The 72,089-nt window shown below is 33.8% G+C and overlaps 1 protein-coding gene across 1 annotated transcript; it reads left to right on the forward strand.

Moving 5' to 3' along the window:
• Positions 1-18,073: 18,073 nt before the first annotated feature.
• LOC139846628 (uncharacterized) lies at positions 18,074-19,894 on the forward strand. Its single transcript, XM_071836108.1, has 2 exons — positions 18,074-18,725; positions 19,143-19,894. The coding sequence occupies exons 1-2, from the start codon at positions 18,074-18,076 to the stop codon at positions 19,892-19,894; spliced, it is 1,404 nt and encodes a 467-aa protein (XP_071692209.1).
• The last annotated feature ends 52,195 nt before the right edge of the window (positions 19,895-72,089 follow it).

Genomic DNA, 72,089 nt, shown 5'->3' on the forward strand with positions numbered 1-72,089 from the left:
ATTTAAACTTAATCTTTGTATGATTAACATTTCCGACACGATAAGCAAAGTCTGTAAAACTGAATCTCAAAATTTTTGAACTACTTTTATATATTTAAATACCCTTCGGTTGTTTTCGACGATTCGCGAACAATTATATGTAAATAGATACATATATACTATAACTTGAAAAGGTAACAATGTATTAATTGTTTGATACCGTACATTAAACTTATTGGTTTAAATATCTATTTGAATATATATGATAAGTTGAAATATTTATTATTAAAATTTATTTATATATAACTTTCAATGTGTATTTAAAAACTGATTTATATATTAAAAAGATATATACATATATATAATTTCAAGTTATTTAGTAAACGATAGTAACATTCGTTTATTGATTCGATTGATATTTAGATAAGTTAACTAAAGCATTTAAGATGAACCAGTAAAACACTAATTTGCTACAGTATTTTCAAATTGCTACAGTACCCAAAATGCTACAGTATTTTTGAAAATCACTATTTGCTACAGTGAAATTGACTTTGCTACAGTGAATTGCTACAGTAACTTTGCTACAGTAAAACACTATTTTAAAATGTATTTTTAACAAATAACGAGACGATGATTTATAGAAGTAAATGACCAAAATACTCGAAAGTTTAAGGTATACTATGAGTGGTATAGTTTATGGATAACTTAAGGCTATATCTTGACAAAGGTACGTGTCACGAAACGTAAAATGCAAGTTTTCTCAGCGTACGAAAGGACATTCGAAAAACCAGAACCGGGACATAAGTCGAGTGATGACGTATGACTTATCGGAACAAAAATTACAAGTCAACTATGCACGTGAATTTAATATAATATATAATTAATTATTTAAATTTTATATATTATATTAATATTTAATTATGTCGACGAGCTAAATTACAAAGCAAATGTGAGCTGGCAGGAGCAGCCATGCGATCGCATGGCATATAGGCACAGAACCCATGCGATCGCATGGGGTCTGAATTCAGGAGACACCTATAAAAGCTCGACTGGTTCCATTCTTTTTTTTTCATTTTATTTTTACTCCGTATTATTATTATAATTTATATTATTATTATTATTATTATTATTATTATTATTATTAAGATTAATATTATTATTAATCTTATTATTATTAGTAGTATTTGTATTATTAGTATTACACATTAAATACTACGACGAGGTAATGTCCAAATGATTTCAAAATATGTTTTCGAGCGGGAAAGAGCTAAGGAAAATATGAGTTATTGCCAAGGAAATTATGGGTAATGTTCGGGGGTATTTTTGTGAATCAAACCTCGTGTTTATCATCTCCGATGCATCTACGTGCTTTCCTGCAATATTGTATATCAATATTAAACTGTGAGTTTCATTTGCTCCCTTTTTAATTGCTTTTGCAATCTATATTTTTGGGCTGAGAATACATGCACTTTACTTTAAACGCAATGGATACAAGTACATACTAAATTCTACACTGAGTTTGAACCGAAAATCCCTTAGCTTTGGTAACTAGTAACTACCAGTTATAAGAACTGGTGGGCGCGAGTAGTTGTATATGGATCCATAGGGCTTGATATCCCCGTCCGAGCTAGAGCGCTAGCCTTTTAACGGACGTATGCTATTTGAGAAGCGTACACGTTGGTTTTCGTGTATTATTAAGATGATTATACAAAGGGTACAAATTATATAAACATTAAAGTTTAGTTACCAGGGTGCTCAATTTTGTAGAACCGATTGATAAACGTTTCGGATGAAACAACTGAAATCTTGTGATCCACCTTTTATGTAAAACCTATTGATAAACGTTTTGAATAAAACAACTGAACTTTTGTAATCCACATTGATATACGGATTATGTGTAATATTAAAACTATGAACTCACCAACCTTTGTGTTGACACTTGAAGCATGTTTATTCTCAGGTTCCCTAGAAGTCTTCCGCTGTTTGCTTATATGTTAGACAAGCTATGTGCATGGAGTCTTACATGGCATATTTATCAAGGAAACGTTGCATTCACCAAATCATCACCATGTATCTTATTTTGACTGCATTGTCAAAGGAATTACTATTGTAAACTATTATTTACGGTGATTGTTTATATGTAGAAATCATCAGATGTCGAAAACCTTTGATTTAAATATTCATTTATGGTGTGCCTTTTCAAAAGAATGCAATGTTTACAAAACGTATCATATAGAGGTCAAATACCTCGCAATGAAATCGATGAATGACGTGTTCGTCCATATGGATTTGGAGCGATCGTCACAGTAGGATTATGGAAAATCGAGACCATGGCATTCACAAGTGGTGCAAAACCACTCAGATTTTAGCGAAGCAAAAGACTGAACGTAGTCGTCTAGTTTGGGTAAGAATCAGTGGGGTTCCTGTCACTTGTTGGAATGAATCAGTGTTCATTAAAATTGCAAAGACTTGGGGTGATGTACTTGAAACTGGAAATTGCACCATTAACCAAGATAATCAAAACCTTTATCATGGTAGGGTTCTTGTCCTTACTAATGTCATGGCTATGATTGATGGTGAGGTCAGTCTTACTCATTCTATTGGGTCTAGTAATGTCTATGTGATTGAGGATTTAATTCTAAGATCAACATAAAACTGGAAATTGAAGCGAGCAATTATAATGAGGGTTCCACTAAAGATAAGGAGGAGGTAGAGGAGGTTGAGGAGGTAGAGGATGATGTAGAAGATGATGATGATTTTATTGATGATACGTATGATAATTCGGGTGATGACTTTGACAATGATACTGTAGGTTCTTTCGAAGAAGATGAAGATTGCATCAAAGATGTTAACCATAATTCAGTTTTAAAAACTCCGGTGAACAATGAATATTCCGGCAACAATTGCAACCGGAAAAATCAAGATTTGGAAGATGGAGCATCTGGATGCCTTGGGATTCGTAATATCTTCCAAGATTGTAACATTGAAGATGGTGAAGTTCAAACAAACGACAGTTGCGCATCCTATAATCCAAATACAGATACCAATGACGGCTATATGTCTCCTCACTTTTCTCAAAGTCCCGAGGTATCCAAATTTGACGGTCGCGTGATCTCAAGTGCTCAGTCTAGTTCTGTTAGGGTGGCTAATACCTATGGATCTTCGAGACCAAGTAAAAGAGATAATGATTCTTCAACTGGGCCTTTAAGCCCATGTGATGTAAATGGCCCTCAAAAGACACATTCTGTTATGAAGGTCCATGGGGCTGTTTCTAGCAAATGTATTACCAAGGCCCATGCTCCCCATTCTTGTGAGTGTAATACTGAGGCCCATATTCCAGATGATGTACATGTTATGGACAAGCCCAAATTAAAATGTCCCGTTCTTATTGATTAAAAACGTTCCATATTAATTGATTTCGTTGCGAAGTTTTGACCTCTATATGAGACGTTTTTCAAAGACTGCATTCATTTTTAAAACAAACCATAACCTTTATTTCATAAATAAAGGTTTAAAAAGCTTTACGTAGATTATCAAATAATGATAATCTAAAATATCCTGTTTACACACGACCATTACATAATGGTTTACAATACAAATATGTTACATCAAAATCAGTTTATTGAATGCAGTTTTTACACAATATCATACAAACATGGACTCCAAATCTTGTCCTTATTTTAGTATGCAACAGTGGAAGCTCTTAGTATTCACCTGAGAATAAACATGCTTTAAACGTCAACAAAAATGTTGGTGAGTTATAGGTTTAACCTATATATATATCAAATCGTAACAATAAACCACAAGATTTCATATTTCAATACACATCCCATACATAGAGATAAAAATCATTCATATGGTGAACACCTGGTAACCAACATTAACAAGATGCATATATAAGAATATCCCATCATTCCGGGACACCCATCGGATATGATATAAATTTCGAAGTACTAAAGCATCCGGTACTTTGGATGGGGTTTGTTAGGCCCAATAGATCTATCTTTAGAGTTCGCGTCAATTAGGGTTTCTGTTCCCTAATTCTTAGATTACCAGACTATATAGGGTGATATTCGATTTGATAATCCAACCATAGAATGTAGTTTCGATCACTTGTGTCTATTTCGTAAAGCATTTATAAAATCAGCGCATGTATTCTCAGTCCCAAAAAATATATATTGCAAAAGTATTTAAAAAGGGAATAATGAAACTCACATGGGTTGCTAAAAGCTGATCATTGGAGTGTATATACCAATAGTACATACATCTAAAAGCTGTGTATTGTACGAGTACGAATACGGGTGCATACAAGTAGAATTGTTGATGAAACTGAACGAGGATGTAATTGTAAGCATTTTTGTTAAGTAGAAGTATTTTGATAAGTGTCTTGAAGTCTTTCAAAAGTGTACGAATACATATTAAAACACTACATGTATATACATTTTAACTGAGTCGTTAAGTCATCGTTAGTCGTTACATGTAAATGTTGTTTTGAAACCTTTAGGTTAACGATCTTGTTGAATGTTGTTAACCCATTGTTTATTATAACAAATGAGATGTTAAATTGTTATATTATCATGATATTATGATATATAATATATCTTAGTATGATATATATACAGTTAAATGTCGTTACAACGATAATCGTTACATATATGTCTCGTTTCGAAATCATTAAGTTAGTAGTCTTATTTTTACATATGTATTTCATTGTTAATACACTTAATAATATATTTACTTATCATTTAACATAATTAAACAAGTGTATCAATATCTTAATATGATTCATATGTACCTAGTAAGACGTTGTTATAACGATAATCGTTATATATATTGTTTTCGAGTTTCTTAAATTAATAGTCTCATTTTTATGTATATAACTCATTGTTAAAATACCTAATGAGATACATACTTATAATAAAATCATGTTAACTATATATATAACCATATATATGTCATCGTATAGTTTTTACAAGTTTTTAACGTTCGTGAATCACCGGTCAACTTGGGTGGTCAATTGTCTATATGAAACCTATTTCAATTAATCAAGTCTTAACAATTTTGATTGCTTAACATGTTGGAAACACTTAATCATGTAAATAAAAATTTCATTTAATATATATATAAACATAGAAAAGTTCGGGTCACTACAGTACCTACCCGTTAAATAAAATTCGTCCCGAAATTTTAAGCAGTTGGAGGTGTTGACGTATCTTCTGGAAATAAATGCGGGTATTTCTTCTTCATCTGATCTTCACGCTCCCAGGTGAACTCGGGTCCTCTACGAGCATTCCATCGAACCTTAACAATCGGTATCTTGTTTTGTTTAAGTCTCTTAACCTCACGATCCATTATTTCGACGGGTTCTTCAATGAATTGAAGTTTTTCATTGATTTGGATTTCGTCCAACGGAATAGTGAGATCTTCTTTAGCAAAACATTTCTTCAAATTTGAGACATGGAAAGTGTTATGTACAGCCGCGAGTTGTTGAGGTAGCTCCAGTTGGTAAGCTACTGGTCCGACACGATCTATAATCTTGAATGGTCCAATGTACCTTGGATTTAGTTTCCCCCGTTTACCAAATCGAACAACGCCTTTCCAAGGTGAAACCTTAAGCATGACCATTTCTCCAATTTCAAACTCTATATCTTTTCTTTTACTGTCCGCGTAGCTCTTTTGTCGACTCTGGGCGGTTTTCAATCTTTGTTGAATTTGGATGATTTTCTCAGTAGTTTCTTGTATTATCTCCGGACCCGTAATCTGTCTATCCCCCACTTCACTCCAACAAATTGGAGACCTGCACTTTCTACCATAAAGTGCTTCAAACGGCGCCATCTCAATGCTTGAATGGTAGCTGTTGTTGTAGGAAAATTCTGCTAACGGTAGATGTCGATCCCAACTGTTTCCGAAATCAATAACACAAGCTCGTAGCATGTCTTCAAGCGTTTGTATCGTCCTTTCGCTCTGCCCATCAGTTTGTGAATGATAGGCAGTACTCATGTCTAGACGAGTTCCCAATGCTTGCTATAATGTCTGCCAGAATCTTGAAATAAATCTGCCATCCCTATCAGAGATAATATAGATTGGTATTCCATATCTGGAGACGACTTCCTTCAAATACAGTCGTGCTAACTTCTCCATCTTGTCATCTTCTCTTATTGGCAGGAAGTGTGCTGACTTGGTGAGACGATCAACTATTACCCAAATAGTATCATAACCACTTGCAGTCCTTGGCAATTTAGTAATGAAATCCATGGTAATGTTTTCTCATTTCCATTCCGGGATTTCAGGTTGTTGTAGTAGACCTGATGCTCAGCTTTGACCTTAGAACACGTCAAACATTCTCCTACGTATTTAGCAACATCGGCTTTCATACCCGGCCACCAAAAATGTTTCTTGAGATCCTTGTACATCTTCCCCGTTCCAGGATGTATTGAGTATCTGGTTTTATGAGCTTCTCTAAGTACCATTTCTCTCATATCTTCAAATTTTGGTACCCAAATCCTTTCAGCCCTATACCGGGTTCCGTCTTCCCGAATATTAAGATGCTTCTCCGATCCTTTGGGTATTTCATCCTTTAAATTTCCCTCTTTTAAAACTCCTGGTTGCGCCTCCTTTATTTGAGTAGTAAGGTTATTGTGAATCATTATATTCATAGATTTTACTCGAATGGGTTCTCTGTCCTTCCTGCTCAAGGCGTCAGCTACCACATTTGCCTTCCCCGGGTGGTAACGAATCTCAAAGTCATAATCATTCAACAATTCAATCCACCTACGCTGCCTCATATTCAGTTGTTTTTGATTAAATATGTGTTGAAGACTTTTGTGGTCGGTATATATAATACTTTTGACCCCATATAAGTAGTGCCTAAAAGTCTTTAATGCAAAAACAACCGCGCCTAATTCCAAATCATGCGTCGTATAATTTTGTTCATGAATCTTCAATTGTCTAGACGCATAAGCAATCACCTTCGTTCGTTGCATTAATACACAACCGAGACCTTGCTTTGATGCGTCACAATAAATCACAAAATCATCATTCCCTTCAGGCAATGACAATATAGGTGCCGTAGTTAGCTTTTTCTTCAATAACTGGAACGCTTTCTCTTGTTCATCCTTCCATTCAAATTTCTTCCCTTTATGCGTTAATGCAGTCAAGGGTTTTGCTATTCTGGAAAAGTCTTGGATGAACCTTCTGTAGTAACCAGCTAGTCTTAAAAACTGGCGTATGTGTTTCGGAGTTTTCGGGGTTTCCCACTTTTCAACAGTTTCTATCTTTGCCGGATCCACCTTAATACCTTCTTTGTTCACTATGTGACCGAGGAATTGAACTTCTTCCAACCAAAATGCACACTTTGAAAACTTAGCATATAATTCTTCCTTCCTCAATACTTCTAACACCTTTCTCAAATGTTCACCGTGTTCTTGGTCATTCTTTGAGTAAATAAGTATGTCATCAATGAAAACAATGACAAACTTGTCAAGGTATGGTCCACACACTCGGTTCATAAGGTCCATGAACACAGCTGGTGCATTAGTTAAACCAAACGGCATGACCATAAACTCGTAATGACCGTAACGTGTTCTGAAAGCAGTCTTTGGAATATCATCTTCTTTCACCCGCATTTGATGATACCCGGAACGTAAGTCAATCTTTGAATAAACAGACGAGCCTTGTAGTTGATCAAATAAGTCGTCGATTCTCGGTAGTGGGTAGCGGTTCTTAATGGTAAGTTTGTTCAACTCTCGGTAGTCGATACACAACCTGAATGTACCATCTTTCTTCTTGACAAACAAAACAGGAGCTCCCCACGGTGATGTGCTTGGTCGAATGAAACCACGCTCTAAAAGTTCTTGTAATTGGCTTTGCAGTTCTTTCATCTCGCTGGGTGCGAGTCTGTAAGGAGCACGAGCTATTGGTGCAGCTCCTGGTACAAGATCTATTTGAAATTCAACGGATCGATGTGGGGGTAATCCCGGTAATTCTTTCGGAAATACATCGGGAAATTCTTTTGCGACGGGAACATCATTGATGTTCTTTTCTTCAGTTTGTACTTTCTCGACGTGTGCTAGAACAGCATAGCAACCTTTTCTTATTAGTTTTTGTGCCTTTAGGTTACTAATAAGATTTAACTTTGCGTTGCTCTTTTCTCCGTACACCATTAAGGGTTTTTCTTTTTCTCGTATAATGCGAATTGCATTTTTGTAACAAACGATCTCTGCTTTCACTTCTCTCAACCAGTCCATACCGATTATCACATCAAAACTCCCTAACTATACTGGTATCAAGTCAATCTTAAATGTTTCGCTAACCAGTTTAATTTCTCAATTCCGACATATATTATCTGCTGAAATTAATTTACCATTTGCTAATTCGAGTAAAAATTTACTATCCAAAGGCGTCAATGGGCAACTTAATTTAGCACAAAAATCTCTACTCATATAGCTTCTATCCGCACCCGAATCAAATAAAACGTAAGCAGATTTATTGTCAATAAGAAACGTACCCGTAACAAGCTCCGGGTCTTCCTGTGCCTCTGCCGCATTAATATTGAAAACTCTTTCGCGGCCTTGTCCATTCGTGTTCTCCTGGTTCGGGCAATTTCTAATAATGTGGCCCGGTTTTCCACATTTATAACAAACTACATTGGCATAACTTGCTCCGACACTACTTGCTCCGCCATTACTCGTTCTGACACCATTTGTTCCTTTCGTTCTGTTAACCCCTGGTCCGTAGACCTCACACTTTGCCGCGCTATGACCATTTCTTTTATACTTGTTGCAAAATTTGGTGCAGAATCCCGAGTGATACTTTTCACACCTTTGGCATAGCTGCTTCTGATTGTTGTTGTTGTTGCGGTTGTTATTGTTGTTGGGATGATTGTTGTAGTTGTTGTTGTTGTTGTTGTTGTTGTTGTTGTTGTTGTTGTTGTATTGGTGATTCTTATCACCGTTTTCCTCCCACTTTCTTTTGACTTGCTTCACATTGGCCTCTTCAGCAGTCTGTTCTTTAATTCTTTCTTCAATTTGGTTCACTAGTTTGTGAGCCATTCTACATGCCTGTTGTATGGAGGCGGGCTCGTGTGAACTTATATCTTCTTGGATTCTTTCCGGTAATCCTTTCACAAATGCGTCGATCTTCTCTTCCTCATCTTCGAACGCTCCCGGACACAATAGGTGCAATTATGTGAATCGTCTTTCGTACGTGGTAATATCAAATCCTTGGGTTCGTAACCCTCTAAGTTCTGTCTTGAGCTTATTGACCTCGGTTCTAGGACGGTACTTCTCGTTCATCAAGTGCTTGAATGCTGACCACGGTAGTGCGTAAGCATCATCTTGTCCCACTTGCTCTAAATAGGTATTCCACCATGTTAACGCAGAACCTGTGAAGGTATGCGTAGCTTACTTCACTTTGTCCTCTTCAGTACACTTACTTATGGCAAACACCGATTCGACCTTCTCGGTCCACCGTTTCAATCCGATTGGTCCTTCGGTTCCATCAAATTCCAAAGGTTTGCAAGCAGTGAATTCTTTGTAGGTGCATCCTACACGATTTCCTGTACTGCTAGATCCAAGGTTATTGTTGGTATATAGCGCAGCCTGTACTGCGGCTATGTTTGAAGCTAGAAAAGTACGGAATTCCTCTTCATTCATATTCACGGTGTGTCGAGTAGTCGGTGCCATTTCCTTCAAAATAGTCAAATGGAACAAGTTAATCATACAGAATATTAAGAGTAGTTAATAGTATTTCGTAGCATAATATGAACTCATTTATAAAAGCTTTTTCTTCATATTAGCGTTTTATAAGTTTAAATTCGGGTAGTACCTACCCGTTAAGTTCATACTTAGTAGCTAATATACAATTCAACTACTACAATTCTATATGAAAAACTGATTATAATAATATTTCGCGTTCAAACTTTTATACAATATTTTACAAACTTACAATACCGCTTATTTTACATAAAGCATGAAATATAGCTCACAATAACTTTGATACAAGATAGTTGTGAAGATAATTCTAGCTAGTACACAAGTCGTTCAGCAAAGGCAATAAAGACACGTAATTCATACGTCCAGAAACAAGTCATGCATTCTGGTTTTACTAGGACTACTTCCCATCCTTGGTCTTGTGGAACATAACCGTTATGGCCGTTGATAAGACAGCGTGTTGTAACCTCGTCAAAGGGACGAGGGTTACGTAATGACCAACAGTCTCGTAATAACCTAAAAACCTCATTTCTTACCCCAATTACCGACTCCGTCACTTGTGGGAACGTTTTGTTTAATAGTTGTAGCCCGATGTTCTTTTTCTCACTTTGGTGAGAAGCGAACATTACTAACCCGTAAGCATAGCATGATTCTTTATGTTGTGTAACATCCCGCGTTTTTCCGTTAAATTTATTTTTAACACCGTCTTTTTTTTTAAATAATATCTTTCGCTATTTAAATTCCCAATTTCCGTTGACTAACGTTTATAATATTCTCGTTATTTAATTATAACATCACTCGTCTACTCGAGCGTTTTTAAAATATTCGTTTGGTTAAATCCCGCACCCGCTTCTAAACTCGAGGGACTAAAATTGACACGGGACAAACTAGTTGACTAGGTCAACTAGTCCACCCCAATCACCACCATTCAATCCCTCCATCTCTCTCTCTTTCTCTCTAGCAAGAACACACACACAAACATAATTCATCATCTAAATTCGGATCGGGAAGCAAACTTCAAAACAAATTACATTTTCGTGATCCTCTCTTCATCCTCTACATTTTGATACCAATTTCATCAAGTTTGGGTAACTTTCTAAAAACTCTAGATTTCTATAAATTCGTGTTTTTGACTTGAAATTGTGTTAGTTAGTGTCTATGGCTCGTGTATAACATGAATATATGATTTGTTTGCTTGATTTGTTGATTTTGGTGTGACTAGCTTGAAAATGAAAATCGTATGCTTAATCTTTGATTTTGGATGATTAAATGTTGTTAGATTGTTAAAGTTCATGTTTTAAAAGTGTTACTAGCATCATTAGCTTCATGTTGATGTATAGATTGATCAAAGAAACTTCATAAACGCGATTATTGATTTTGTGAACTTTTGGTTAGGGTTTGATAGCCTTAAAGCGAACTTTGATGCGTTGAATGCTTGTTAATGTTAATTGTTAGTGTTTAGTTGTAATGTATGCTTCATTACCTTCAAAACGGCATATCGTATGTGTAAATTGGATTCCCGAATCATAAAATACGTTTTACGAACTTGAAACTTTGAAAATAAACCTTTCTTGATCAATTGACGAGTTTTCGGTTATTGTAAATGATGTTTTTGATTGATGATATGTGGTTAGTTGTATTCCTCGTCAAAATACCTTTTCGACGATATATGATAGGCATTATAAGTGTTTGCGGGTCAAGAGTTGGGTTGGAAAATGTTTTGGTTCGTGCATACTTTGAAAAACTGACCAGAAATCTCTGCCCAGATGGTGGCGCGGCGCGCCCCATCCCCGCGCGGCGCGCGGATTGGCCTGGCCAGATTCTGCTTTGTTTGGCGCATTTCACGCGAAATGTTTGACTAGCTATCGACCTCCGATTCACATGAAACTTGTTTTAATACACTTGTATATGAATATTTAGCATAGAAAAATAGTTCGGGACCCGACCCGAACGCGTTGACTTTTTCGTTGACTTTGACCAAGTTTGACTTTTAGTCAAACTTAACCAAACTTTTATACAATCGTTCTAACATGCTTTTATACTTGATTCTTGCATGAAACTTGACAACGTGATTCACATGCTATACTATTCGAGTCGTAACGAGCCATAGGACTAATTGAACACATTTCACCCAACCATGTGTCGTAACCGGTTAATTGATACAATTTACTTGTTTAGGTCAAGACTAAGCAATTTTCATGCACACGTTTACTTGTTGAAGTACCTTTATACTCGTGCACTCGAGGTGAGATCATAGTCCCACCTTTGCAAATACTTTTATACTTTTAAATCGTGGGCTGAGAAACATATACTTTATATACATTTATGCGGTTTATACTTTCATACTTTGGATACAAATGCAAATACAAGAGCAAAGATACAGACGAGTTAGAACAAAAGTCCTCAATCCAATTATCATTAGTTCCACTTGCAGGGTGTAAGTGTAAGCGAGTGATTATGTTGTGTGGCCATACGGGTTTAACGAACCCTCATTCAGACGGTTCGCTACGGTTAGTGGATGAAATATAATTTCAACGTGCATAGTGTATGTTCTAACACTATATTCAAAATTCAGAGGGAAGATTCAGTTAAGTTTTGGTAATTGGGTGCTCGTGATACAGACAACATATTTTGGGATGTATACGCTTGATATTCACTTTATACTAAATCTTATGGTTTACAAACACATCTTTAGAGATGTATACGCCTTGATACTAAACCTTGTGATTCAAAAACATACTTTCACAAATACATTTATGATCTCACCAACGTTTTTCGTTGACAGTTTTCTACATGTTTTCTCAGGTTCATACTTGGCTACTTGATACATGCTTCCGCACTCTTTGATTACTTGATTGGAGTCTACCATGCATGCATACGCTAGGGATAGCATTTTTGGATTCAAACTTTTGTCTACTTATTTACGCTATTTATAGCAACTGTGGTTTCAAACTAATTATGTCGCAAGTTATTTCATTCATACTTTATAACTTTGTAAACTTAAACTTATTGCCGATCCGTTTGTTAAACTAAACTTTGTACCTTTCAAATGAACGCGACATAATTTTGGTCAAACGAGTCTCATATAGGGACTACGACCACGCAACGGGACCTAAGTTAACGACGCCGTCAATAACGGTTTTGGTCGGGTCGTTACATGTTGCATGTTAGCCGCTTTTTCTAAATCATGAAGTCCTATATTCGGATACATTGAGTCAAAATAATTTCTTAACCCGTTGCGTAAAATAGCATTTGGGTTCCCCGCAATATATGCGTCAAAGTAAACACATCGTAACTTATGGGTTTCCCAATGTGATATCCCCCATCTTTCAAATGAAAGTCTCTTATAAACCAAGACATTCTTGGAACGTTCTTCGAATGTCTTACAAACTGATTTTGCCGTAAATAGTTGTGCTGAAGAATTCTGACCGACTCTAGACAAGATTTCATCAATCATATCTCCGGGTAGGTCTCTTAAAATATTGGGTTGTCTATCCATTTTGTGTTTTTATACTGTAAAATAGACAAGAGTTAGATTCATAAAAAAAAATACTTATTAATACAAGCAATTTTTACATATATCATAAAGCATAAGCACACTATATTACATATATTACACCACACGAATACAACTATCTTATTCCGACTTGCTCGTTTCTTCTTCTTCGGTTTTGGTTCGTTTTGCCAAGTTTCTAGGGATATATGATGTTCCCCTAATACGAGCTGTCGTTTTTCACAACGGTTTAGAAAAACCTGGTGGTTTAGAGGTTCCCGGGTCATTGTTACAACTTAAGGGCTTCGGGGGTTGACAATACATATAAAGTTCATCGGGGTTGGAATTAGATTTCTCTATTTTTATGCCCTTTCCCTTATTATTTTCTTTTGCTTTTTTAAATTCAGTTGGGGTAATTTCTATAACATCATCAGAATTCTCGTCGGAATCCGATTCATCAGAGAATTGGTAATCCTCCCAATATTTTGCTTCCTTGGCGGAAACACCATTGACCATAATTAACCTTGGTCAGTTGGTTGAGGATTTTCTTTTGCTTAACCGTTTTATTATTTCCCCCACCGGTTCTATTTCCTCCTTCGGTTCCTCCTCTTCCGGTTCTGATTCTTCTTCCGGTTCTGATTCTTCTTCCGGTTCTTCTTCGGGAACTTGTGAATCAGTCCAATATATATTCGACTCTTCGTTATTATTAGGTGAATCAATGGGATTTGTGCTAGAGGTAGACATCTATCACACAATATCAAACATGTTAAGAGATTAATATATCACATAATATATACATGTTAATAATATATAGTTTCCAACACAAATGTTAAGCAATCATTTTTAAAGAAAACACGGTCGAAGTCCAGACTCACTAATGCATCCTAACAAACTCGATAAGACACACTAATGCAAATTTTCTGGTTCTCTAAGACCAACGCTCGGATACCAACTGAAATGTCCCGTTCTTATTGATTAAAAACGTTCCATATTAATTGATTTCGTTGCGAGGTTTTGACCTCTATATGAGACGTTTTTCAAAGACTGCATTCATTTTTAAAACAAACCATAACCTTTATTTCATAAATAAAGGTTTAAAAAGCTTTACGTAGATTATCAAATAATGATAATCTAAAATATCCTGTTTACACACGACCATTACATAATGGTTTACAATACAAATATGTTACATCGAAATCAGTTTATTGAATGCAGTTTTTACACAATATCATACAAACATGGACTCCAAATCTTGTCCTTATTTTAGTATGCAACAGCGGAAGCTCTTAGTATTCACCTGAGAATAAACATGCTTTAAATGTCAATAAAAATGTTGGTGAGTTATAGGTTTAACCTATATATATCAAATCGTAACAATAGACCACAAGATTTCATATTTCAATACACATCCCATACATAGAGATAAAAATCATTCATATGGTGAACACCTGGTAACCGACATTAACAAGATGCATATATAAGAATATCCCCATCATTCCGGGACACCCTTCGGATATGATATAAATTTCGAAGTACTAAAGCATCCGGTACTTTGGATGGGGTTTGTTAGGCCCAATAGATCTATCTTTAGAGTTCGCGTCAATTAGGGTTTCTGTTCCCTAATTCTTAGATTACCAGACTATATAGGGTGATATTCGATTTGATAATCCAACCATAGAATGTAGTTTCGATCACTTGTGTCTATTTCGTAAAACATTTATAAAAGCAGCGCATGTATTCTCAGTCCCAAAAAATATATATTGCAAAAGTATTTAAAAAAGGAATAATGAAACTCACATGGGCTGCTAACAGCTGATCATTGGAGTGTATATACCAATAGTACATACATCTAAAAGCTGTGTATTGTACGAGTACGAATACGGGTGCATACGAGTAGAATTGTTGATGAAACTGAACGAGGATGTAATTGTAAGCATTTTTGTTAAGTAGAATTATTTTGATAAGTGTCTTGAAGTCTTTCAAAAGTGTATGAATACATATTAAAACACTACATGTATATACATTTTAACTGAGTCGTTAAGTCATCGTTAGTCGTTACATGTAAATGTTGTTTTGAAACCTTTAGGTTAACGATCTTGTTGAATGTTGTTAACCCATTGTTTATTATAATAAATGAGATGTTAAATTGTTATATTATCATGATATTATGATATATAATATATCTTAGTATGATATATATACAGTTAAATGTCGTTACAACGATAATCGTTACATATATGTCTCGTTTCGAAATCATTAAGTTAGTAGTCTTATTTTTACATATGTATTTCATTGTTAATACACTTAATAATATATTTACTTATCATTTAACATAATTAACCAAGTGTATCAATATCTTAATATGATTCATATGTACCTAGTAAGACGTTGTTATAACGATAATCGTTATATATATCGTTTTCGAGTTTCTTAAATTAATAGTCTCATTTTTTTGTATATAACTCATTGTTAAAATACCTAATGAGATACATACTTATAATAAAATCATGTTAACTATATATATAACCATATATATGTCATCGTATAGTTTTTACAAGTTTTTAACGTTCGTGAATCACCGGTCAACTTGGGTGGTCAATTGTCTATATGAAACCTATTTCAATTAATCAAGTCTTAACAAGTTTGATTGCTTAACATGTTGGAAACACTTAATCATGTAAATAACAATTTCATTTAATATATATATAAACATGGAAAAGTTCGGGTCACTACACAAATTAGATGACCAAGCTGATTTATTAGTGGGCCGAATCAAATCCCAATCTAAAGGAAAATTTAGATATCCAAATAAGAAAGCAGAGATGAACGAGGGGTTGAATAGACTGAAACAGAATGCGGTTCCTAACAGAAGACGTTGCTATTGGAGGGGAATTAAGAGATGGAGTTCTTCATCAAGAATGATGAATCTCAAATATTCAGCGAGAAACCCTAATTCGGATAAACCCTTGCGATCAAGTTGTTCTGATTGTGTTGAAAAGAGTAAATCATCAAATGTTTCATCTAAAACCCAGTCTTTGGACAATTCGATGGAAAATTCACATGATGTTTCTCCAGGCTCTGTTGGTAAAATGGATGTACAAGAATATGGTTCTAAGCATGGTTTGAAATGGAAGGAGAAGAAGAAATCACAGTAAGTTTTTTGTTCTTCACTCGAATTAATTGTTTTCATATGAAGATTATTTCTCTTAACATTTGGGGTTTCGGTATCCGGGGTAAGGTCAACAAATTAGGGTGGGTTAAGAATTTGATTTCGAGAGAAAAACCAAACTTCATTGCTTTGCAAGAAACTCATTTAAACACTGTTGATGAAAGTTGGATTCAGTCTTTATGGGGGTCATCAGAATGTGATTTTTTACAAAAGGAAAAGGTCGGGAACTCGGGTGGTCAGCTTCTTATTTGGGATAAAGATTGTTTTGACGCGATTAGTATTATTAAGTTCGACTGTGTTATTGGTATACATGGGTTATGGAGGGATAATCAGAAACATGTTAATATTGTCAATGTGTACGGGCCACATGAAGATGCGAAAAAAGAAAATCTTTGGAAATCCTTATCAAATGTTCTTGATCATAGTGATGTAGCTTGGGTTTTGTGTGGTGATTTTAATGAGGTTAGGGTTCGGGATGAAAGATTTAACTGCGAATTTTTCGAATATAGGGCTCGTAGGTTTAATGATTTCATTGATAATAATCGGTTGTTAGAAATCCCTTTAGGTGGTAGAAATTTTACTAGGGTTAGCGATGATGGTATAAAGTATAGTAAACTGGATAGATTTCTCATGACGAAAAATTTTCTTCATATGTGGAATGATCTCACGGCTATTGTTATGGATCGGAAACACTCCGACCATTGCCTTATTATCCTAAGAAGTGACGAAAGAAACTTTGGTCCGAAACCTTTCAAAGTTTTTGATGCTTGGTTTAATGAAGAAGAAAGTGTCCAGGTTGTTCATGATGCGTGGGAAGTCTTTGTCCCGTCTAATAGTCGAAAAGATTGTGTTTTTCGGAATAGATTAAAAAATGTCAAATTTGCATTGAAAGATTGGAGTAACAAAATATTCAATAATCTTGATGTGGAAATTGAGACTTTTAAAAATACATCTTTGGAGCTAGAATTAAAGGCCGAAACTGTCACTTTAAATGATGATGAGCTCGAGATGTGGAGAGATTCGAGGAAAAAATGGTTAGAAAAGGAGAAGCTTAAAAACGACATACTCAAACAAAAGACGAGAATTAAATGGATCCTAGAAGGCGATGAGAACACAAGATTTTTTCACTCTATCATCCGTAGAAATTACAACAAAAATAACATCGGGGGGCTTAATATTCATGGGGTTTGGAACGATACTCCTAATGCTATAAAGAATGAGATTTTTAATCACTTTAAGAATAGGTTCCAGGAACCTAATTTAGATCGACCAAGCATGGAAGATTTGTTATATCCTTCAGTTTCGGCCGAAGATGCAACAAACCTTGAAGCTCCTGTCAGTGAGGATGAAATTCGGGTAGCAGTTTTCGAATGTGAAAGTACTAAAGCCCCTGGCCCGGACAGTTTCAACATGAGATTTTTTAAACAATTTTGGGGAAAAATTAAAGTTGATTTAATAGAGGAAATTGTGTGGTTTTGGGATAAGTGCGAGTTTTCACATGGATGTAATGCTTCTTTTATCACTTTAGTCCCGAAGAAAAAGAATCCGAATGGTCTTTGTGATTTCCGGCCAATTAGCTTAATTGGAAGTTATTACAAAATAATTGCCAAAATACTTTCTAATCGTTTAAAAAAGACCATTCCATCACTAATAGGTTAGGAGCAAAGTGCATTTATAAAAGGGAGATTTATTTTAGACGGCGCTTTGATTGTTAATGAAACTATGGATTTTTTAAAGGGAAATAAGAAGAAAGGGATACTTTTCAAAGTAGATTTTGAAAAAGCTTTTGATTGCCTCAATTGGGATTTTTTGTTGGATGTTATGAAGAGTATGGGGTTTGGTATGAAATGGAGAAAATGGATCTTTGCATGTCTCAAATCCGCAATCGTGTCGGTTCTTGTAAATGGGTCTCCGACTAATGAATTTTCACTTGGAAGAGGCATCCGGCAAGGTGATCCATTGTCACCTTTTCTCTTTATTTTAGCGGCGGAAGGTTTGAATATTTTAGCTAAAGCGGCTATTGAAAAGGGCTTATTCAAAGGGATTGAAGTAGGTGGTGATAAAATCCTAATTTCTCATCTTCAATATGCCGACGACACCATTTTTCTTGGGGAACGGAATCGGGAAAATGCCTATAGTCTACAAAATCTCCTCAAATGTTTTGAACTTGTTTCGGGGTTAAAAGTTAATTTTCATAAAAGTTTTCTTTACGGAATTGGGGTTAATGATGGTGAGGTGGATAATATGGCTCGATGGTTGAATTGTCAAGTTGGTTCCTTCCCTTTTACTTATCTCGGGCTCCCTATCGGTGCGAAGATGAATAAAATTAATAGTTGGAATCCCGTTCTAGATAAGTTCAAAGCTCGGTTGTCAAGTTGAAAAATGCGAACGTTGTCATTTGGGGGAAGACTTGTCCTTATTAAATCGGTCCTTAATAGTTTGCCATTGTATTACTTCTCTCTCTTTCGTGCTCCGTCACGTGTGTTAAAATTACTCGAGAGTGTGAGGCGTGTGTTTTTTTGGGGTGGGTCGGATTCGGGTACCAAAATTTCTTGGGTTAAATGGGACAATGTTCTATCCTCTTATGAACATGGGGGGTTAAATATTGGTTCTTTAAAAAATAAAAATTTAGCTTTATTAGGGAAATGGTGGTGGAGGTTTAAAACCGAAACCGATTCCCTTTGGGCTAAACTTATTCGTAGTATTTATGGTTCTTGCGGAGGCTTGGATTTAGGGTGCGAAGAAATTCGTGCCTTAAAACCTAGTACTTGGCGTTCTATTATCTTAACAGGTCATGAAGTAAACAATGTGGGCGTTAATTTTAGCAATTCGTTCGAGAAAAAAATTTGTACAGTTTCATCTTCGAAATTCTGGGAGGAAATCTGGGTGGGCGGAAACAAGTTGCGGTTCACTTTTCCTAGACTCTACAGATTGGAAAACGTTAAAGATGTAGCGATCAAGGATCGGGTGGAAATCAGTGGTAGCTCTCGGCTTTGGAAATGGGACTGGGCAAGGGATCCTAGGGGCAGAACATCTCGTGAATTAGAAAATCTATGCGGTCTGATTTCAGCCTACAATTTCTCAGGTGACGGGTTTGATTCTTGGACGTGGAATTTGGCAAACTATGGGGATTTCAGGGTTAAAAGTCTGTGCAAGCTGATTGAAGAGCAATCTGTTATGGGTCCAACCAATGCGTCCGAGACAATGCGTAATAGGTTAGTCCCGAAAAAGTTAGAAATTTTTGTGTGGCGGGCGGTTCAAAGGCGTCTTCCTACTAGATTGGAACTTGACAAACGAGGTATTGATTTATATAGCACTAGATGTCCATTGTGTGATGATGATCTTGAATCCGTGGAACACTCTTTAATTCTTTGTAAACATGCGTATGATCTTTGGGTTCGAGTATACTCTTGGTGGGGTCTTGGTAACGTGTCAAATCTTAGCATAAGTGAGATCTTTTGTGGTAATAATTCGGCCGGTATGTCAACCTTAGGAAAAAAGATTTGGCAGGCGGTTGAATGGGTGTGCACGTACCTAATTTGAAAAAATAGGAATAATAAGGTGTTTTGTGGAAAATGTTGGAACACTTCGGTAGCATTTAACGAGGTTCAAAACAAATCATTCGGGTGGATATCGCGTCGTCTAAAAGGAAAGAAAATAGATTGGCTTTCTTGGTTAAATGACCCGAGTGTGTTTGAAATTGGTGTAATCTTATTTGAGTTTGATGTATCGCGTATATTGTATTTGATAGGTTGCTCACTTTGCAATGTATCTTAGATTCATTAGGTTGACTTTGGGTTGAATACCCGATTGTTGTATTGTTTTGTTGTTAGTAATAAATTTCCTTGCTTTTCAATTTTTTTTTTTTTTAATAAGTTAATATAAATATAAGATGTTTTAACGGGTGTTCTATGATATCTTTGCCTCTATAAAGTCAACATATATATAACCACCATGTATATAATTACTTTATACACATTACCATATAATAGACCAAAGTTATGAATAGTACTATTTGCACGCTTTAATCACTTATACACCGCGCAACAATGGTTGTACACCGGTCACTATTCACGTGAACAGTACTATTCACGTGAACTCACGGTACTGTAGCAATTTTTTTAAACAGTTTTTTCCCCCATTTTTTTCTTTTTTGGTTTCCTTTATATTTTTCTTCACCCGCAGCAAATATCTACTAGACAAAAAATATGAATAGTACCGATGGTTTCTTTATAATTAGCAGCAGCAAATATCTACTAGGCAAAAAATATGAATAGTACCGATTGTTTCCTTTATATTTTTCTCTACCCGTTGTAACAATTTTTTTTTTATTTTTTCTTTTTTGGTTTCCTTTATATTTTTCTCCACCCGCAGAGATGCACCTATATTGTTAATTTAAAATAACATTTAAATCTTTGACGGGTTATACCTTTTAGTTCGACTCGAGTTGCGCTTCAACGACATCATCGTTAAACTAAACGCAATAAAATACATTGAAAACCGAACCCCCGACGCGAAGCGAGCGTAAACAACTAGTTAACAACAATTCTAAAATCACTTATCACAATTCTAATATCTCCGTCTTCTTTTTCTTTTTGGTTATCCCAAATTAAAAGTTCACATTCATTAATAAATAATAATAATAAAATAAAATTCTTTTATACGCATACTTTATGAATATAAAACATAAAGGTATATAAAAGTAGGAGATAAAATTAAAAAATGAGCGATAAGTAATATGTGGATGATAACAATTTTTAAATTTTTTTGTCTATAACTATTAAATTTAGACAGATAAGTAATAAATAAATATTGAATTTAATTATTTAGATTTTCTTTTTGAAAATACCCATACTCATGTAAAATACCATTTCCAATTGATAATATATACGGAGTATAATTTATTACCTATTTTATTACGTATTATTATTTATTATTTTAGAAATAAAACTTTTAACTGTTGTTGAACACTTTTAACTTTGATGCAAGCCCTACAAAAGATTCTCACACTTTTTCAAGACAAAAAAATAGTAATAATCAAATCCAATCAACTTTTGTAACATAGTGTCGTCTAATCAATTCATTAAAAGATTATAGAGCATCGGACGAATTATACAACTACTAGACATAAACGCGTGAATAGTTTAATTCTCAAGACATCCTGAACTGATGTTAAAAAAGCAAAAAAGTTGTTTATATCTCAAGGTTAGAGATCTCGGATCTCGGGGAGATCTCGTTTGGACATTTTTTGGGAGATCTCGGCATCTCGAAAAAATATCGGGGAGATCTCGGACGTTGACTTACGTTGACTTTTTAGTTTTTATAATACAAATATATATAAATAAATAAGTATATGTATATTATATACATTTTTATGAGATTTTACACGAATTTTCAAGAAATGAGCGAGAAAATCTGAAAAATTACGAGATTTTATGAGATAATTCGTTAAATGAGTGAGAAAAATTGATAAATCGTGGCTTTGACTAAGTTTGACCCCGTTGACCATGAAATCTCGAGAGATGGACATCTCGTCTCGGCGGCTTTCCAAAAACGAGATCTCGGAGAGATCTCGGGGAGAAATAAGGAGATTTACAACACTGTTATATCTGCAACATAACTAGGAATGACAATGAAATGAATAAATGTCCAATTCATTGAATACTCATTATTCATTAAAATAGTTATGAATGATTTATATGAACAATAAGCATATATGAATATAGATAATGGTTATATGAATAATGTGAAAAATTAGTGAATAAGATATGAAATATAATTTATCATCTACATACTTATTCATTTTTACTCGAAATAAATATATACATGTAAATATACAAATATTTACTTAAATACATGCATATCTAATGTTATCATAATTTTTGTTTCTTTTTATTACCGACAACAATTACACTTTTTGTATATAATAATTTATTAATTTGGGTTATATTTATGTTTGGTAAAAATACTTTGATTATTTTATTTCATAAAAATAATATCTTTATAAGGAAGTTAACACCCATGTTAATCCGCTTATTCCAATAGAATTTGATATGAATGAGGGTGTGTTTCGCATTACTATCTGGAACTGAAGTTTATAGCTGGAGTTGGAGCATATGGCTAGAGGTGGAGCTTATAGCTGGAGCTGAAGCTTATGGCTGGAGTTGGTAGCTGGAGTTTATTTTCGAAGTTAAAAGTTGGAGCTTATTTTTTCATAATTGTTTAGTGAAGGTAGTTGACAAAAATGGATAACAAAATATATGATAGATAATTATATAATGGTCAAATCGTTTATATTCGAGACATAACTAAGGATGACAATGAAACGAATAAATGTCTAATTCATTGATTATTCATTATTCATTAAAATAGTTATGAATGATTTAAATGAATAATAAGCATATATATGAACGATATGGTTATATGAATAATGTGAAAAATTAGTGGATAGGATATGAAATATAATTTATTATCTACATATTTATTCATTTTTTACTCGAAATAAATATATACATGTAAATATACAAATATTTACTTAAATACATGCATATCTAATGTTATCTGAATTTTGTTTCTTTTTATTACCGTCAACAGTTACACGTTTTTATATACAATTATTTATTAATTTGAGTTATATTTATGTTTGGTAGAAATACTTTGATTATTTTATTTCATAAAAATAATATCTTTATAAGGAAGTTAACATCCAACATAAATTTGTTAATCCGCTTATTCCAATAGAATTTGATATGAATATGAATGAGGGTGTGTTTCGCATTACTAGTTCGAGCTGGAGCTTATAGCTGAAGTTGAAACTTATGGCTGGAGTTGGTAGTTGGACCTTATTTTCGAAGTTGAAAGTTGGAGCTTATTTTTTAATAAGTATTTGGTGAAGGTAGCTGACTAAAATGGATAACAAAATATATGATAGATAATTATATAATGGTCAAATATGTAATTTCTAACTTCATAAGCAAGGAAGCCCATGAGCTTATTTTTATAAGCTAGTTCAACTACATTATTTTTTCAGAGCTTATTTTTTCATAAACTCTGAACTTTATTTCATCCAAACGATGCTAGTAGTTTAAGCTTATGAAAAAAAATAAGCTTAAGCTCCAATAAGTTGCACTACTAAACACACCCTCAATGAACTGTATTTAAATATACATGTAAATATGAACATTGATTCAAAAATTGGTTATGGAAATGGGATTATCTGAATCATATTTGATCCACTGACATCCCTAGGCAAGAGCTACAGTGGCACATCTAATACTGTGTGTAGTAGTGCCGGTAACATGGCAAGGTGATAGGGGTTTTTTTGTGATGGTGGTGACGTGACGAATGTGGTGGGATGAAGAATAGTAGTGGCGAAGGTGTTAGGAAAGATATGTATGATGTGTCAATCTATACTAGGGATGTTGAGTGTAATATAGATTAAATAGGAATAAAATAATCATTAACATACGTGATTTGTCCCTCACTTCCCTCCAACTAAGGGTGTTCAATATTTGATTTGAATCTGTTTAAACCGAATATCGACTCAAACCAAACCGAAATTTAAACTTAGTTTTCGAATCGAGCAACCAACAACCAGCAGGTAGTTTCGGCGGACGACCACCAACGGCACCCCGCAGCCGTCAACAGACCCCAACTAAGACCACACCGCCATAGGCTACTAGCAGCCACCAACGGCCATCAACGATAATCGGATCACGGACGACAGCCACTAGTAGCCACCGAACATCCACCATAGCATCAAGCAGTAGCCCCCACCCACTAGTTGTAGCCACCCACAGCCAACCAGAACAGTCATGAGCTGCTAGCAACCACTCAAGGCCACTAGCAACCGTCAACCTCCCATAATAGCCGCATGCAATACACAAGCCACCGGAACCGACCGGATTTCAACACAAAGCAACAACAATCGGCGGTCAACCACTTACGACCTAACCATAAAACGAAACAGAGAATTCACCTTAACGATTGTAGAATTTCGTTAAGAATTCGTCGCCTACAACCGCCAAAAGAAAGAAGAAGGCTACATTGAGCGGAGATGAAGTTTCCGGCAAGCAAAATAACCCCGACACCAGTCTAAAACCCAAAAAAATCCTAGATCCCGTGATAAGATACTCGGAATCATAGCGTGGAAGTCGCTGAGAGACCGGAGAAGCCGAACGGAGAAGAAGATCGCCGGAAAAGTAGGACCGGAGGCTGCAATTTATTACACAGAAAGCAGTAAAATCTGAAACCACCGGCGAAGTGTCGGTGGTCGGAAGTCTGGACAGCAGAAGAACTACAAAATGATGACAGTTGATATATCTAGAAGACAAGACGATGGCGGCTGAAGAAAGAGGGAACCGATGAAGAAGAAGACAAGGTTTGGTACGGAGAGTTTTTTTAGAGACTTATATTTGCTTCCAATTGTTCTATCGTAAGGTTTGGTATTAATTAAATGAAAATGAGACAAAAAGACGAAATTACTTACATGGACTGTTAAAAGAATCCTAATCACTAAATGAAAAAAAAGTTAAAATCCTAGTCACTAAAAAGGATGACATGGATATACATTTCACCAATAAAAATAAAAAAAATTCCACATGTTGAATTTTACCTCAATTCCAATCATTTTTTAATTATAGACCTTTTTAGACACTAAATTGAAATTAGAGATTTTTGTGGGAAAAAAAAATTATATACCCTTTATTGAGAAACGGTAACTTTTATGTTACATTTATGTACAATTTGCCATTTTTTATTTATACAATACACTAAAAGTTATACATTGTACTAATTAGTTAATTTAAGTAGGTCTATTTGATTATTTTATGGTGAATGAATATGTCATGAATACTAGTAAAATATGATATGATGAGAAGGAAATGATGAAGTGTAGTGATATGACATAACGTTAATATGAAGAAGTATGTAATTGATAAGGATGATCTAATTGATGCAAGGATAAGTACTTTTTACGTTAAACCCATAAAAATTAAATTTACGTTTTCTAATAATAGGACTGTACTTGCCGCTACAAAACTGCATTATCATCCCATCTAAACGCAAATAATTAATTATTTGATATTTGTTGTAAATTTAGTAGTAAAATATGGATGGTAATTAGTCAAATATGGATAGTAAAATTTGTACTATATATATATGGATAATGAACACACATATACACACCATTTTTACATATAAGAAATATACTCTATCTCTCTTCCATTACTACTCTCTCATATTTAAGGATTGTATAGGCTTAGGTCAAAATTAGTTATAAGCCTACTGAATTATAACACGTTATCAGCACGAAGAGCTTAGTGTAATCAAAGGATATCTCAAACGATCACGAGTCACTAATCAAGGTATGAAATTATTAAGGTTTTTCAGACTCGGACATATCAAATTTTGGACTACTAACATTTTGAACTACTAATTTTTATTAAGTTCTTAGTGCATTTGTATTGTTCTTATTATATGGTTGGCTCTGCCACCTAAATTATATATGGTCGACACTGTCGTCTAACTATCATTTATGTTTACTAACTTTTATTAACTTCACTAACATTTATATTTATGTTATTTAAGTTATATATGGCCGGTTATACCGCCTGAATTATATTTTCTGTAATCTAACTCTTATTAACTTCACTAACATTTATATTTATGTTATTTAAGTTATATATGGCCGGTTATACCGCCTGAATTATATTTTCTGTAATCTAACTCTTATTAACTTCACTAACATTTATATTTATGTTAATAAGACCTCATGATTGTACGCAACATGTCATTTGACAACACGGTACTTTATGTACGCAACACGTCATTTGACAACACGGTACCATGGGTCGAGATTAATTCCGATCAATACGAATACGACGGGGTCTTTATATGTTATCTAACATTTATGATTACTTATGCAATTAATCATTATTTATTTCATGCATACTAATGTTTATTCTTAAATTTATAATTTTAAAAGTTAAAATAAAAAAGTAGTTTGTATTTTTATTAAAAGTAAATTTTAAAAGTTAAAATAAGAATAAGTAGTTTGTACTTTTATTAAAAGTAAATCTTAAAAGTTAAAATACAAAAAGTAGTTTGTATTTTTATTAAAAGTAAATCTTAAAAGTTAAAATAAGAAAAAGTAGTTTGTATTTTTATTAAAAGTATATCTTAAAAGTTAAAGTAAGAAAAAAAAGGGGATGGTAAAATGGAATAGTTTTTTTTTGTCAAAAATGAAGTATTGAAAATGAAGTGGTCTCCTTCTATAACTAAAAAAAAAATATATACTTTTATCAAATGAATTTTTTTGTGGCCGACAATTTCAAACACGAGTCCGTGTTTAGTTTATCAAGAATATCTCTTGCTTTGGTGAAAGGTCACGATCACGATATCAGGTGTTGTGAAAGAATTAAAAAATTGGTCAAGTGGCCTTTTAAAAACTAGAAAAAAAAATTAAACAAAAAGTTTTTTTTTTTATATTTATAATTTACGGGTAACGTAAAAAAAGGAAGTTTTTTTTAAAAAAAAAACAAAGAAAGTGTTTAAATGAGTTTTACAGAAAGGGGGAAAGCAAAGTAAAAAAAAAAAACTTTTTTCCAAACAAAGGTAAATGAAAGTATGACTTAATACAAGAAAAAAGTAAACATCTCCTAGACGTGATAAAATCTATCAATGATAAGTATTAGACTTGATGAGCTAAATGTGACAAAAATGTTTCAACATGTCTTATGTTAATTTTCTAAAATAAGTTATTATTATTCCGAGTTTAACACATATACATATGTTAATTAAAAACAACCTTTTTGTTCTTATGTAGTGTTGGGTTGCAATTTTGGTTGTATGCCATAATTCCATCCAGTAGAGTGACAATAGAAAACTTTTGATGATAATCAATAAAAAACTTTTTTCCAAACTTGTCAAATGTTTTGTTAAAAACGTGACCGTTGAAAAAAGGAGGTTGAATAATAAAACTTAAAAAACAAATTATTTTTTTAAGAGTGTGCATCAAAATGGTCCGTTTAATAATGAGGAGTAAAAATATAGTCAAATTGTTTCAACGAACAAGGGTTCAATTGGATGTCTCTTAAAAAAAAAATCCGCGGGTACGGGTGATGGATCCAATGGATCCGCATCCACGACCCGCGGGTGCTATCCCTAATTGTGACAAGTACAAATCAACTAAAAGTCTAAAAAATAAATGCTCTTATAGGGACCAAATGTTCACAATAATTGCCTAAGCTAGATATGAAACAAATAGTTCATAAAAAAAAAAAAAAAGGTCGTTGTACGTTTTCGGGATGATAGCCGAAATACACTTTCAAAAGTAGGTCAGCCGTCAATTCTTTATGGCCATATCAACGTAGATCAATAAAATCATTTATGGTTTTGATAAAAGATTAATTAAAAATTAATTTTTTTTTGGTCTTGGATTCTCGGTAACAAAAGCAAAGGTTGTTTTTGGTTGCCACAACAAACAAGACAGAGGTTGTTGACTTTTGTTGTTAAACATGGCACAAGTGAACAATAACAATAGATTATTGTTTTTGAAAAGAATAATGATGCGTTAATTTTATTGTATAAAATAAAATTAAAGAAAATGGTTTTCATTGATGACTATGAACAAACGCAAACAAAGTGTTTGTGGTATTTGGTGATTAAAAAAGTGCATCTAAAGCTTCTACTGAAAATAATATGCATCTAAAGCTTCTACTGAAAATTAATGTGCAAGGTACAACGTATAACTATATGGTCAAATTCATTTGAGCCTTCGGAGTCACAAGTATATGATGTATATATATATTACTCAATTAACAAAATAGTAAATCTAAATTAATTCATATGAATAGTAAAACGAAATTAATTAATTTACTATTCACATAAAAAGCGCATATGATAAAAAGCGCATCGCATATGATAAGCGCATATGATAAAAAGCGAATATGATGAAAAGCACAACGCATATGATGAAAATCGCATATGATTAAAAGTGCATATGGTGAAAAACACAGCGCATATGATTAAAAGCGTATATGGTGAAAAAGATATATGATAAAAAAAAAAACACATATGGTGATTTATAAAAAAAAAAAAAAACACATATGGTGATTAATGGAAAGCACATATGGTGATTAATGAAAAGTATATTGTGAAAAAGAATCACAAATGTTTCTTGAAAGAATTCAAGGTAAGAGATATGAACCAATTCATCCATCATGTGAACCATTTTGATATTTCATGGTTCTAATAGACGCATCTAGCGGATGGTCTCATATTTGTATGTTATCAAGCCGTAATATGGCATTTGCAAAGTTTCTTGCACAAATTATTAAATTGAGAACACATTATTCTAATTACACCATTAAAAGGATGAGACTTGATAATGCTGGTGAGTTAACATCTCAAGCATTTAATGATCATTATATATCTACAGGGATTGTTGTTGAACATCCAGTTGCTCATGTGCATACACAAAATTGGTTTAGCTGAATCAATAGATAAACGCTTACAGCTAATAACTAGACAATTGATAATGAGTACAAATCTCTCAATATTTATATGTGGACATGTAAATTTACATGCTGCGACATTAATTCGCATTATACCATGTGGAAGTCGTAAATATTTTCACTTAATACTTGATTTTGGCCAAGAGCCAAATATTTTCTACCTTAAAACATTGGTTGTGCAGTGTATGTTCCAATTGTATCACCACAACACAATAAAATGGTTCTTCAAAGAAAGATGATAATATATTTTGGATATAAAACATCTTCAATCATAAGATATATTGAACCCATGATGGGTGATGTTTTTACAGCACGTTTTGCTGATTGTCATTTTAATAAAACATTGTTCCCTAGATTAGGGTGAGAAATAAAAATAAAAAATAAAATGATGCTTCATGATGCGAACATCAATTAAGGTATATTGAACTCGCACAAAAGAATGTGAAACGAAAGTTCAAAAATAATGCATATGCAAGAACTTGCAAATTAATTACTTTATGCATTTACAGATATAAAAAAGTGACTAAATCATATATACCAGCGATAAATGCTCCAGCTCGAACTGAAATTCCAAAAGCTGGCAATAATGTCACTGTTGAGTCTTTGCCACGCATCAAACGTGGAAGATCAATTGGTTTCGAAGATAAAAATCCTCGAAAAAGAAAATCAGCTGATAATGAGGTAAGAGAAAGTGTTCAAGAAGAACCACAAATCAATATTCCTTCTGCAGAGGATATTGATAAATGTAAATACTAAAATTGCGATAAATTATGCAATATTATGGAACCGAAATGAAACTAAAATCTCTATGAGATATTTTCATATAATGTTACAATGACATCATGAATAAAGATGATGATCTGGAACTAAAATCTGTCATTGAATATACAAAATGGACATGATTGAGCTCAATGGAAAGGAGCAATAAGAGCTGAATTAGAATCGCTCGATAAAAGAAAAGTTTTCGGATCAATCGTTATCACTTTTAAAGATGTGAAACGTATGGGATACAAATGAATTTTTATTCGAAAAGAAATGTGCAAATGAAGTTACAAGGCAAAACTAGACTTGTAACTCAATATTTCCCACAAATACCAGAAATGAATTAGGAGGAAAAATTATCCTCCTGTAATGGATACAATTACTTATTAGATACTTAATCAACCTGGTAGTTATTTAAATGCATCTCATGAATGTTGTTACTACTTATCTGTATGGATCACTTAATAGTGATATATATGAATATACCTAAAGGGTTAAGGTATCATAAGTATCTAATGTAAAACCCAAGGGAATATATTCCATTAAATCACAAAGATTTCTAAGTGGGTTTATACAAACGGGACGTATGTGGTATAACCGATTAAATGACTACTTGATAAAAAAAAGGGTATAAATATAAACTTATTTTGCACGTATGTTTTATAAAAACAATGTTCGGATATGAGATCGTAGTTGTTTATGTCAATGTTCTTAACATCATATGAACAAATAAAGAGATCTATGAAATCATTCAACTTCTAAAGAATTATTTTGAAATGAAAGATCTTGAAAAAACCAAGTATTACCTTGGATTGCAAATTGAGCATATGCCTAATGGTTTACTTGTACATCAAACAACTTATACCGAAAAGATTTTAAAACATTTTTTTTAAAGACAAACTCATTGTTGTTAGATCACTCAATATTGACACTGATCTATTTCATCCCTGCGAAGATCATGAAAATTTTAACAGATCGGAAGTTTTATATTTTAGTGCAATTGAGGTTCTTATGTATCTTATAGATTATACAAGATCTGACATTTCTTTTGCAGTTAATTTGTTGACAAGGTTCAGCTCAGCCCCTACCAAAAGACATTGGAATGGGATCAAACAAATAGTTTGATACCTTCGGGGAACTACTGATTTATAATTATTTTATTCTAACAACTCGAAACAAGATTTGTTTGGTTATACAGATGCAGATTATTTATCCGATCTACATAAAGCTAAATCTCAAACTGGATATGTATTCCTAAATGGAGGCACCGCAATATCATGACGTTCTCAAAACAAACACTTGTTGCAACATCATCAAATCATGCCGAAGTGATTGCATTACATGAAGCTACTCGGGAATGATTTTAGTTAAGATCAATGATACAAATCATTATTGATTCTTGTGGACTAGAACGCTATAAAAGCCTAACAACTATCTATGAAGATAATACAGCTTACATAGTACAAATGAAAGAAGAGTATCAAAAAATGACAGAACAAAACATAAATGCTGACGAGGCGCTAAAGTTATAAACAGTCTCAACGGTCATAAGTTTGATGGAAAAGAATGGTATATTAGTAAGGCTCAGAAAAAGACTGAAAGGGAATAAGAATTGAAACAACAGTTTAAACAAACCATGAAGGAGACTGTAGACAAATCACGTGGACCAAACTTGTACATAAAAGATTTAGATGATACAGTTTCAGATGAAAACCTCAGATTCTTCTCATATACTCAAGATCTCGTAAAAGACAACCAGATTAAAATGAGATACGTTCAATCAACAACTATGTTGATCTTTATACCAAAGCACTGTCAATCGCTGTTTTTCAAAACATACATTCACAATATTGGCATGAGGCAAGTTCAAAAGATGTGACGACTCAGCGTTGTCTACTTGAGGGGGAGTCAACTCTATGCTGCACTCTTTTTCCCTTAGCTAAAGTTTTATCCCACTGGGTTTTCTTTAGCAAGGTTTTTAACGAGGCAGTATTAATTGCTCTTTAAAAAAAATTACCATCCAAGGGGGAGTGTTGTAAATTTAGTAGTAAAATATGGATGGTAATTAGTCAAATATGGATAGTAAAATTTGTACTATATATATGTGGATAATGAACACACATATACACACCATTTTTACATATAAGAAATATACTCTATCTCTCTTCCATTACTACTCTCTCATATTTAAGGATTGTATAGGCTTAGGTCAAAATTAGTTATAAGCCTACTGAATTATAACAATATTTATTTTCAAACAATATGAGCCAATTGTTTATGTTTTTAAAATGCAATTATCAGAAAATCACTTTTTAAAACGTGTTTCCAAACACCATGTAAATCTCGAGCACATAGAACAATTAAAAAGAGGTTCATATGTGCAACAAGAGCACATCCCGTGCTCAATACATACAGCCTATTGATACATTCTACTTATAGTTTCTATCATAATGCCATATAACCCTTCATGTCTTTGAATCCTCTCCTAATTCCCATAATGAAAAGAAGAAAACATACAATCAGATATGTATAGAAAAACTCGGCAAAATAGGCGAAACGCGTATTATGATGGAATTGAATTTTTAGATCCCTGTACTCGTATTCGCCCTTCCCAAATGCAATTTAAAACTTAGGCTGGGTGATGGAGCAATAGGGAAGTCGGTTCTCATATAGGGCCGATACTTTGAAACTAAAATTATGCAATTTCAATGATTCTAAAGAAGCTTAATATGGTATGATACGCTTGTCAAATTCAATAGATTCACCAAATCCTCTTGAATATAGTATGGTTGCTCCGGCACATTCCAAAAAATGCATGTCAGTCAACCAATTAAAATCATCGTTTAAATTCACTAATTTTACTTTGCAATTGGTTACGAAGTTCCGGGGTTTCTTGTAAATGGTGAAATTTGTCCATATCTAGCAAAGTTACCAGTGAGGGTTTCCTTGTTGCAATATCATGAGTTTCCTCCTAATGGGTGTAGGAAGTGAACCTACCCGTAACTTCACTTTCTCGATATGATTGGTGGTTGGTTTATCCCGCCAGTGACCCTAATACCACTTTTTTTAGTCAATATATTTCAATATTTCAATATTAATGTATGCTAACGATTTAAAATTTATTTTTATGATGCAAATATCATTGTTATGATGCTATATAACCTCCGTTCCTTTGGTATATTCGTATGGTAGAATATAAAGAATACTCGATGCAGCTCTCTATGACGCCTGGGAACATGACAACGAGAGAGTCGTGTTCGCCATTTTAAAAAGATAAATAAAGCATTCCGAAGGGCTCGATGTTCGGTTTGAAACGTCTTTACCAAACTACCAACCACTAAGCCACATGATGTTATATTATTTCTTTTATTTTTAAAGTTGGTTCATCCCCTTGTCTTGGCTACAACAACATTCTCAGCTGGCTAACAAACTCCCAATATTTAGTCCTATGCACGTACTTCTTTGATTCTCTCTTCAAACCTGAATCACCTATTTAATTTTTTTCTTACGTTATTTTTAATTATAGTTATTATAGTTATAGCACCAGACTGCAAAGGTTAAGCTTCCATCACATTGATTAATAATTATAGTTTGTCAAATTTGTGTTGTCGATCAAGTTGCACACATACTACACACCAAATTATTACAGTATTATACAAAAAATAAACATAAATAACTCATAGGTTATATGACTTATATCTGTCAAAGAAAGTACTCGTATTATCTTGAAAACTACGACCGACAAAGATCAAAACTTTCTATTCCAAAAAACAAGAAAAAGTACGTATCTTAAATCCTGCTATATCCAAAGATAACAATTGTAAACGAATGCAAAGTACGATCATATTTTGCAGACAAAGAGATGGCAGGATGAAAATCTCGTTAGTATTTTTTATTGAACAACATGTTATAGTGTCAGATGTATAAATGATATCAAAACAAAGGAGGAAATTCGGATACACATCAAGGCGCGGCGCGACGCCGCCTACACGCGTTCAGATGTTTGAGTTGGAAGAAAGCTTCTGGTCCGGATTTGCACATGGGAGCGCGCTGCGGCCCTCTAGAGGCGCGCCGCGGCTTCGAACTCACGGAGGAAACTTCCAAAATTGTTTCTTTCTTGTTCCCTAAGTTGTTTTGTACCTATAAATACATCCTATTGTAACCCTAAAGATGATGTACGAAAATATCAATAAAAATCACTCTAATTGGCCGTGGACTAAAGCAATCTAACCGATTGCATATAACCATGTAATTCTTGTGTCGTTTTCTCTGCTTTTCTTTATTATCCTTCGTTTGTTGTTTGTGGGATCACCAAATATGAATTGGTGATTGTTGTTTGGGTGCATAAATTCCCAACAACTAGTATCTAGAGCATAGGTTCGATTATAGGGCACGATGGCGGACGAAGGAAAGTTTAGAATTGATCGGTTCGATAAAAAGGATTTCGGGTTTTAGAAGATGCAAATAGAGGATTATTTGTATCAGAAAAAACTACACATACCTTTAAAGGATAAGAAACCTGATGACGTTAAACAAGAAGACTGGGATCTACTAGATCGCCAAGCTTTGGGGGCCGTTAGGATGTCTTTTGCCAAAAAAACGTTGCTTACAACGTTATCAACAAGAAGACTACGTTTGGGTGCATTAACGCACTTACAAACATGTATGAGAAACCTAATGCTGCCAATAAGATTTTTCTCATGCGTCAATTGTTCAACCAAAAGATGAAGGAGGGTGCTAGTGCTACGGATCATATCAATGATTTTAACAATCTTATCTCGAGACTTGCTTCGGTGGAGATTGTATTTGATGATGAACTTCAGGCACTGATTTTAACACCCCGTCAAAGTCCATTAACGGCGATGTTAACTCTAGTCCCAATGCTTGGCTTGACTTCTATGTAACAACAAAGTTCTACAGCGGAAGCAATAAGTACCTGAGAATAGACATGCTAAAAGGTCAACACAACGGTTGGTGAGTTATAGGTTTAGTATCACAACAGTAATAAAGATAGACCATAAAAGTTTCGTAGTTCAAAAGTTAGTAGGCAACGTAAGCTCATGTTTCAAATCTTTGTAGACAACAAAATGTCTTAGTTTAAATCTTTTGTAGACAACAAAATGTCTTGTTTCAAGTTTTTGTAGATAACACCATATCCAGTTTCAAATGTTTGTAGACAATACTATGTCCTGTTTCAAATGATTGTAAGACAACAAAAATGTTTAGTTTCAAGTTTGTAAACCACAATATTTAGCAATGAAAGTTTCTAAAGTGTATGCATCTCGTGAGCACTCGAAATATGAAGCTTAACACCGCGCATGGTATCCCACACGTCTTCCTTTTACCCTATAATAGTGTACACCGACCAAGTGTATCGTTTACGAAGTAACATGCACCACACTTAAGGTAGGGTGGGGTTTGTCAAAACCCAACAGATCTGTCCATATGATTCGCGCTTACATAAGTAATTTAACATATTCGAGCTAAGGGTTTTTCGGTCTGTAACTCATGCAATACAAAATTTGTTTCTAAATCATCGTGCATGGTTATAAAATTTGTTTCAACAACGTGTATTCACATCCCGAGTATAAACAGTAAAAGTTTAAAGAAAGTAGGTTGTGAACTCTTGTATAGTAAACTTTTTGAAAAACAAGTAAACATGTATTCTCACCCCAAAAACAGTAGAGAAAAAGGGGGCTATAACTCACCTTTAGCTCAACAAGTATTCCAAAATAAATGTAGCTGACAGAACTTAACCCGAGTACTCAACCTGGAGATACATGTCGGTCAATAACTATGTTTATGTATACTAAGTTACGCCATGTCATGCAATATAGTCCTAAGTGCTCAAGTTTGACCAATAGTTAATCAATTTCATCTTTATATGAAATATAATTTGAAAAGTTTCCACTTTAGAAATCGTGGCGTAAGTTTGTTTTGCTTATATAGTAAATCGGTCAACTTTGACCCCTCAAAACTTGTCAAAGTTATCTTCTTTATTTAATGTTTAGTTTAAAGCTTTAGACTTGTTTAATAACATTAAAGTTTTCTACATTAAAAAAATCAACAAAAGTCGACGCAAGTCAAAGTAAGTCAAATGTAAGTCAAACGCAAGTCAAACGCAGTCAACATGGTCAACACAAGTCAACAATCTCATAATATTACTCAAGTTGGTCAAATAGTCAAACATTGGTCAAGCTTAAGTTGTCCATTTTTACATAAAAAAAAATATTATTTACATATATGTATTTTTTAGGTATTTTGCAGCTGATTTCGGGTCCTACCAACTTCAAAATAATACATTTGGTCATGACCATTGAAAAGTATATCATCCCACCTTTCTATAGCCAGTTTATTTGACAAAAACGGAGTTACGGTTTGAAAGTTATGGCCTTACGAAAACAGTCTCTTGAAACATAAAATGCTGATAAAATGTTGTTAAGAGTTCAAAATCAGCAACGATTGCTCATTTTCACGCTTGTTTTAAACCTGTTTAGACTCAACAAAATCATACATGTAATATATCGTTTTAAATCTTGTCGTAAATACTTTCAATACCAATTAATAGTTTTTATCCAAATTTAACCGATTTCAACTTACGAGCCCTCAAATTAGGCCCGAGAGTCATTTTTGATACTTTCATAAAATAATAAAATTTTCCATTGACAACTCAAATTCCTAACCATAATACTTGAGCATGTAAAAATCATGTCACAAGTTTAAAAATGATATTTTAGACGTGTTACATACATTTGATTCTCAAAATTTCGCATATTGGTCAAAGTAGGCGCGTAAGACCCAAATGGGTCATAAACACTCATTTTGACCAAAACATGCCAAAACTTATTTTCAAAACACTACAACCTTCAAACTTACATAAATCGACGTATGGGACTTGTTTGCACAGACCGTTACCCATTTTGACCCGTTAAACCTATTTGGTCAAACAAAGTCAACTACACATAATATTTAGTTTAAACAATGCAGTCAACTTCTGGAATTTTTATAAAATTTATCGTAACTCCATTTGACATGAGACTGGTTCCATTAGTTTCGTAATTGAGTCTAGTATTTTCTATCAAAAGGTGAGATTCTAATTATACGTCGATTGATCGCAGCAACCGAAAATGTGGACCTAACTCGTCCTGATTTCTTTCAGCATTTATACAAAACTTTAAAAATTCATATAAAATCAAAGAAAAATCGAAATCAAGTGAATCCGGAGTCTAAATTGAGTAACTTTTCGATAGGATTCCAACCATGAACCCTGTATCCCCAGACCAGATCGATAACATGTCGAAAATCTCAGTTAAATTTTTGATCAGCATATCGTGATTGGTTTTTAACAATTTAAGAGTATAAATCAAATCACATGAGCACTAGACCACTATATAACATACATACATACATACATACATACATACATACATAATTATAGATCTAAACATGAATAAATAAGTTAGGGTTAAGAGGTTTATACCCTAGATCGAGAAATTAGCGGTAGTATTAGATACAAGAGATCGAATAGAACGCGATTATAATTTGGTGATTAAGCGCGAAATTGATGCATAGATGATGATGATAAATGACGATCATGATGATGATGTTGGGAGGCGTCTGGAGCAGCCAAAAACCAAAAGAAGTCGTGCATTCTTTATTTTTTTTTGTGAGGGATAAACCAAAACACTAGTTGGATAAGGAGTACACCTAATTGGGTTTGGGCCAAATTTAAGTCAAATGGACCTAGGGGTGGGTTGATTTTGTCCAAAAGGGGTTCAAAGGAGTCCATGGACTTATTTTAACTATTTAGTACAATTACTGTGTAGCCGATAGGTGTCGTTAACTGAAATCGCGTATCGAAGCGCTAAACGTTAATTTTTCGGATTCTAAATTTAAATTAAAGTCTCTTGATCATAAAAGAAGTCTAATTTACATAAATTATATAAAATAATTATTTTAAATAATAATTATTTAATTCGTTGTTAAGTGTCGTTAACCGAAACCGAGAACGGGAACGTTAACCGAGCGTTTTAGCGAATTCTACGCGTTTTAAATTTATAAAACTTCTAATAAATTAAAAGTATCTTTAAAGCATAAAAATTATATAAAATAATTATTAAAAGTGAATTATCAATCGTTTCGTTGTCTTAAAGATGTTTTTTCGGTTTTCACTAATTGTATGTTTTTCTTGCGTTTTCAAAGTCTCTCGCATACTTCTAAACCAAAGTATGAAATCAAGTAATATGTAGCACATATTAAAATACTATTTTAAAAAAAAAAAAAAGTTCTGGCGTATAAATTTATAGAATTTAACTAACGGTCGTTAAGTATTTAACTGAAAAGTTAACGGAAAAAGTCGGGTTGTTACACTGATCTTGCTTTCGTCTTTGCCTGAAAGTTGGTCGGGTACCGTTAAGGCGGTTAGTATTTCTACGGGAACTTCTAAACTCAAGTTTGAGGGGATTTGGGATTTGATTCTTGGTGAAGATACTCGTAGGAGGAATTCCGGGGAATCGTCAGGGTCGCTCTTAAATACTGACAATAGGGGCAGAAAGAACAATAAGGGTACGAAGAAGGGTAAGAAATTCAAGAAGAGGTATAACTCTAGGGACCGAGGATCGGCGGTTTGTTGGAATTGCAATCAAAAGGGTCACTTTAGCACTCAATGTAAGAATCTGAAAGCGGATAACGCTAGGGTGAACTTTACTTCCGGAGATACGGATGACGCTTCGGTGTGTTGTGTTGAAAATTCGGTTGAAGCTTGGATCATGGATTTGGGTGCATCATTCCACGCTAGTCCTAGTAAGGAGATGATGAAGAATTTTAAATCGTATCGGGGGAAAGTAAGATTGGCGGATGACAAACGCCTAGACATAAGAGGCATTGGAGACGTGATATTAAAGACTTTCCAAGGATGCGATTGGACGTTGAAAGATGTGAGGTACATTTCAGATTTAAAATGGATGCTTATCTCAGTTGGTTAATTGGATGAAGAAGGCAACCACACTACCTTTGGTGATCGCAAGTGGCAAGTTAAAAGGGATGGTCGTATCGTGGCATCGGGACATAAAAGGGGAACTTTATACATGGTCGAGGTATTCGATGATGATGAGGTTAATCTGACGAGTAATGTAGGGGCCAATTCTACTCTATGGTACCGTCGTTTAGGTCATATGAGTGAATATCGGGTTTTGCGAACCATGTACCTTGGGGAAGCAAAATAAAGTGTCTTTTGGGAAATCGGGATTTGCGCCAAAGAAGGAGAAGCTTGAACTTGTTCATTCTGATGTTTACGGACCTACAACGTTCGAGTCGCATGGTGGTTCTCGCTACTATGTCACCTTCATTGATGACTCCACAAGGAAGGTATGGGTTTACTTTCTTAAAGTTAAATCTGATGTATTTGCTACTTTTAAAGTATGGAGAGTTGTTGTTGAAAACGAGACTAACTTGAAAGTTAAGTGTTTGAAATCTGACAATGGAGGAGAATACAGCAAAAAAGAGTTTAAAGACTATTGTGCAGAACATGGTATTCGTATGTTGAAAACAGTTCCGAAAACACCACAACATAATGGGGTTGCCGAACGCATGAACCAGACGCTCAATGAGCAGGCTAGGAGTATGCGGTTACATGCGGGTCTACCAAAGATGTTTTGGGCAGATGCTGTAAACATGACAGCTTATTTGATTAACCCGAGTACTCTAGACACCGTTAGAGTTTTGAATTCCTGAAGAAGAATGGACCGGTAAAAAGGTGAGTTTGGCTCACTTAAGCGTTTTCGGTTGTAATGTTTATGTAAAGACCAAAGACATTGACAAAGACAAGCTTGATGCAAAATCAAGAAGATGTATATTTATCGGGTATGGTTTGGATGACATGGGTTATAGGTGTTGGGACAATGAGACGAGAAAGGTGATTCGTAGTCGAGATGTTATTTTTGATGAAAACTCGTTGTATGTCACTAAGGTAACGGTTAATTCCAATAATGATCCGGTTATGTTTGATGAGTTTGTTGATGTGAATACAGGTTCTAGTAGGAGTTCGAAAACTATTGAATTGCCGAATAATGGTGAGGATCAAAACAATGGGGATGATTCGGAGAGTGGTGAAAGCTCAGAAAGTAGTGGGAGCTCTAATGGTGGAGATAGTGGTGATGTAACTCAATTACCACAACCCGTTAAACCACCATTAAGACGCTTAAGTAGAATGCCCAAACCTAATGTTAGGTTTTCTCCATCGCTACTTACTCTATACAGAAAATGGTGAACCCGGGAGTTATTTTGAAGCAAGACATTCTAAAGAATCCATACCGTGGGAGCTTGCTATGAAAGAAGAGATGGGGTCACTAATAAAGAACAAGACATGGTCACTAGTGAAATTACCTCCAAATAAAAAGGCGTTGCACAATAAATGGGTCTTTCGGGTCAAAGATGAGTTAGACGGGAAAAAGTGGTACAAGGCTTGGTTGGTAGTTAAAGGATTTCAACAAAGGGGGGGGGGGGGTCGATTTTAAAGTAAGATTTTCTCCCCAGTTGTGAAGATGACTACTATTCAGTTGGTTTTAAGTATTGTTGTTGTTGATGACTTACATCTAGAATAGTTAGATGTTAAGACCGCGTTTTTACATGGGGATCTTAATGAAGAGATTTACATGATGCAACCTATGGGCTTCGAGGTAGTTGGTAAAGAGAAGTAGGTTTGCAAATTAAAGAAAAGTCTGTATGGGTTGAAACAAGCACCTCGACAATGGTACTTGAAGTTCGATGACTTTATGACTAGGAAAGGCTTCATGAGAAGAAATTCGGATCATTGTTGTTACTTGAAGAAATTAAAGTCCTCCTATGTTATACTGTTACTATATGTGATGATATGTTGATTGCAGGATCAGATAAGTCGAAGATCAATAAGTTGAAGAGGCAATTATCTCTCGAGTTCGAAATGAAAGATTTGTATTTTGCTGAACAGATACTCGGGATGAGTATTACAAGGAATCTAGTTGAAGGTACTTTATCTTTGTCTCAAAACAAGTATATTGAGAAAATGTTAGAGCAGTTCAACATGGAAGATCCAAAGGCACGATCCTTGCCTTTAGGCGGTACTTTGAAGTTATTGAAGAGTCAATCACCTACAACGGATAAAGAGAAAGAGGCAATGGCTCAAGTCCATTATGCATCTGCGATTAAAAGTGTTATGTATGCTATGGTATGTACAAGACCCGACATAGCTCATGCAGTGGGAGTTGTGAGTCGGTTTATGTCGAATCCGGGTATTGAGCACTGGGAAGGAATGAAGTGGCTTTTGCGCTACTTAAAAGGTACTTCTAAAATGGGGATACAATTCACTAAAGGTGATTCCATTTTAAGAGGATACGTTGATGCTGATTTAGGTGGATGTGATGATTTGGGGAAAAGCACTACGGGTTATGTTTTTATGGTTGGGAAGATTGCGGTTAGTTGGTTGTCTAGACTCCAAAGATGTGTTGCATTATCAACAACGGAGGCTGAATATATGGTCGCCGTCGAAGCAAGCAAAGAACTAGTTTGGTTGATGAATTTTATGATGGGGTTGGGGAGAGTTCAATAAAATTGGATTCTTTACCGTGATAATCAAAGTGCTATCCATTTAGGGAAGAACCCATTGTTTCATGGTCGCACGGAACACATAAATCTAAGGTATCATAAAATTCGCGAACTCATTGAAGATGGTACTTTAGTTGTTATGAAAATTCCTGGTACTGAGAATCCTGCTGATATGTGTGCTAAGGTAGTTACGATCGGGAAGTTGAAGTTTTGCATAACTTCAACTCGTCTTCTTGTTAACTGAAAATAGAAGACGTCGACTAGAGTGATGAAGGGTTATTGATGTTAAATTTCGACAAGTAGTTTTGAAGACCTTGTATCAAAAGTCTACTCTTCCTGCGATGTTGAGTTTGCGTGTCCCATGTTTGATTGGCGGTATAGAAAGGGTGGTCCGACGTTCTTGGTTGAAATGGTTAGCTTTGGGTTATTGTTTTGACTATCTTCAAGTGGGAGATTGTCAGATGTGTGAATGATATCAATCCAAAGGAGGAAATTCGGATACACATCAAGGTGCACCGCAGCACTACCTGGCTCGACGCGGCCTACACGCGTTCAAATGTTTGAGTTGGAAGAAAGCTTATGTTCCGGATTTGTACATGGGAGCGTGCCGCGGCCCTCTAAAGGTGCGTCGCGGCTTCGAACTGACGGAGGAAACTTCCAGAATTGTTTCTTTCTTGTTCCCTAAGTTGTTTTGTACCTACAAATACATCCTATTGTAACCCTAAAGAAGATGTACGAAAATATCAATAAAAATCACTCTAGTTAGCCGTGGACTAAAGCAATCTAACCGATTGCATATAACCACGTAATTCTTGTAGCGTTTTCTCTACTTTTCTTTATTATCGTTCGTTTGTTGTTTGTGGGATCACCTAATCTGAATTGGTGATTGTTGTTTGGGTCCATAAATTCCCAACATATAGGAGGTCACTAAGGGGGTCATAAGCCACCTAGCCGATCATATCCGGACCACGTGTCAGGTGGGAACCCCCGATTAACAGCTCAGAAGGCACAGTCTATCTAGTTGTATCAAGGTGACCCAATAACCTGTTGGAGTGCGAAGTTCGAATTAAATAAGGTTTGCTGAATCTGTGAAACTTGTGACCGCGAGTTTAGAGTTATGGTCGCAAGTATAAAAGAGTCTGCTGAGAAAACAAAACTCACGACCACCAGAATTTCATTGTAGTCGCGAAAATGGTTCTGATGGGAGGAAACTTCTAGAATCATGTTTTCTTGTTCGTTAAGTAGTTTCCTTGTTGAGTTTTGCATATTTAAACACCATATTGTAACCCTGGCATATGTGCACAAAATTTATGGTGAAAAATCTCTGGTTTGCGCCCGTGGAGTAAACCCTTCTCCGTGTTTTGGAGTTGGGATATATCCACGTTAAATCTCGTGTCGTTTATCTTTATCGTTATGCTTTAATTATTCATTTGTCATTCGTGGGTTAATGATTATGATCAATCACTTGTCTTTTTGGGTCCTAAATCCTAACAAGTGGTATCATGAGCTCAAGGTTTCTAGTTTGGGAGCGATGGCGAATTGGAATCAAGAAAAAAAGCGAGTTGTTGCTGGTCAGATTCGTTTTTTGGTTTAGGTTAAACGACGGGCTAGGGATTTGTCTTGCAACATGTATCGAGACTAGATGACTCATGAAATGACTCCAAACCGTTTAATTAAAAACCGACTAAATTTTTTTTTTCTCAGGAGTGGCGCACCTCACCACAGGTGCGGCGCTTTTGTGACTAAGGAGCGGCGCTTTTGTTACCAAAAGCGGCGTTTCTGATGGCTGATCAAAAAGACTACCAGATGCTGACCAGGAGCGGTGCTTTTGCCCTAAAAGCAGTGCTCCTGCACCTGAATGTTGCAGATTCGAAATTTGACTAAGTGTCATCCCACCCCAACTACCCAAACATAAGTTTACATTCCAAGAACCTAAACACAAGTTCATTATGACACAAAATACCACCGTTTACACATTTTAGTCTTGCATAACCATGACCAATCATCAGTTGCAACAAAATGACCCGTTGTAATCAAGTGACAATTTCGACTCAATTACACCAAAACAAGGATTAAGACTCGACATCCCAACCCGATACCAAGAGCATAATCCCGGGGGCTACCAAATCCCCAATCCGCGTCCAACTACCCAAAAGCTAATCCTCCAAGCTTAAGTAACGCCTATCAACCCTAGTCTAGCAACTAGGTAACTCTGGATCAACGATACCTATAAAAAGGTAAACAACGAGGGGGGTACGCATAAAGCTTAGTGAATGCAATAATTATACATATACATATATAATCTACTTACTTGCAAACACTTACACAAATACCGCATACATGCTAGCAATCTAATTAGCATACCGTCGCAAAGTGATAAGCTAATAATCTCCAATACTGCAAGATAGCATAACCAATAGCATATATTCATCACAATATTAAATGGTAAATAAACAACACACCCACAATATGGTTAACCATACACGCACTATGGTGCCACCGGCTCCGTGGTTCGCACCATAAGCAATTGTCATGATGCTTCCGGCTCTGTGGTTCGCGTCACAACTTGAGTCATACTCGTGCTAAGGCTTTACCCGCTCCGTGGTTCATGCCTTAACAACTCCTAGTGTAGTGCTACCGGCTCCGTGGCTTGCACTACAATACTCCTACCACGATGCTTCCGGCTCCGTGATTCACATCATAGCACTCCGTACATACTATGGCACTTCTGGCTTCGTGGATCATGTCATAGCATACAAATAAATACATTATATACATACATGCATAATTATTCCACTCACCTTGGAATGCCCCCATAAGTCGTGTATTATGGTCTCCGTCCTCATATTCGAGCAAATAGTTACCTATATCGCACATAGGCCCAATATACACATAAATATACATTCTCTAAAAGAGAACCCGACACAAACATCCCTTAGTCGAGGGATCACACCTTGCTCGCCATAATTCCGCCCATTTAACACCTAATGGACACAAACCAGTTACCACTTCGGGTGGTAATTCAAACCCACACAACAAAGTACAATTTAACCCAAATCATACTTTACACCAATTAGACCAAACCTAGGTCTTAACACTAAATTACTACTTAGGTAGTAATCATTTCAAACGTCATTTACACCAAAACCCCAACACGTGCAATATTGACCCATATTGCGGTTGACCACGTTTGACTTATGTTAAAATACCATTTTAACCCAAAATCATTTCCCACGATTACTTTTATTCAAAAACGCCATTTAACACCTAACAAAAGAGTTCTACGTCCATTTTATCCAAAATTAGTGTCATTACCAAATTCGGCCCAATCAAAGTCAACTCATTTTGACACAATTCATAAAAACACCCATAATCACTAACGACTAGTGATTATATTTCCAAAAAACTAATTAACACCTAAACCAAGTATTTACATACTTGATTCAGCAAAAATCACGAACACTTGACCCATTTCAACACAAAACCCATTTTGACCTAAATTAGGGTTTACACCCAAAATCAAGTCAACACAACACCAAAATCACTAGTACACAAGTGTTCTAAGGTTTAAACCAACACATGCAAGATTCAAACTTACAATTTTAACATTCAAAACCCTAAGTCACCAATTCGGGTTTACTTACATGAATCTTACCTAAAAACCCCCCAACATCACAAGAAATGGGGTTTATAACCCTAATTAGTACAAACCCTAACCCCAAATCAAAATCAAAGTAATTAAATAAAATCTAGGGTTTACCTCAACTCCAAAATCGAGCTAGTAACAAGAAACATCAAGGAGAACCAAAACCTGCTTCCAATTTGGGCAAAAATCACCATCTTCATCACCAACTCAAGCTTCCTCTCTCTAGAAACTCCTCTATCTCCCTCTAGGGTTTGGTTGGTAGAAAGGAGGATAAGAATGAGTTTTAGATCTGATCTCAAGCCTTATATCCATCCATGTGTAAAAATACCAAAGTTGAAACGACCCGTCCATATTACTATAAACACAGTATGTTACTCATTGGTCCCATACCGAGGTATTTGACCTCTATATGATACGTTTTAGAAAATATTGCATTCGTTTAATAAAAAGTACACCATTATTATTCATAATGCATGTTTTAAACAAGTGAGCGATTATTTAAGAAATAATCCCTAAAATACATCGGTTTCCAAATACTACACACGTGACGTAACAGTCGAATATAATACATGACAAAGGTTTTATTGAATGCAACACTTTATAAAAGTATGAGACTCCATGCACAGCTTGCTCAGATAATGCAACAACGGAAGACTTTCTTAAGGACCTGAGAATAAACATGCTTAAACAGTCAACACAAAGGTTGGTGAGATATATAGGTTTAACATTACTATAAATATAGACCACAAGATTTCATAGTTATAAATATATGTACACTCGCAAGTGTATAAAAGTATTCTATAAGTTGTTGAGCGCTTCGGTAATCATACTTAACAATTAAAGTGGCATATTCCCTTTATTATGAAATCTCCCTACACTGTACCAAGTGTAGTAAAAATGAAGTACTATGCAACCGTTTACGATACTAGAGCGACTAGCCCGGTTGGGGTGGTCAAACCCGATAGATCTATCAATAGGATTCGTGCTTACATGTTCTTACAACATGTAAATATTAGTTACCAAGCTATTAGGGAAGATATGTAAGGTGGTACAACTCAACGTAGAATATATTTTAAGTACTTGTGTCCATAGCGTAAAACATAAAATGCATGTATTCTCATCCCAAAATATTTTTAGAGTTTAAAAATGGGACTATATACTCACGGTTGTAAAAGTATATTAATAATAAGTTTTCAACTTATTAAAAATATGGTCGTCGTCCTTGGATTCACGAACCTATAATAATAATAACGATTCAGATAATAATACATGTGAACAAAATTAATATAGCAAGTTCATATAATACTTGTATAATAATTTTTAACATTTTATGTTAGTAGTTCATTGTTAGTAGTCCTTTGTTAGTAGTCCGAAAAGTCCAACAGTCTAATAATCGGTATATATATACACCATTAGTCTCTGGATTAATCCGGGACGACAATAATACACCATGAGCTAGACAAAACCTCACACTCGACACATGGTTTCTCCTCTAAACCCTACAACACAACCATACAATACAGCTTTCTAGTACTAGCATGGAAACTATTCATGTACTAGAATCCCGTTAACAACGAATTGTCATCACAACAATTCGCAATTCAGCACGCGACCCCCAGAAATATCCACCAATTCCTGATGAATCCGCTTGCCTTAACCGTCCATTAAGGACGGACTCGACATTTCAATGCAACCAATGGGTCACATCACTAGGGAACACACCCTCACAAACACATAGAGATATTGACATATCTCTATGTGAGACAATCAGAACCGACACTCCCCGCCTCACATTCATCCATAGAGTGGGATAATCCACCGACGATTTCCACGAACACGTTTCCCGACAGGGAAAAATACAGTATTCACCACAATATCGAACTCGTACTCACTCAACAGTGCTACCCGAGTTTCACGACAATTCAGATTTTCACTACGAGAACACCCGCAACGACAGCTTCATTCTCTCACTCCGTGTTCTCAAACTTCACATTTGGTCTCATACCGCACATTGGTACTACACGACCACCTTACATAAGAAGTATTACACTTCACTTGATCCAACACTACCAGAGCTTCCTCGGGCGGCAGTAAAAAACTCCTCCACTTAGGATTCAGCTCCACATTCTCACCGCCAAGATGATAACATCCCGCGAAATTGTCATTCCATGACACACATGACCATTCTCATCGTTGGTCATAACCACCAAATCACCGCAATTTCACTTTAGGCTCTTAGAGCCGTCATACATAATCACTTGAGATGTTGTACACGTGACGACATCGCACCTTCATACCACAATTCACAATTAACAGCTCTTCACCGTTCGCAAAGCGAACTCCACCAAAAGTCCCACATACGCCTCTAAGCCTAGGCATATGCCACTCCACTTAATCAGTCGTGTATCTCAGTCGAGATCACCCAACCTTCCGCCCAACGAACCTTTATCAACAATGGCTCACTCTCTTGGTGAAGAGCGACCAATCCGACACAATAATTGCGTCGACCGCAATATCAATACTTCATCATAACCTTCGGTCTAACCGACCATTAAGTCCATCACCGGCTCACCAGTCATCTCTACCCGTCTACCACTTAAGAGCAACAAGATTCGCTCATTCGTTACTTCATAAGAAGTATTCACCGCAATGCTCTTAAACTTCGACTATCGCAACTGTCAAATTATTATCACCCGTCGATCACTATTGTAATCCCCGCTGCTTCCAAGGGTATATCACATGCACCCTAAGCACAAAGTGATCACACCATCACCGGAGTTAAACATCACACTAGAAGGTATAAGGGGGCACCTGACGCAGTGTCATGCAGACACCCACCGCAATCTTCTGATATTTAGAAACTCGATCTTTGGGTCCTATAAACCCGGTGTCACCCATATCTCCACAATAATGACCCGAAGTAATACCTACCCGACAAACCTTACAATTTGTTATCTTATCGAAAGTTCCAAGCGATCATACGCTACCCGCAATTTTCACAAGGCCAAACGATATAGCCTCACGAAACCTTTCATCTAACACTGAAGAGATGCTTAGGAACACCAAGTCTTACACCCTTCCACACATCGCCACAACCACTACAAGGGGTATTCCATTAGGAATGTTACCCTATAATCTACAACCTACTAACACAATCATCGCCATACGGGTCTCACTCACATGAGTTTAACGACCCGAAGACTCCTCGACTCACCAATTCCTAGGCGAATCACAACTAGAATTCCTACACGATTCTCTAACCACACACTCTACCGAGTGTAATCCAATACCACCATCATTAGACTTGTTGCATCCCATTACGGAATTTAAGTCCTCGACGCACACACGCGCGCACATTAATCGGTCATCCTAGTTACGATGGGTAATTACAACCAATGACAATCTCAATAGTGCACCCACTACTTAGGGTAACTAAGTACGCGCCAAACTTGTGAGTTTCGCTCACTCACCTTAACTAACTGAATCCATCGTAACACTTCCTGACTCACAATGAACCCGATGTGACAGCAAGCACATCACCCGAGACAACTATATCCTAGGAACCAATAAAAGATTCCTAATTCATCCTGAATCTACCCTAACCATACCACGTTTCCTCCATTCGGTACTCGTCATGTCATGCTTGGTGTCAAGATACACTTTCATAATAATGGTGATCAGTCACTATTATAATTGCGTACCTTACCATTTCCACATGGTCATGCAAAGTACTTTACCTGGACTGACGTAACATTCACACAAAATAACACACGATAACTCCTAGTACCCGAATGAACAAAGTCCTTATGGTGAACCTCGATCACTCAAAATCGTCAAACATCTGAATCTCTCCAATAGATTCGTCTTTAGAACACCGCACCAATAGATACCTATATATGCACCTATATATAATATAATAATAAATACACATACGTACACCGCAACAATATGTTAACCTACAACCTAGGTGACTATCACTAAAATAACGTTCAAGTTCACCTACTTACATTAGGCACTAGCTATCTAAGGCACTAATTTACACACGAAATAAGGCCCCACATATTCATACTTTGGACAACACAAGTCCTAGTTAGTCACCTACTCTAAGCCACTAACAAATCTCAATCCGACCCGTATTCCTACAAGTCCCGCAAATAACGCACCACCGTCATTAAGTCTAAGACTAGGCAACTATTCCAAGGTCACCTAATTCCCATAGACTATGCTCTGATACCACTTGAAACGACTACAAACCGTTTAATTAAAAATCGACTAATTTTTTTTGCATGAGCGGCGCACCTCACCACAGGTTCGGCGCTTTTGTGACTAATGTGATGACCCGTCCTAATCCATCCGGATGAAGTCCATATCGATTATAAACGATTCACAACAGTTGATTACATCGCGAGGTATTTGACCTCTATATGATACATTTTACAAACATTGCATTCAATTTTAAAAGACAATCTTTCTTTACAACGAAAATTGACGGCATGCATACCATTTCAGTATATATCCAACTATAATTGACTTAATAATAATCTTGATGAACTCGACGACTTGAATGCAACGTATTTTGAAATATGCCATGAATGACTCCAAGTAATGTTTCTAAAATGAGCAAATGCACAGCGGAAGATTTCTTTCATACCTGAGAATAAACATGCTTTAAAGTGTCAACCAAAAGGTTGGTGAGTTCATTAGTTTAATATAAATAATCATTTCATAATTTTAATAGACCACAAGATTTCATATTTCCATTTCTCATAAACATACGTCCCATGCATAGAGACAAAAATATCATTCATATGGATTGAACACCTGGTAATCGACATTCACAATCTACATATAAGAATATCCCCATCATTCCGGGATCCTCCATCGGACATGATATAAATTTCGAAGTACTAAAGCATCCGGTACTTTGGATGGGGCTTGTTGGGCCCGATAGATCTATATTTAGAGTTCGCGTCAATTAGGGTGTCTGTTCCCTAATTCTTAGATTACCAGACTAAAAAGGGGCATATTCGGTTTAATAATCCAGCCATAGAATGTAGTTTCGATCACTTGTGTCTATTTCGTAAAGCATTTATAAAAACATCGCATGTATTCTCAGTCCCAAAAATATATATTGCAAAAGTATTTAAAAAGGGGAGTAATGAAACTCACGCATATAAATATTGTAAAACAGTTAATAAAGCATTTGCATGTATTCTCAGCCCAAAAATGTAAAGAGTGAAAAGGGATCAAATGAAACTCACACATATAATTATTGTAAAACAGTTACTAAAGCATTTGCATGTATTCTCAGCCCAAAAATGTAATGAGTAAAAAGGGAGCAAATGAAACTCACCTAATGTATTTTGTAGTAAAAATACATATGACTATATTGAACAATGCAGGGTTGGCCTCGGATTCACGAACCTATATCATTTGTGTATTTATTAATGTACATAGTTGTAATCGAACGATATATATATATAACCTTATTAGTTATATCATTTTTATATTAATAACATATATATAGGTTTCATATATTCATTTTATATAAAAAAATATAAATTTTGTGATGTTACATGAATTAAATACCTTTTTATTTATATATATTTGTTTATCAAAACCGTAATTATATTTATACTAAGTTAATACTAATAATTATAAAAATAATAATAGTAATATTACTAATATACTTATGTTACTAATAATGGTTCTAAAAATGATAATGATATTAATATTTACGAAAATACTAATAGTTTATAGTAATACTTCTGATCATATTAAAAATGATACTACTTAATGATAACATTAGTAGTGATATCTGTATAAACTATATAAATGATACCTCATGTTAATAGTAATAATATTGGGAGTATTGAATATTATCATAATACTAATCAGTAATGGTAATAATAATATTAATAATACTAAATAATAATAATACTTGATATTGATAATGTTGTTAGTAATAACAATAATAAGAATAATAATGATAATAATAATAACAATAATAGTAATAATAGAAATTTTATATAAAAATGATAATGATAATAATAATAAAAATCATAAGGAATTTAAATGGCTACCTCCAAAGAAGCTTTTAACAAAAATATTGTCGCGAACCGGACTCGAACCCGAGACCTCCCACTAATCGTACACGCACACAAACCAACTAAGCTACCCAGTTTTTCTGATTAACTCCCATATCATTTAAACTTAACCCTATATAATCTGTTTCTTTCCCTCTTCTTCTTCTCAACCAGGTTCATCGACCAGAGACCACAATTAACTAATAATAAGTTACTTAATAAATTTTAGAATTAAAATAGGTACAGAAAAGATTAATAGATGATTAATTTTTCTTTTAAAACCGAAAAAAAATATAAAGCTCGTCTTTGATATTACCACGAAGAACTCAACAGGTGATTTCAAATTTCAGGGTGTTTTAGACAATAATCACAACATGAAAAAGGTTTTAAATCTCCCTTGTAAACTTTCTGTACTCTTAATTGATCTTAAAACATAAGAACGATTTCTAATTTCCCTCAAGAACAATTCAGTTGACTTTTTGATTTCTAACTTTGACTCCGAAATTTGTTCACAATTCAATGAATTGAGCTTTGAAATTCTACAGAAAGTTCTCAAAAGGGATTCCTAACAACTCTACAATTCTAGATTTTAACCATTCATTCGATTTCGAGTTTTTGAATAAAAAAAATGAAACAGAGCGTACGAGCTGTAAAAATAAAAGTAAATAAAAAAATTCAATTAAATTCAATGATTTGGAGTAATCTGAGATGATAATTGATAGTGATGCTGTATAACCAAAGACTTAACCCATATAAATGTGTAATTTGATTAATTATATAGTAAGCATAATCGACCAGGAATTTATTCAAGGTACAAAATAAATAAATAAAAAAAATAAAAGGAGATGGTGATTTGTAACCGATTTTGACTTCATCTGTATGTAATTTCGAATCTGAGACAACTTTATAGACAGGATCATAATCTTATATATTCTGATGGATACCCCTAACCAAATTCGTACCATATCTATATAGTTTATATAATTAATTTCAATATTATTAATTAATAATTATATTAATAATAATATAATAATTATTATTATATTATTAGTAAAAAAAATAATGATATAAAAGTGATAATAATTAGATTTATTAGTGATAATAATAATAATAGATGGTATCATTTCCCAATAACTATAATAATAATGATATTAATATCATTTATAATAATTATAACAATAATCTTTTATGATAATAATATTTAATAATAATAGTAATGTTATTCATAATAACTAATATTATAACTTTACTACTAATTATGATATTAACAAATTAAGTGTAACAATTTCAGTATTATAACTTTAATAATATTGATATTAATAACAATAATGAATGTAATAATAATAATCATATAATAATTATAATTAAACTTAAAATTACATTTAATATATTTATATTATAATTTATATCATATATTACATGAATACATCTATTGAATTTTTAATATTTATACATTTTACAAATATTCCAACATAACAGTTTTTAATAGAAATCCTTTATTGCTATAATTATATAGATTTATAATAATCTCATATATCTATTTATAAATATATTTATAACAACTTAATTATTTTGTTTATTACTTTACACTTTTAATTCCAATTGATAAATGGGTATTTTATTTATTAAAAAATATTACATATACTTATATTTATATTTATATACTTACATTTTTATTTACACACCATTATTCGTGAATCGTCGGGATTTGTCAAAGGTTAATTGAATGTATAAACATAGTTCCAAAAATTTTTAGGACTCAACATTATAGACTTTGCTTATCGTGTCGAATTCATATAAAGATTAAGTTTAAATTCGATCGGAAATTTCCGGGTCGTCACAGTACCTACCCGTTAAAGAAATTTCGTCCCGAAATTTGAGTGAGGTCGTCATGGCTAACAGTAAAAATGTTTTCATGATGAATATGAGCTGATAAATAGAGATTTATTACTGTTGAGTAATATGGATAAGATAATTCGATTACTCGAAGAGTACGCGTGAAGCTATCACAAAAGAGTAAAATGAATAAATGCAGATTCGTCCCTAGTCACTATTGGTTCTAGAAAATAAGATGCGTCTTAACTTTTGACGTTGTCTTTGTTGAATTCCGGAATTCAAGGGATTTAAAGAAAATCTTCGAAATCTAAAAGATTTGATTATTCGGCGAATAAGGAAATTAAGATTTCCATAATTAAATACGGTGATCTGCCTCGATTACTCCGTCTGATAATTCACTATAAATCTATTCCCTTCGATTCCTTATTTCCACATCTCCCACTTTCTATTCTTTCTCCTTCAATTCAAATTTTAAAACATTCGTCAATATGTTTCTTCTAGTTCTAATCCCTGATATTTTCCTAATTATCATTTCTGTCCTCCTTCATTTCAATCTTCCAATAGAAAAATCTGTTTACTTCTACTATTGCCTTGGGGTGATACTATTCTTAATTATACCGTGTCTTTATATTGCTATTCATATTAATACCCACGGTTTGTAACTTCCGTGTTGTTATTGGGCTTTATATTTTCTCTTATATTTTGGAGCTCTTTGTCTTTTTATTATCCTCCCGACCTCTAGTAAAGCGAGTAACGGTCCATAATTCGTAAGTATGAAATTTCGGATAAACATCATGTTCTAAATAAGAAAGAATGTATTAGCATGATTTGATTTGTCAAATTACCAGAGTCACTGAAAATAGAACTATCAAGAATATACTTTCTTGATATGTTCAGAAGTTAAGCCGAATGAAAGAGTTATGTAACATGGCACATGACGACGTTATGATCTGTGAATCATCACGTCCCATTAGAAACTCAGCATGACTTACTGTAATATAATCACGTTGATCAAGTGTCATTATATTATACTAACTCATGCATCAATTCTCAACATTACTTCAATAACATTCATATTTTAAGCTCGAAAGTTTACAGAATATAGAAACTAACAGTTTCTATATGATGTAATACTGATAGCACGAAGAGATTAATGATTTCAGATAAGAATAGTTATAAAAATATCTCCAAAAATATGGACGATATTTATAATGAAAGATACGATAATATCTCGGAATATCTAAGATCAGAGGATGATAGAAACTATTGTCTGCAAGGGTTTAGAGTAAGGAGCAAGATATTCACTAAAGACTTTAGCAGACATTGAATTATTTGGATTCTTTAAAGTCAAACTTATTCTTTGTGATTTGTCCACGGCTTTCTTCATATTTTCGCATAATCTGCTTTTTAGTACTAAAGTTTCTATTGAATATTTCCAATATAATGATACGAAGGAAGCACGAAGAGGTATATAATTTCGGATGAGAATATTTATGAAAATATCCTCAGAAATATCGAAGATATTGATGATGATATTTTGGAATTTCTAAGTTCGATGGTTGATGGAAAAAGATTTTCCGCAAGATTTTAACATGACTTCGAAGCAAGATATTCTCTAAAGATTTCAACGGATCCAGAATTATCTGGATTCTTTGAATATAGGGTATGGTCCTTGTATTTGTCCTTGGTCTCCTTCATGGTTAACTCTATCCGTTTTCCAGTTCCAACGTTTCTGAGCTTTTCCAACATATTTTTCTTTATTATCAAACTTCCAATGACTAAGGTCGTTTATGGTTGCCTACAGTTTCTGCTGCTTCATTCAGTTCTTTCAATATTCAGAGTATCGATTCATAAACTGGGTGCCTTTTCGAAATTTCAGAATTGAAGATCATAATCCTAGGAGATAATCGTTATATGTATACATATAACTATTGACGTAGAAATGCTACGAGATTTGAAATACTGATTGCTGATTTCCGGTAATTGGTATGGCAATTATTGTTACAGGGTATAGATGTATACATGACGGGGTTTCAATGAATATAATGATTTTTCGGAAAGTCCAAATTCATTGAAGTTGTTGGTAAGTTTACTGCTAACGTGGTGGAATATAAATGGTTCCCCGGTAACGATGACGATTGGCAAACTTATATATCGAGATTATAATAAGGCTAATTCGAATGGAAGTCGAAGTTGATTTGCTGGAGCTGTGACAAAATTGGCTAATTGGAAAAAGAGTTGAAATGTTATTTTCGGTAATAACAATGCCAAAGGAGCTAGAACGGACACGTGTTAAACGTTTACACAGGTTCCAAGTGTTTTCAGGTGCATAACTATATGCATCAATCTTTTCTTCCGTAGATGTAGTGCGGTTGGCTCATCCTCTCGATTGAAGTGTTTTTAAGCATCATGAAAGGTTTGAACGCAGATTGGAATCGTCAAGATACAAATGAGGTTTAAGATGAAATAAAGGGGCAACTTGAAGAAATGTTTAGTTTCATATGTTATAATCAATATTTTAATTCATTTTAATTGTTCAATATTATTAGTCCACAGTCGATAGTCCACAGTTGACAGTGCAATCATTCATATATAGTTGAATATATAATATTCGAATTAATTAATACATGTCGTGACCCGTATATGTCTCAGACTCGATCACAACTCAAAGTATATATATTATTATAGAATCAACCTCAACCCTGTATAGAGAACTCTATCATTACTGCATATAGAGTGTCTATGGTGATTCCAAATAATATATATAGATGCGTTGATATGATATGTCAAAACCTTGTATACGTGTCTTGATATTTAAAGTGCGTAAAATAAATAACAGAAATTAAATAACAATAAATAAAATTGCGAGAATTAAATTGCGATAAAATAAATTGTGATAATTAAATTACGATAAATAAAATGTAATACGGAATTAACAGTTAGCTAGGAACAAATAGCTAGGATTTTGTTAGCGTGGATTCTTAACAAAATTTGATATTGTTAATTAGTCTGTTTCTAATCAATTTTTATTGTGTCCATTTTTTTTCTTCATTATGCCACTTGTTGAATTCTGATAAATCAAAATCCGAATATGAAATTGAATGAAAATGGTTATTCTGTGGTGAACGGATTCGTATATCGGTAGATGTAAGTAGGATAGTAAATGACTGTTGAATCAAGTTTGAAGAATATACAGTGTAACTTATTAATGTGAAATTTAAATATTCCTCGGGTATTACCTACCCGTTAAAATATTTTCACCATTAACAGTTTGTACAAGAGAATTTTTAATTACAATCTTTATGAAAACATATATACATATATATTTTCTTCAGATGTATTCATGGATTTAATGAGTTAATATGATATTAAACTCATTTGCTTTTCGGTTGGAATTAGAATAAATAATCTCTAAAACTTTAGAGATTACGTATTCGCCATGTCGAACGAAGATAAATGAGGTAGAACGATACGTAGAATGAAGATCATACTCAAAGTACAGATGATGATATTGAAGCATGGATTGTTGATGGTACTGGTGCTGTTATTGGTGGTACTGTTGGTGCCGGTGATGTTGCTAAAGCTGGTACATTTTGCACCATATTCTCCGAATTGATTATTCGAGCGCGAAGTTCGTTGACTTATTACTCCAGGATGATTGTCGATCGGAACGAGAGGATGAATAAGGTTCAGAATTGTGGTTAGAATATAATCTCGTCGAGTTACCCTGGAAATGAGACTGAAAATGGTGTCTCGAACAGGTTCGCCGGTAAACGCTTCAGGTTCATTGTGAGGTGAATTCGGTTGGTGGAAGGGATTGCCTTCTGCACGTTTCCATTAATTAAGTCGACTACGAACCCATCAAATGAATTGATAATGGCTGATTGGTTGATTGATGCCGATGACGCTGTTTTCGGAGTTTAGGTGAACATCTATGTCGGAATAGCTGTCAGAATAACTATCGGAATAGCTATCGGAATCTGAGGGACTCGAACTGGTTGCAGGATTCATCTCGTACGATCAGATGAAGGATTTTCGATAAGAAATAGATTATAGGATGTAGATTAGTACCCTGCAATACATAATTTACATATGCATATATAATACTAAAATCCCAGAAGTTACGGAGGAATCTACGGAAGTTGTCAGGCAAAGTTACAGTAACAGATACGCTAAGACATGAAGTAGCAGATACGCTAAGATATAAATTTTGTCTATACACTATTCATGCAGTCAATGCAGTAAAACGTGTCTAGACTAAGAATGATAAGCAAGTGATTCTCTAAAAATGATAAGCAGGTAATTTTTGACACAAAATGATAAGCAAAACTTTTTGACATGCAGACACGGTCGAAGTCCAGACTCACTAATGCATCCTAACGACTATCAGTTAGACATACTAATGCAAGACCTGGTTCGCTAAGACCACCGCTCTGATACCAACTGTGATGACCCGTCATAATCCATCCGGATGAAGTCCATATCGATTATAAACGATTCACAACAGTTGATTACATCGCGAGGTATTTGACCTCTATATGATACATTTTACAAACATTGCATTCAATTTTAAAAGACAATCTTTCTTTACAACAAAAATTGACGGCATGTATACCATTTCAGTATATATCCAACTATAATTGACTTAATAATAATCTTGATGAACTCGACGACTTGAATGCAACATCTTTTGAAATATGCCATGAATGACTCCAAGTAATGTTTCTAAAATGAGCAAATGCACAGCGGAAGATTTCTTTCATACCTGAGAATAAACATGCTTTAAAGTGTCAACCAAAAGGTTGGTGAGTTCATTAGTTTAATATAAATAATCATTTCATAATTTTAATAGACCACAAGATTTCATATTTCCATTTCTCATAAACATACGTCCCATGCATAGAGACAAAAATATCATTCATATGGATTGAACACCTGGTAATCGACATTCACAATATATATATATAAGAATATCCCCATCATTCCGGGATCCTCCATCGGACATGATATAAATTTCGAAGTACTAAAGCATCCGGTACTTTGGATGGGGCTTGTTGGGCCCGATAGATCTATATTTAGAGTTCGCGTCAATTAGGGTGTCTGTTCCCTAATTCTTAGATTACCAGACTAAAAAGGGGCATATTCGGTTTAATAATCCAGCCATAGAATGTAGTTTCGATCACTTGTATCTATTTCGTAAAGCATTTATAAAAACAGCGCATGTATTCTCAGTCCCAAAAATATATATTGCAAAAGTATTTAAAAAGGGGAGTAATGAAACTCACGCATATAAATATTGTAAAACAGTTAATAAAGCATTTGCATGTATTCTCAGCCCAAAAATGTAAAGAGTGAAAAGGGATTAAATGAAACTCACACATATAATTATTGTAAAACAGTTACTAAAGCATTTGCATGTATTCTCATCCCAAAAATGTAATGAGTAAAAAGGGAGCAAATGAAACTCACCTAATGTATTTTGTAGTAAAAATACATATGACTATATTGAACAATGCAGGGTTGGCCTCGGATTCACGAACCTATATCATTTGTGTATTTATTAATGTACATAGTTGTAATCGAACGATATATATATATAACTTTATTAGTTATATCATTTTTATATTAATAACATATATATAGGTTTCATATATTCATTTTATATAAAAAAATATAAATTTTGTGATGTTACATGAATTAAATACCTTTTTATTTATATATATTTGTTTATCAAAACCGTAATTATATTTATACTAAGTTAATACTAATAATTATAAAAATAATAATAGTAATATTACTAATATACTTATGTTACTAATAATGGTTCTAAAAATGATAATGATATTAATATTTACGAAAATACTAATAGTTTATAGTAATACTTCTGATCATATTAAAAATGATACTACTTAATGATAACATTAGTAGTGATATCTGTATAAACTATATAAATGATACCTCATGTTAATAGTAATAATATTGGGAGTATTGAATATTATCATAATACTAATCAGTAATGGTAATAAAAATAATAATAATACTAAATAATAATAATACTTGATATTGATAATGTTGTTAGTAATAACAATAATAAGAATAATAATGATAATAATAATAACAATAATAGTAATAATAGAAATTTTATATAAAAATGATAATGATAATAATAATAAAAATCATAAGGAATTTAAATGGCTACCTCCAAAGAAGCTTTTAACAAAAATATTGTCGCGAACCGGACTCGAACCCGAGACCTCCCACTAATCGTACACGCACACAAACCAACTAAGCTACTCAGTTTTTCTGATTAACTCCCATATCATTTAAACTTAACCCTATATAATCTGTTTCTTTCCCTCTTCTTCTTCTCAACCAGGTTCATCGACCAGAGACCACAATTAACTAATAATAAGTTACTTAATAAATTTTAGAATTAAAATAGGTACAGAAAAGATTAATAGATGATTAATTTTTCTTTTAAAACCGAAAAAAATATAAAGCTCGTCTTTGATATTACCACGAAGAACTCAACAGGTGATTTCAAATTTCAGGGTGTTTTAGACAATAATCACAACATGAAAAAGGTTTTAAATCTCCCTTGTAAACTTTCTGTACTCTGAATTGATCTTAAAACATAAGAACGATTTCTAATTTCCCTCAAGAACAATTCAGTTGACTTTTTGATTTCTAACTTTGACTCCGAAATTTGTTTACAATTCAATGAATTGAGCTTTGAAATTCTACAGAAAGTTCTCAAAAGGGATTCCTAACAACTCTACAATTCTAGATTTTAACCATTCATTCGATTTCGAGTTTTTGAATAAAAAAAATGAAACAGAGCGTACGAGCTGTAAAAATAAAAGTAAATAAAAAAATTCAATTAAATTCAATGATTTGGAGTAATCTGAGATGATAATTGATAGTGATGCTGTATAACCAAAGACTTAACCCATATAAATGTGTAATTTGATTAATTATATAGTAAGCATAATCGACCAGGAATTTATTCAAGGTACAAAATAAATAAATAAAAAAATAAAAGGAGATGGTGATTTGTAACCGATTTTGACTTCATCTGTATGTAATTTCGAATCTGAGACAACTTTATAGACAGGATCATAATCTTATATATTCTGATGGATACCCCTAACCAAATTCGTACCATATCTATATAGTTTATATAATTAATTTCAATATTATTAATTAATAATTATATTAATAATAATATAATAATTATTATTATATTATTAGTAAAAATAATAATGATATAAAAGTGATAATAATTAGATTTATTAGTGATAATAATAATAGATGGTATCATTTCCCAATAACTATAATAATAATGATATTAATATCATTTATAATAATTATAACAATAATCTTTTATGATAATAATATTTAATAATAATAGTAATGTTATTCATAATAACTAATATTATAACTTTACTACTAATTATGATATTAACAAATTAAGTGTAACAATTTCAGTATTATAACTTTAATAATATTGATATTAATAACAATAATGAATGTAATAATAATAATCATATAATAATTATAATTAAACTTAAAATTACATTTAATATATTTATATTATAATTTATATCATATATTACATGAATACATCTATTGAATTTTTAATATTTATACATTTTACAAATATTCCAACATAACACTTTTTAATAGAAATCCTTTATTGCTATAATTATATAGATTTATAATAATCTCATATATCTATTTATAAATATATTTATAACAACTTAATTATTTTGTTTATTACTTTACACTTTTAATTCCAATTGATAAATGGGTATTTTATTTATTAAAAAATATTACATATACTTATATTTATATTTATATACTTACATTTTTATTTACACACCATTATTCGTGAATCGTCGGGATTTGTCAAAGGTTAATTGAATGTATAAACATAGTTCCAAAAATTTTTAGGACTCAACATTATAGACTTTGTTTATCGTGTCGAATTCATATAAAGATTAAGTTTAAATTCGATCGGAAATTTCCGGGTCGTCACAGTACCTACCCGTTAAAGAAATTTCGTCCCGAAATTTTAGTGAGGTCGTCATGGCTAACAGTAAAAATGTTTTCATGATGAATATGAGCTGATAAATAGAGATTTATTACTGTTGAGTAATATGGATAAGATAATTCGATTACTCGAAGAGTACGAGTGAAGCTATCACAAAAGAGTAAAATGAATAAATGCAGATTCGTCCCTAGTCACTATTGGTTCTAGAAAATAAGATGCGTCTTAACTTTTGACGTTGTCTTTGTTGAATTCCGGAATTCAAGGGTTCGAAATCTAAAAGATTTGATTATTCGGCGAATAAGGAAATTAAGATTTCCATAATTAAATACGGCGATCTGCCTCGATTACTCCGTCTGATAATTCACTATAAATCTATTCCCTTCGATTCCTTATTTCCACATCTCCCACTTTCTATTCTTTCTCCTTCAATTCAAATTTTAAAACATTCGTCAATATGTTTCTTCTAGTTCTAATCCCTGATATTTTCCTAATTATCATTTCTGTCCTCCTTCATTTCAATCTTCCAATAGAAAAATCTGTTTACTTCTACTATTGCCTTGGGGTGATACTATTCTTAATTATACCGTGTCTTTATATTGCTATTCATATTAATACCCACGGTTTGTAACTTCTGTGTTGTTATTGGGCTTTATATTTTCTCTTATATTTTGGAGCTCTTTGTCTTTTTATTATCCTCCCGACCTCTAGTAAAGCGAGTAACGGTCCATAATTCGTAAGTATGAAATTTCGGATAAACATCATGTTCTAAATAAGAAAGAATGTATTAGCATGATTTGATTTGTCAAATTACCAGAGTCACTGAAAATAGAACTATCAAGAATATACTTTCTTGATATGTTCAGAAGTTAAGCCGAATGAAAGAGTTATGTAACATGGCACATGACGACGTTATGATCTGTGAATCATCACGTCCCATTAGAAACTCAGCATGACTTACTGTAATATAATCACGTTGATCAAGTGTCATTATATTATACTAACTCATGCATCAATTCTCAACATTACTTCAATAACATTCATATTTTAAGCTCGAAAGTTTACAGAATATAGAAACTAACAGTTTCTATATGATGTAATACTGATAGCACGAAGAGATTAATGATTTCAGATAAGAATAGTTATAAAAATATCTCCAAAAATATGGACGATATTTATAATGAAAGATACGATAATATCTCGGAATATCTAAGATCAGAGGATGATAGAAACTATTGTCTGCAAGGGTTTAGAGTAAGGAGCAAGATATTCACTAAATACTTTAGCAGACATTGAATCATTTGGATTCTTTAAAGTCAAACTTATTCTTTGTGATTTGTCCACGGCTTTCTTCATATTTTTGCATAATCTGCTTTTTAGTACTAAAGTTTCTATTGAATGTTTCCAATATAATGATACGAAGGAAGCACGAAGAGGTATATAATTTCGGACGAGAATATTTATGAAAATATCCTCAGAAATATCGAAGATATTGATGATGATATTTTGGAATTTCTAAGTTCGATGGTTGATGGAAAAAGATTTTCCGCAAGATTTTAACATGACTTCAGAGCAAGATATTCTCTAAAGATTTCAACGGATCCAGAATTATCTGGATTCTTTGAATATAGGGTATGGTCCTTGTATTTGTCCTTGGTCTCCTTCATGGTTAACTCTATCCGTTTTCCAGTTCCAACGTTTCTGAGCTTTTCCAACATATTTTTCTTTATTATCAAACTTCCAATGACTAAGGTCGTTTATGGTTGCCTACAGTTTCTGCTGCTTCATTCAGTTCTTTCAACATTCAGAGTATCGATTCATAAACTGGGTGCCTTTTCGAAATTTTAGAATTGAAGATCGTAATCCTAGGAGATAATCGTTATATGTATACATATAACTATTGACGTAGAAATGCTACGAGATTCGAAATACTGATTGCTGATTTTCGGTAATTGGTATGGCAATTATTGTTACAGGGTATAGATGTATACATGACGGGGTTTCAATGAATATAATGATTTTTCGGAAAGTCCAAATTCATTGAAGTTGTTGGTAAGTTTACTGCTAACGTGGTGGAATATAAATGGTTCCCCGGTAACGATGACGACTGGCAAACTTATATATCGAGATTATAATAAGGCTAATTCGAATGGAAGTCGAAGTTGATTTGCTGGAGCTGTGACAAAATTGGCTAATTGGAAAAAGAGTTGAAATGTTATTTTCGGTAATAACAATGCCAAAGGAGCTAGAACGGACACGTGTTAAACGTTTACACAGGTTTCAAGTGTTTTCAGGTGCATAACTATATGCATCAATCTTTTCTTCCGTAGATGTAGTGCGGTTGGTTCATCCTCTCGATTGAAGTGTTTTTAAGTATCATGAAAGGTTTGAACGCAGATTGGAATCGTCAAGATACAAATGAGGTTTAAGATGAAATAAAGGGGCAACTTGAAGAAATGTTTAGTTTCATATGTTATAATCAATATTTTAATTCATTTTAATTGTTCAATATTATTAGTCCACAGTCGATAGTCCACAGTTGACAGTGCAATCATTCATATATAGTTGAATATATAATATTCGAATTAATTAATACATGTCGTGACCCGTATATGTCTCAGACTCGATCACAACTCAAAGTATATATATTATTATAGAATCAACCTCAACCCTGTATAGAGAACTCTATCATTACTGCATATAGAGTGTCTATGGTGATTCCAAATAATATATATAGATGCGTTGATATGATATGTCAAAACCTTGTATACGTGTCTTGATATTTAAAGTGCGTAAAATAAATAACAGAAATTAAATAACAATAAATAAAATTGCGAGAATTAAATTGCGATAAAATAAATTGTGATAATTAAATTGCGATAAATAAAATGTAATACGGAATTAACAGTTAGCTAGGAACAAATAGCTAGGATTTTGTTAGCGTGGATTCTTAACAAAATTTGATATTGTTAATTAGTCTGTTTCTAATCAATTTTTATTGTGTCCATTTTTTTTCTTCATTATGCCACTTGTTGAATTCTGATAAATCAAAATCCGAATATGAAATTGAATGAAAATAGTTATTCTGTGGTGAACGGATTCGTATATCGGTAGATGTAAGTAGGATAGTAAATGACTGTTGAATCAAGTTTGAAGAATATACAGTGTAACTTATTAATGTGAAATTTAAATATTCCTCGGGTATTACCTACCCGTTAAAATATTTTCACCATTAACAGTTTGTACAAGAGAATTTTTAATTACAATCTTTATGAAAACATATATACATATATATTTTCTTCAGATGTATTCATGGATTTAATGAGTTAATATGATATTAAACTCATTTGCTTTTCGGTTGGAATTAGAATAAATAATCTCTAAAACTTTAGAGATTACGTATTCGCCATGTCGAACGAAGATAAATGAGGTAGAACGATACGTAGAATGAAGATCATACTCAAAGTACAGATGATGATATTGAAGCATGGATTGTTGATGGTACTGGTGCTGTTATTGGTGGTACTGTTGGTGCCGGTGATGTTGCTGAAGCTGGTACATTTTGCACCATATTCTCCGAATTGATTATTCGAGCGCGAAGTTCGTTGACTTATTACTCCAGGATGATTGTCGATCGGAACGAGAGGATGAATAAGGTTTAGAATTGTGGATAGAATATAATCTCGTCGAGTTACCCTGGAAATGAGACTGAAAATGGTGTCTCGAACAGGTTCGCCGGTAAACGCTTCAGGTTCATTGTGAGGTGAATTCGATTGGTGGAAGGGATTGCCTTCTGCACGTTTCCATTAATTAAGTCGACTACGAACCCATCAAATGAATTGATAATGGCTGATTGGTTGATTGATGCCGATGACGCTGTTTTCGGAGTTTAGGTGAACATCTATGTCGGAATAGCTGTCGGAATAACTATCGGAATAGCTATCGGAATCTGAGGGACTCGAACTGGTTGCAGGATTCATCTCGTACGATCAGATGAAGGATTTTCGATAAGAAATAGATTATAGGATGTAGATTAGTACCCTGCAATACATAATTTACATATGCATATATAATACTAAAATCCCAGAAGTTACGGAGGAATCTACGGAAGTTGTCAGGCAAAGTTACAGTAACAGATACGCTAAGACATGAAGTAGCAGATACGCTAAGATATAAATTTTGTCTATACACTATTCATGCAGTCAATGCAGTAAAACGTGTCTAGACTAAGAATGATAAGCAAGTGATTCTCTAAAAATGATAAGCAGGTAATTTTTGACACAAAATGATAAGCAAAACTTTTTGACATGCAGACACGGTCGAAGTCCAGACTCACTAATGCATCCTAACGACTATCAGTTAGACATACTAATGTAAGACCTGGTTCGCTAAGACCACCGCTCTGATACCAACTGTGATGACCCGTCCTAATCCATCCGGATGAAGTCCATATCGATTATAAACGATTCACAACAGTTGATTACACCGTGAGGTATTTGACCTCTATATGATACATTTTACAAACATTGCATTCAATTTTAAAAGACAATCTTTCTTTACAACGAAAATTGACGGCATGCATACCATTTCAGTATATATCCAACTATAATTGACTTAATAATAATCTTGATGAACTCGACGACTTGAATGCAACGTCTTTTGAAATATGCCATGAATGACTCCAAGTAATGTTTCTAAAATGAGCAAATGTACAGCGGAAGATTTCTTTCATACCTGAGAATAAACATGCTTTAAAGTGTCAACCAAAAGGTTGGTGAGTTCATTAGTTTAATATAAATAATCATTTCATAATTTTAATAGACCACAAGATTTCATATTTCCATTTCTCATAAACATACGTCCCATGCATAGAGACAAAAATATCATTCATATGGATTGAACACCTGGTAATCGACATTCACAATATATATATAAGAATATCCCCATCATTCCGGGATCCTCCATCGGACATGATATAAATTTCGAAGTACTAAAGCATCCGGTACTTTGGATGGGGCTTGTTGGGCCCGATAGATCTATATTTAGAGTTCGCTTCAATTAGGGTGTCTGTTCCCTAATTCTTAGATTATCAGACTAAAAAGGGGCATATTCGGTTTAATAATCCAGCCATAGAATGTAGTTTCGATCACTTGTATCTATTTCGTAAAGCATTTATAAAAACAGCGCATGTATTCTCAGTCCCAAAAATATATATTGCAAAAGTATTTAAAAAGGGGAGTAATGAAACTCACGCATATAAATATTGTAAAACAGTTAATAAAGCATTTGCATGTATTCTCAGCCCAAAAATGTAAAGATTGAAAAGGGATCAAATGAAACTCACACATATAATTATTGTAAAACAGTTACTAAAGCATTTGCATGTATTCTCAGCCCAAAAATGTAATGAGTAAAAAGGGAGCAAATGAAACTCACCTAATGTATTTTGTAGTAAAAATACATATGACTATATTGAACAATGCAGGGTTGGCCTCGGATTCACGAACCTATATTATTTGTGTATTTATTAATGTACATAGTTGTAATCGAACGATATATATATATAACTTTATTAGTTATATCATTTTTATATTAATAACATATATATAGGTTTCATATATTCATTTTATATAAAAAAAATATAAATTTTGTGATGTTACATGAATTAAATACCTTTTTATTTATATATATTTGTTTATCAAAACCGTAATTATATTTATACTAAGTTAATACTAATAATTATAAAAATAATAATAGTAATATTACTAATATACTTATGTTACTAATAATGGTTCTAAAAATGATAATGATATTAATATTTACGAAAATACTAATAGTTTATAGTAATACTTCTGATCATATTAAAAATGATACTACTTAATGATAACATTAGTAGTGATATCTGTATAAACTATATAAATGATACCTCATGTTAATAGTAATAATATTGGGAGTATTGCATATTATCATAATACTAATCGGTAATGGTAATAATAATATTAATAATACTAAATAATAATAATACTTGATATTGATAATGTTGTTAGTAATAACAATAATAAGAATAATAATGATAATAATAATAACAATAATAGTAATAATAGAAATTTTATATAAAAATGATAATGATAATAATAATAAAAATCATAAGGAATTTAAATGGCTACCTCCAAAGAAGCTTTTAACAAAAATATTGTCGCGAACCGGACTCGAACCCGAGACCTCCCACTAATCGTACACGCACACAAACCAACTAAGCTACTCAGTTTTTCTGATTAACTCCCATATCATTTAAACTTAACCCTATATAATCTGTTTCTTTCCCTCTTCTTCTTCTCAACCAGGTTCATCGACCAGAGACCACAATTAACTAATAATAAGTTACTTAATAAATTTTAGAATTAAAATAGGTACATAAAAGATTAATAGATGATTAATTTTTCTTTTAAAACCGAAAAAAAATATAAAGCTCGTCTTTGATATTACCACGAAGAACTCAACAGGTGATTTCAAATTTCAGGGTTTTTAGACAATAATCACAACATGAAAAAGGTTTTAAATCTCCCTTGTAAACTTTCTGTACTCTTAATTGATCTTAAAACATAAGAACGATTTCTAATTTCCCTCAAGAACAATTCAGTTGACTTTTTGATTTCTAACTTTGACTCCGAAATTTGTTTACAATTCAATGAATTGAGCTTTGAAATTCTACAGAAAGTTCTCAAAAGGGATTCCTAACAACTCTACAATTCTAGATTTTAACCATTCATTCAATTTCGAGTTTTTGAATAAAAAAATGAAACAGAGCGTACGAGCTGTAAAAATAAAAGTAAATAAAACAATTCAATTAAATTCAATGATTTGGAGTAATCTGAGATGATAATTGATAGTGATGCTGTATAACCAAAGACTTAACCCATATAAATGTGTAATTTGATTAATTATATAGTAAGCATAATCGACCAGGAATTTATTCAAGGTACAAAATAAATAAATAAAAAAAATAAAAGGAGATGGTGATTTGTAACCGATTTTGACTTCATCTGTATGTAATTTCGAATCTGAGACAACTTTATAGACAGGATCATAATCTTATATATTCTGATGGATACCCCTAACCAAATTCGTACCATATCTATATAGTTTATATAATTAATTTCAATATTATTAATTATTAATTATATTAATAATAATAATAATTATTATATTATTAGTAAAAATAATAATGATATAAAAGTGATAATAATTAGATTTATTATTGATAATAATAATAGATGGTATCATTTCCCAATAACTATAATAATAATGATATTAATATCATTTATAATAATTATAACAATAATCTTTTATGATAATAATATTTAATAATAATAGTAATGTTATTCATAATAACTAATATTATAACTTTACTACTAATTATGATATTAACAAATTAAGTGTAACAATTTCAGTATTATAACTTTAATAATATTGATATTAATAACAATAATGAATGTAATAATAATAATCATATAATAATTATAATTAAACTTAAAATTACATTTAATATATTTATATTATAATTTATATCATATATTACATGAATACATCTATTGAATTTTTAATATTTATACATTTTACAAATATTCCAACATAACAGTTTTTAATAGAAATCCTTTATTGCTATAATTATATAGATTTATAATAATCTCATATATCTATTTATAAATATATTTATAACAACTTAATTATTTTGTTTATTACTTTACACTTTTAATTCCAATTGATAAATGGGTATTTTATTTATTCAAAAATATTACATATACTTATATTTATATTTATATACTTACATTTTTATTTACACACAATTGTTCGTGAATCGTCGGGATTTGTCAAAGGTTAATTGAATGTATAAACATAGTTCCAAAAATTTTTAGGACTCAACGTTATAGACTTTGCTTATCGTGTCGAATTCATATAAAGATTAAGTTTAAATTCGATCGGAAATTTCCGGGTCGTCACAACTAAGGAGCGGCGCTTTGGTTACCAAAAGCGGTGTTTCTGGCGACTGATCAAAAAGACTACCAGATGCTGACCAGGAGCGGTGCTTTTGCTCTAAAATCAGCGCTCCTGCACCTGAATGTTGCAGATTCGAAATTTGACTAAGTGTCATCCCAACCCAACTACCCAAACATAAGTTTACACTCCAAGAACCCAAACACAAGTTCATTATGACACAAAATACCATCGTTTACACATTTAGTCTTACATAACCATGACCAATCATCAGTTGCAACAAAATGACCCGTTGCAATCAAGTGACAATTTCGACTCAATTACACCAAAACAAGGATTAAGACTCGACACCAAAACATAAGTTTACACTCCAAGAACCCAAACACAAGTTCATTATGACACAAAATACCACCGTTTACACATTTTAGTAGTAACATCACCATCAGCCCGTAGTATGATATTGTCCGCTTTGAACACAAGCCGATCACCGACGGGCTATCCGCGCACGAGTACAACCCCGGATCGCACTTCTACCTCACGGATTTGCTTCTCGGGTAAACACCCTCAAAACGCGTCATACCAGAAGAGGTATCCACACCCTTATAAGGAGTGCTTTGTTTTCCTATCCCACCGATGTGGGACGAGTCTGTTACAACTCTCCCCCCCTTCGGGACACTGCGTCCCCGCAGTGCACATCGATGCGGGCCCCAGCTCTGATACCATAAGTAACATCACCATCAGCCCGTAGTATGATATTGTCCGCTTTGGACACAAGCTGATCACCGACGGGCTACCCGCGCACGAGTACAACCCCGGATCGCACTTCTACTTCACGGATTTGCTTCTCGGGTAAACACCCTCAAAACGCGTCATACCAGAAGAGGTATCCACACCCTTATAAGGAGTGCTTTGTTTTCCTCTCCCACCGATGTGGGACGAGTCTGTTACATTAGTCTTACATAACCATGACCAATCATCAATTACAACAAAATGACCCGTTGCAATTGAGTGACAATTTCGACTCAATTACACCAAAACAAGGATTAAGACTCGACATCCCAACCCGATACCAAGAGCATAATCCCGGGGGCTACCAAATCCCCAATCCGCGTCTAACTACCCAAAAGATAATCCTCCAAGCTTAAGCAACGCCTATCAACCCTAGTCTAGCAACTAGGTAACTCCGGATCAACGATACCCTATAAAAAGGTAAACAACGAGAGGGGTAAGCATAAAACTTAGTGAATGCAATAATTATACATATACATATATAATCTACTTACTTGCAAACACTTACACAAATACCGCATACATACTAGCAATCTAATTAGCATACCATCACAAAGTAATAAGCTAATAATCTCCAATACTGCAAGCTAGCATAACCAATAGCATATATTCATCACAATATTAAATGCTAAATAAACAACACACCCACAATATGGTTAACCATACACGCACTATGGTGCCACCGGCTCCGTGGTTCGCACCATACGCAATTGTCATGATGCTTCTGGCTCCATGGTTCGCATCACAACTTGAGTCATACTCACGCTAAGGCTTTACCTGCTCCGTGGTTCATGCCTTAACAACTCCTAGTGTAGTGCTACCGGCTCTGTGGCTCGCACTACAATACTCCTACCATGATGCTTCCGGCTCCGTGGTTCACATCATAGCACTTCGCACATACTATGGCACTTCCAGCTCTGTGGATCATGCCATAGCATACAAATAAATACACTACATACATACATGCATAATTATTCCACTCACCTTGGAATGCCCACACAAGTCGTGTATTATGGTCTCCGTCCTCATATCCGAGCAAATAGTTACCTATATTTCACATAGGCCCAATATACACATAAATATACATTCTCTAAAAGAGAACCCGACACAAACTTCCCTTAGTAGAGGGATCACACCTTGCTTGCCATAACCCCGCCCATTTAACACCTAATGGACACAAACCAATTACCACTTTGGGTGGTAATTCAAACCCACACAACAAAGTACAATTTAACCCAAATCATACTTTACACCAATTAGACCAAACCTAGGTCTTAACACTAAATTACTACTTAGGTAGTAATCATTTCAAACGTCATTTACACCAAAACCTCAACACGTGTAATATTGACCCATATTGCGGTTGACCACGTTTGACTTATGTTAAAATACCATTTTAACCCAAAATCACTTCCCACGATTACTTTCATTCAAAAACTCCATTTAACACCTAACAAAAGTGTTTAACATCCATTTAATCCAAAATTAGTGTCATTACCAAATTTGGCCCAATCAAAGTCAACCCATTTTGACACAATTCATAAAAACACCCATAATCACTAACGGCTAGTCATTATATTTTCAAAACACTAATTAACACCTAAACCAAGTATTTACATACTTGATTCACCAAAAATCATGAACACTTGACCCATTTCAACACAAAACCCATTTTGACCTAAATTAGGGTTTACACCCAAAATCAAGTCAACACAACACCAAAATCAATAGTACACAAGTGTTCTAAGGTTTAAACCAACACATGCAAGATCCAAACTTACAATTTCAACATTCAAAACCCTAAGTCACCAATTCGGGTTTACTTACATGAATCTTACCCAAAAACCCCCAACATAACAAGGAATGGGGTTTATAACCCTAACTAGCACAAACCCTAACCCCAAATCAAAATCCAAGTAATTAAATAAAATCTAGGGTTTACCTCAACTCCAAAATCGAGCTAGTAACAAGAAACATCAAGGAGAACCAAAACCCGCTTCCAATTTGGGCAAAAATCACCATCTTCATCACCAACTCAAGCTTCCTTTCTCTAGAAACTCCTCTCTCTCTCTCTAGGGTTTAGTTAGTGGAAAAGAGGATAAGAATGAGTTTTAGATCTGATCCCAAGCCTTACATCCATCCATGTGTAAAAATACCAAAGTGCCCTTCATTATAAGTCCAAAAATTTAAACAGCACCTGATCAGCATTAAAAGCCTCACTCCTAGCCCAATAGTGGCACTCCTGGAGCCTTCCAACTCACAACTTGAAATTAAAAATGTCCGGGCTCGAATTACGATCGTCTGGGCTTTTGATTCACCTCAATCCGAGTTCGTATGAGGAAGTTATGGCCCAAACGGTGAACTCGCGCATAACCTCGCAACATATGGCCCAAACATCTCGATCACCCTTGGTATTATTTAATTACCATTTAATATAATACTCCAAATTTTCGGGATGTTACAATTCAGTTGGTCGCCA

This window comes from Rutidosis leptorrhynchoides, chromosome 1 (assembly GCF_046630445.1).
Source record: "Rutidosis leptorrhynchoides isolate AG116_Rl617_1_P2 chromosome 1, CSIRO_AGI_Rlap_v1, whole genome shotgun sequence".
Classification (NCBI taxonomy): domain Eukaryota; kingdom Viridiplantae; phylum Streptophyta; class Magnoliopsida; order Asterales; family Asteraceae; genus Rutidosis; species Rutidosis leptorrhynchoides.

Coding starts and splice junctions, on each gene's coding strand:
- LOC139846628 (XM_071836108.1), top strand. CDS start 18,074: ATGGATTTTTTAAAGGGAAATAAGAAGAAAGGGATACTTTTCAAAGTA. Junction 18,726..19,142: donor GTTCAAAGCTCGGTTGTCAA/GTTGAAAAATGC, acceptor TTATCTTAACAG/GTCATGAAGTAAACAATGTG.